Genomic DNA, 60948 nt, shown 5'->3' on the forward strand with positions numbered 1-60948 from the left:
TTACAATGTAGAAAGATGATGTAATGGCTCACCAGCTCAACTGAACTGACCTCTCTTAAAGCCGCCATCTTAACAACCATCCAAAACATCTGTTTAAAAACTCTCACACAACTCTTGCAGCCTCATTTATCCAGTCATATTCTAAGTACTTCTCAAACACATACATTTTGGCTATAAACTTCCACGCGAGTAGCACACTTGGACAAGCGAGTGCATTTGAACTCTGTTTGTGCATTCCATTTAGCATAGTTCAAACATGAGCACACATTAAACATGGCTTAATAGAGACAATTACACAAATACACAAGTACACAAATCAGCTACGCTATAACTCGCAGCATTCGCAGACAAACACTTGTCTTTATCTGGACACATTTTCCACACAAATGCAACATGCTAATGTTATTAGCACAAGCCTATGGCATTTTACATTGTATAAATTAGCCTAGCAGCTAGCAGAATTTTCCTCCACTCATATGAAGCCAGGGACAACAGCAACATTTAACAAAGGTAACATTACAAAATTTGGCTCCATTACAACTCACAAGGTTCACTGACAAAACAACTGTCTTATAGTAAACACGTTTTCCAAACAAATACAACATGCTAACATTATTAGCACAAGCTTGTGGCATTTTATCTTGTCTGAATTAGCCTAGCGACTTTTCCTTTACTCATATGAAGCCAGGATAAATCACACACAAGACATAAAATGCTATTTTTGTGGAGGCTTACTTGCCTTCACCATTTATTGTTTCTTATCTGTGAAATAAAAGTAAATTAACGTCATGATACAATCATTGTTCTGCTCCGAAACTACCTGGTTAGGTTTAGCTTGTGGCTTATTTGTACTTTTGTCACTAACATTACATGACATATGTCAGGCAACATACGACACATCACATATGTCACTACCGTAGCATGCTACAAATGCTAGCATACTAAGTTACGTTGTTATTGAAAGAAGTCAGTGTTGACTTTGTGACGCTAACACTTGTCTCCTGGGTGAAAGTCCTGTTTTTGTTTGATGCACCCACCCTACAAGGACTTCTTTGATATTGTGTAACACTTTGTGGCTTTTTGCGCTGCAGCATGTCACTTTCTACTTTGCTCTTGTAATAATTACTACAGCCACAAGAGGGTGCCGCCTTACAATACATGCAAGTGTGGGTCGTAATAAGGTGCTTGCACATTAGACCATTGTGGTTGTTTTTCGCTGAGAGCGGGCTGAGTTTTGCTGGTGTTGAACGCAACCCCCCTTTTATTCCAGTTTTTAGATTCTTCGTTCACCGTGGAGAGTTTTCTTCTCAAATTCAACATAACATGGGATGATTAATTGATAAAGTAATGATCATTTTGTTGGTGAAGTATTCCTTTAAGTCAACAAAAAGCCCTGTGGTGTCAGTCTTGTCACCATTTTAACATTTTATAATACTGTTATACCATGAACTTTGCATCTTGTATGGGTTGGGTTGAGAATATTTTAAGTGTATAATGTAATCCAAAAGATAGACGCAGCTAATAACAAACATGGAGAGGACAGAGTGAGCAGAAGAGGACTGAACATGCTGTGGAAAAAAAATGAATGTGTGAGCATGGAAAAACAGAGAGGACTGCAATTTATTACGTGCTACTTTAAAAAGAAAAGTAGTAGATCAGAAAAGAAGGTATATTTTATTACTGTTTTTCATTTCCTGTTTTCTATGTTTTATACATGAGTATCATTGTGTATTCTTTTGATAAACTAGTCTTCGACAATGAGGCTTTGTTCTGTTCTTGAGTCTGCTGCTGTTGTTTTGGAAAAGTCTGATTCCAGCTAACGTTTTTCACCAACTTGACAACTACAGACAAGTCTTTGTAGTTTCAGAAGATGTTCGGGGAAATGACACTGCAGTTGCTAAATGGGGAAGTAATGCAGTAAAAGGATCTGAATTACAGTAGAGCCATTCACAACAACAATGCCAAAATGAGTAAGTGAAAATAACAAGTGGAAGCCACTTAAAGGTCCAGTGTGTAGGATTTAGGGGCATCTACTGGCAGAAATGATATATGAAAATATATATAAATCCTACACACTGGAACTTTGAGCGGAGACAGTAGAGGTAAATGGGGTCAAACTTTTCACTAGAATATTTCATTACAAGGCCCAGTTGATTACTTTCTTTTTTTGTACTACAAGTTTTCTGAAACTGTATCTTTAACTCTTCGAAACCTGAGCAAATTGGCTTTGTTTCTTGTAAAAACATGGCAATGAACAACGAAAGACGAAATGACCCAAAAAATTTGAAAAAGAAATTAGTAAAAAGAGAAAATTGAATACAACAAACTTAGTAAAAAGAAGTGAAAAATAAAGACCTGAAATGAGCGCTGAAAAAAATAATTTTGTAACAATTTTAAAATGTAAATTTAAAATGTAAAAATTACAATTATGAATATATTTTCCCCTAGCTTTTTTCTTTTCTTCCATTTTTTTAAAATTAATTTTTCTTTTTTTTTTTTTGCACTTCATGGGACATTTCTCACCAAATTGCTCAGTGCCTTTTTTCCCATGTTTTTGAAAGAAACCGCACCAATTAGCTCAAGTTTCAAAGTTTACCTGCGAAAGGCACCTGAAAGCAACACAACAAAAGTGATGTTGCTCCAGGTTTCAAAGGGTTAAATATGGAAATGAGGCATTATCAAAGTAAATATGCCCTTTTTTGTACACATTTACAGAACAGAAATCTGAACAGAATTCTTGTTTCACTTTGTATTTATATCAGGGTCAAGGTTTTTTATGGAGGGAATTTCTGGATTTCTTTTTTCTATCACTCCATTAATCCGAAAATAATGTCAACAGCCATTAAAAAAATCCCTTTTCACCATGATTTTAAGAATATAATGTTACAGAAATCAGGCTAATAGTGACACAAATTAAGAAATTGAATAGTAAGTCATGTTAGACTGAAGTACTGGCTAAATGTTGTTGTTTTTTATTTCAGTTATTCTAGTTTTTAGCACAAAAAATGTTCAGTAAAGTTTCCAAGGAATGAAATCTCTTGTCTGTAGATAAGTGACAATGACAGAATTGGCTTTTACAATCAAAGCCCAGTGGAGTTTGCTAAATGGCTTCAAAATGTCATCATCTCACTACATAAAATTACAAAATTTTGCAAAAAAAATATGTGACACTGCACCAAAAATCTGCATTATTAAGCTAAAACTCTGTTCCAGTCATCAAAAATGTTTTGTCTTTTGTTAGTGTGGCACGGGCTCTGAATAAACTCATCGCCTAACACAAACTCTATTGTGCAGAATCTGCAGAAAACTACAATAGATGTTTGAAATTATATGATATTTTAGGTGGCAAAAATTCATTCTTCCTGGAAGAATATGAATAATTTGTCCAATCGTCTAAATGTTATCACATAAGCACAATTTTCCGTATGCAAACAAATAATGCAAAAAAGAATGGTAAGTTGTTCAAACCTTTTACAGATTCTTAGTTGAAGATTAAAGGTACACTATGCAGGATTGTCGGCTAAAAGTGAAAGTACAAGCCAACCCCGGATTCACTTTTGTTTGTCATTTTACCTTGGTCTACTTTTTTTTTCAGCGCTGTGTCTCTTGGATGCCTGCTGCTTATGGTCTGGAACCTGGTCGCTACCTTTATATAAAGCTCTTGAACTAATGACTAAGTAGAGATCTGGACCCCGTGGCTGTACCACTCAGGAGCCACTGATTTAGACGAATTACTCCTGTATGAATCCTCGTTTTTTAGGAAAATCCCACATAATATATCTCTAACATTTAGGGTGGCTGTGTCTCAGAAGGTAAAGCAGGACTTGGACTAATTAAAGACTGGCGGTTTGATCCTCGGCTCCTCCAGTCCACATGTAGAAGTATCCCAAATTGCTCCTGATGGCTGTGCTAATGTGTGCGTGTGAATGTTTAAGCTGCGTAGCCGGTGGCACCTTGTTTGGCAGCCAATGGGTGAATGTGACGTGTGGTCAGAAGACTAGAACGGCGCTGTACAAGTGTAGTCCATTTACCAATTAGCATTTCTATTTCGAGACAGTGAGAGTCGTGTGCCTCAGGTGCAGAATTAAAGATACACCTAATGTTCATCTCTAGATCTACATCGAAATTCTTTGGCAGACAATCCTCAAACCCATTACTCATGATTAATGAGTGTGAGTGAAAAATCTCGTCTGCATCCATTAATCAATATTACAGTCCTGATATGAGCAGAAATCCTACATTACACTGAGTATATGTATGTAATGTTTTAGCACATAAAAACGTAAATGTTTGTAAAGTTGTTTGCAGTTTTCCTAAGGACGTGATTTATCATGGTCATTTCTGCTTTCTTGCTTTCATTCTCTTTGATTCCATCCTCATCTTCTCACGCCTCCTCGAGACCTTTGTTCCCATCAGATGGACCAACAGCTTGTCCCCTCCTCGACTCCTCGTCTGCTCCATGCATGCCAGGCTGCGTTTAACTCTCTGTGTGCTGTGACTCTTTTTGGTATGGCACGAGCTGTGTGACTTCACCTCTTCTCTGTAAGTCTATAAAATGTACCAGCAGCTTTGCTAAACTATCTTAAACAACTTTAAGCACTGGATGTCAAGTGCACAGTCATAGCCCAGCAGGTCTGTACAGTGACCTAATAACTAATAATCCCATTAGTTTTAGCTGCTCAGGTCTAATTGGATTAGGTCACTGATCAGAGCAGCATGTCCAACCAGTAGTACTGTCTCTCTGTCTGTGTAATCCTCCCCACCTGGTCGAGGATTGTTTGTGTTCTTTCTCATCACAGACAAAACTGCTGCTGATTATTCCTACATATACTACAGCATCACTGTATTAATTCTACATTGATGGTTTAGGCATGTGTCATGTCAAGTGTGTGTACATGTGCATGTGTGTGTTTGCTGAGGATCAGACCAGGGAAAGTGGCTCTAATCCTTCTTTAAGTCAGGTTATCTTTCTCTCATAAGGCCTTTTCTTACTCTGAGGTTATGTTTGTTTTCTTGTCTTTATAAGTCTGTTCTTCTTTAGTATGAATGTGGCCCTGTTGTGGCTGCATGGTTGGCTCTGACATCAGGGAGTTTTACTGACTTTACCATCAGTCTTTCTGCAGCTTTTGTGCCTTAAGTCAGTCTTGTACATTTGGCATCGTTCACTGGGACAAACAAATTCAGTTAAAGCAACACCATTACTTCAGAAAACTTTTTTTGTGGGAGCAAGATCCCTTTATCAGTTCTTGCATTTTTACGCCTCCAGCGACAGCCATGCATTATGATTTCATGTTGTCCATCTGTCTCATTCTCATGAAAGCAATATCTCAAGAACGCCATGAGGGACTTTCTTTAAAACTGACATAAAGGTTCAGTTGGACTCAACAATGAACTACTTAGAATTTGATGGTCAAAGGTCAATGTCACTGTGACCTCAAAGTCTCTTTCATTCACAAGAATGAGCTATTTCAAGAATGCCTCAAGGGATTTTTTTCAGATTTGGCACTAATGTATGATTTGATTCAACGATAAACTGCTCAAAATTTGGTGGTCAAAGGTTAAGGTCACTGTGACATCACACCCATTCAATTCTTGTGAACACTACATGTAAAGTGCGCTTTGAGGAAATTAATAATAATGAGAATAAACTTTATTTATATAGCACTTGTACAAAAAATGCAGCTCAAAGTGCTTTGCAATGAGGGCATTATAAGCACTGAGTGCTTCACATGAAGACAGACAGAGTGAATATAAAACAGAACTCGTTCATAAAATCATTAAGTTGTAAAAATCAAATTTGGCACAAATGTCCACCTGGACTCACTGATGAACTGTTAAGAATTTGATGGTTCAAGTTCAAAGTTACATTGGCCCTGTGTCCACCTCATTCCTGGTACATGACATCTCAAAAACGTCCTGAAAGAATTTTTCTCAAATTTGGCACAAACGTCCACTTAGACTCAGCAATGAACTGCTTAGAATTTGGTGGTCAATTGTCCATGTAACTGTGACCTCCCATCCGTTCCATTCTTATGATGCAATTTCTCAGGAATGCCTTGAGGGAATTTCCTCAAATTTGGTACAAATGTCCGCTTGAAGTGAGGGTTTTGGCTTTAACTAGAAGAGTGTATGTGTTAATTATGACAATCTGGTTATTATTCAACGCCATAGCTACTGAATTGGTGACACTAATCTTGGATGTCCACCTTGAAATTGTGCTGATTGTATAGATCTTCTGTGCTGCCAGCTTTAAGGTGTGTGTAAAGCATCCATGTTTTAGAATTTGTAGCTTGTTTGCAGAAACATCCATGTTTAAAACATTGTCAGTTGTCATGGCAACATATGAGTCTGGACAGACATGGATATAAACTGTAACTGGTTCACAAAGGCATACAACCACAAGGCAGTAATTCTAGTTTTTTCCTGGTTTGAGCCAGAGCTCTTAAGGGAAACTTATTAGTGAGAAAACTATCACCTTGGAGTTTTGACTTCTGTCTCCTCAGGTGTTTGGTGATCTGGAACTTGTCCTGCAGCTCAGACTTCATTATAAACATTTGCCTTATCTTCCTCTCTACAGCTTTGACTCTGCTCTCAGCTAAGCAGCAGAGAGGAGAAACACGTAGCCGCAGGTCTCTTGAAAAGACCAAAAAGTACTTCTGCACATCTGCACACAAACTGGCCTGGAACATCAGTACAGTGTTTAAGGTTGATCTGACCCTCTGGTTCTTACCTGCAGGACGTCTTAGTGTTTGGCTGCCAGCTGTGTAATTATGGAGCCAAACCTGCTTAGTGCCATAAATTGCTGTTCTTGCAGTTGAACCGCTTTACTGCAGGACTGGCTTATTCAAATTATCTTAACATCTTTTCTCATTTCTGTGCAGTTTTTGGCACTGAGCAATGTGCAGTAATTCCTCTACAACCTGTTCTCTCCATATGTTTGAGGGGGAAAGGAGGAAGCTCTGGTTCCTGCTCCTCTTGTGTAGTGGCCATTTCAACATACCACAGTTCCTATACCACTTAGTTTGTGTAACGTCTCGGTTGTGACTCGCGTTTCTGTTCCTTTTCTAGCAATCCACACCTATGTGATACGTCATATCAACACAGACGTTCTTACCTAATAATAGTATGTACTAAATATGTGTGGCTGTTACATCTTGCGTCCAGCAGGGGGAAATGACAACAACATTAGAATAGACAAATAAAAAGACAAGACACTGAGTTATGCAGAGCATGTTGTTCTCCATAAGAACACGTCATTATTAGTGCAAAGCTGAGGTGGGACCAAGTCATTGTTTCACAAGTCACGAGTATGTGTCAAGTCCCCAATGTAATGCCACTGTAGTACCAGAGTGATAATGTATTAAATTTACAAAAGTCATGACTTTTTGCCGCCATTAAACATTGTCTGTGTGCTGTTAGCTAACATTAGCATAATGCTATCTTTCCAGATCGAGCATGCATGGGTTTACCACACGAGGTCGCTTAACCCCATTTGTCTCAGGTAAGTTACGTTTTAGGGGGCGATCACACCGAGATGAAATGCCATAAATGCGACGCCAGTAAAACCATTGTTTTCCTATGATACGGCACGTCTTACCGGCGTTCAAGTGTCTTTTTAGACGGGCGTTTTTCCGGCGTCTTTTTAGGCGCGCGTTTTTGTAGAAGTGCATTTTTAGACGCGCATAGACACTGAAAAGTTAAAATATTTTCAACTTTTTGAGCATCAGACGCCAGTAGCTAGCGCATTGAGTAAGCGCTTCCAGCGTTTCAAGCGTCTGCGTCTCTAGCGTCTCATTTCTGTGTGATTGCCCCCTTACTGTCGCTCCATTATGTGTTGTAAAATGCTAAACAGGGAGTTATAATGTTTTTCTGTGGTTGGTTTCCATCTGGTGTTTTTAAATGCAATATTAAGATATGAATGATTTTGTAAAAGTGAAATACATACAGTACATACACACACACACACACACACACACACACACACACAGGGTAACAGTTCAGTATATAAAACCTCTTTGGTTTCAACTCTTTTTGTTTGTTCACTGTAATGTGTAAACTGTAAGTGTAAACATAAGTATACAGACGCATTCATACAAATAGATGTATACATCAGTCACAGTCACGTACAGCCAATCTACATTTTAATTTGCTCGAAGGAAGAATCAATTATGAAACATCACACGGTTTTAGTGATTTCATATATGCCAGAAATGGTTGCCATGTCCTGTAACATTTACCTGTTGAGCCACCCAGCGGACACCTTATTTTCTATGTAGAAACTCATAAGATCACCAGCCCACTGGACATGTGTGGGAGACGCCTCCTGCTTCCACTTAGTAAGTATAAGGTGTCTAGCAATTAAGGAGGCAAAGACAATAGCATTTGAATAGTGTCTAGGAAGAGGTATGTTCTCTGGAACTTCTCCGAAAATTGCAATTAGTGGGGAAGGGGTAGATTTGACTCCAAAAACCACAGAAAATGTTTTAAATGTCAGTGTCCAATAATTATTAAGATTTGGGCAAGTCCAGAAAGTATGAATGAGGGATCCTGTTACTGTTCTGCATCTGTTGCATAAGGGATCTGTCCCTGGATAAATCTTGGTCAACTTTTCCTTGGATACGAAGGTGGAGCAAGACCTTGAATTGTAGGAGGACATGTCTGGCACAAATTTAGAAGAAATTAACTCTTTGAGGAATGGACTGCCAATCGTGATAAGTGATTTTGGAAGCTAAATCATTCTCCCACTGGGATCTATACAATTTGTTTCTTAAAGATGTGTAAACAGAGTAATTTTCAAGGAAGGTTTTTCCATGAGGTGAATAAACCTGGCTGTTACCATCATCTGCCAGCTCTGAGTGGTTCATTAGAGCAGAAGACATCACATTTGTGCAACTTTAAATGCCAAATTAAGGTAGAAGTTGTCGCGTCTCCATCTGTAATTTTGACCTACATGTTTGTTTGTTTGTTTGTTTTTTAACTCTGCATAGTTTTTGTGTTGTTGTCGTTTCCAGCTGGCACTTAGTAACAAAACGTTAGTTCATCGTAGTTCTCTTCTGCAACTTGAATGGATGCAGGCAGATTTGTATAAACAAATTAGTTCTGGACAACCAAGTGCCGACTTGCTAGGAATGAATAGTGTTGTTGTTAGTGTTGTTTGATTCAGAAGGGAAGGGAACAGTCAGCCAACATTTGTTTGAGGGGCCCATGTGGGTAGTTCATGGACTGAAAAATGGGCCTATATGTGACTGTTCATGGGTTCCATATTGGCCCCATTCAGATTGCCCACATGTGAGGGTTTACCCAAGTAGGCCCAAGATAAGATGCCCATTTTGGGCCTAAGCCCACTTGGTACCCAGGTAGCCTTAGCATAACCCATGTGGGGCCCACTTGGGTACAGTCATGGATGTGGGCTATTGGCATGGGGCCGATATGGAACCCATGGACAGTCCGATATGGGGCCCATTTTTCAACCCATTAACTACCCACATAGGCCGCACATCCAAATGTTGTCTGGGACTCTTGGCACACTCTTAAAATATCATACCTTTAAGGTATAAAGTATTTTCAACTCGAAAGGCTGAAGTCCAAGTGAAGTCAAAAGTCATTGCTGTTTGAGTCAAGACTTGAGTCCAAGTCATGTGACTCAAGTCCACGCTCTGGTGTAAACATAGGCGAGGATGTCACTAGGATGCAGCTGTATTTTTGACATAGCGTACAGTGCTGTATTTCACGACGCTGTGCCACAGAAACAAAGCTTCTTTTGATCATTTTACTCGCTGTAGCTGAACATAACGCCAGAGGCAAACTGTACAGTGGGATCTTGTGTGTGCATGTGTGTGTGTGAGTGTAGATTAGCCAGCAGCTGTTGTAGTTAAGACATCCGTAGGCGAACTCTCTGATCAGGATTAGCTGAAGTGAAGAAGACACAACCTCATTTTCTCTCTCTCTCTCTCACACAAACACACATGCACACACACACACACACACACACACACACACACACACACATACAATGTACATACATTCATATTCTGTAGCTGTCGACTGCTCCCTTTCTGTCTTTTTCCGTTTTCTCTCCTCCTGTCTTCCTTTAAACACACACAGAGCTCAAAGACCAAGTCAGACACAAACGCTCAGCCACTTATCTGTAAGCTCATTCATCCATATGCTCTCTACAAGCTGTGGCTGGAGCAGAGTGGACGGCTCGGTCCCTGCAAACCAGAATATCTAATCTTCTCAGGATGGTGCTGCAGATTCAGTAAAGTCTGTGTGCTCTAAATTGAATGTTTAATTCTCACATCGGCGCCACTTTATTCATCCTAATTAATGTAATTTCACACATGGAGAGATTCGACAAGCTACAAATAGTTCTCATGTATCACACAAAGCTGCACACAGCAGCTGACTGAAAGGACATGTCGTACCTATAGTGGCATTTATCTGCAACACTGGTTTCTGTTGCAATTAGTGGACATGGATTTTGCAGTGTGTCGCTGTTCATCAAACTGAATGTAAATCAAGGGGGCTTTTTGTTGCAAAAAAGAGGTCATGCAAACTGCAAAGTATAGACCATCATCGTCTGCAAATGAAATCCATTAATGGCACCAACATCAGACCACTTTGAGGAATTCAGGAACAAATAAAAAGTTTATTAAAATCAACAGTGACACCAGAAGGTATGCAAACAGTTCCCTCGGGCCTCGTGAAAAGTTTTGCATAATTACTGAACCATCACACGCACCAGGTAGTCAGTTTTTGAGAAATATAGCATTTAATATGTGCAGTATGCACTGACTGCATGATTTCAACCTGAATGTTTAGCAGCTGAGATATTGTTCTCCTCAGTGTGAGAACTCCAATAAAACTTTCCATGACTGAGAGAATGAGGTGTGGGGAGTGTGAACCCGTTGACATCATATAGTCTTCTAGTGTCACACCCTGTATGTGCATGTGTGTGCGCATGTGTGTGTGTGTGTGTGTCAGATCATGTGTGTCATCACTGTAGCTCCATAGTTTCCACAGTGTTTACAGAAGGTGTATGTTGAGTCTTAAGCTTTATTCAATTGTTCACTGTATGTAAAGACATGTAACAGTCCCTGGTGACATTTACATTTTCATACAAGTCACACAGTTTGTAATGAATACACTCCTTTGATTGGCATCGTTTAAAAAGAAAGAAATACACACATCACAATCACAGCTGGTGTCAGGTGTGGTCCACCTGTTGTGACTTGTGGAAGCTGAATGGATGCCAGCATCCCAACAACACACACAATCACATACACCAGGGTTGTGCGCAGTATCTTAGCTGTTCCTGGACAGAGGCCTCAGATGTTGTACCTAGAATCTGCTGGAGCCACTCTCCCAGTTTCGGTCACAGCCCAGAGTGCTCTGATTACCACTGGCACCACTGTTGCCTTTAACTCCCAATCTTTTTTAGCTCCTCTTTCAGCTCTTGGTATTTTGGAGCTTCTCATCTTCCTCCTTGCTGTCATTCGGGAGTGCTACATCTATCACCACTGCCTTCTTCTGTTGTTTGTCCATCAACACGATGTCCACTTGGTTGGTGGTTAGACATCACCAGTTTGTCAGTCTGGATCTGGAAGTCCCACAGGATCTTAGCTCAGTCCTTCTCAACCACCTTAGGACATGTCCTCCATTGTGACCTTGGGACTTCCAGCCCTTGCTCAGTGCAGATGTTCCTGTACACTGTGACAGCCACTTGCTTATGGCGTCCCATGTTTACCTTATTGACATTTTTTGTATTTTTGTTTTATTATAGACAGTGTACATGCAGTTAACAAAAAATATGGACCTTTTTTAAATATTTGCAAATCATGACTTGTGGACATATTTATTTATTTATTTATGTTTTTTAACTATATATTTACCAGAAATATATATTTTAACTGAACAGAACATTCCCTGACATATTAATAATATTCTTATTATTCCTTATTATCTCACTATATAATGACGAAAGCTCTGTCTGTGTGTCTGTTCCACGTTTTTCTCCTCATTGACTTGGTCAATCCATGTGAAATTTGGCACAGTGGTAGAGGGTCACGGGAGGATGCGAATGAAGCAATATTACATCAACTGGCCAAAGGGGGGCGCTATAGCAACCGATTGAAATTGCAAACCGATTGAGATGCCTCTCCTCATGAGGAACAAATTTGCCCCAAGAACCCATAACTTCCAGTTATATAGATTTTTCGTCATTTTGAATTTTTTGAAAAACACTTAAAATTGATCTCTTCCTAGGAAGTTTGACTGATCTGCATGAAACTCGGTGAACATAATCTAGGGACCAATATCTAAAGTTCCCTCTTGGCAAAAGTTGGAAAACTTACTAAAACTGAGCTTCTATAAGGCAATGAATATTGCGGAGGGCGTGGCTCATCACATAAAGGTGTTTAACATAAATATTATAATATGTAATGTACTGTAATATGTTTAAATATTAAAATATAGACTGCATACAGTTAACAAAAAAAATGGGCCTTTTTTTAAAATACTTGTAAACAGTGACTTGTAAACATTTATTTATTTATTCATGTGTTTTTTACTTCATATTTACCATCTTTTTTATATTTTTTTAATAGAACAGAACATTCCCTGTCATATAATTAATAATAATAATAATAATAATAATAATAACAACACCACAATAATGTAAGGCATATTTATTTATTGTTATTTATTTTTTGTGTTTTTATATAGAATATACATTGTATATGCAGTCTACAAACGATATGAACCTTTTTAACATACTTGTAAACAGTGACTTGTAAACATATTTATTTATTTTTAAATTCATTTGTGTTTTTTACTTTATATTTACCAGATTTTTGGACAGAACAGGACAGAACAGTCCTGACATTTATTAATGATAATAATAATAATAATAATAATAATAATAATGTATGGCATATTTATTTATTGCTATTTACATTTCTTGTATCTTTAATTATTTAAACATCACATTATAGACTGCATACATACAGTTTCCAAAGATATGGCCTTACATAATTTACAATACCTGCAGATACTGGTGAATGTCTTCATTCCTCCATGTGTTTGAATTAGACAGCAGTTATTGTGTCCACAGTACGAGATGGCAATATGAAGGGACAGAACACATGTTGTACACACACAGTTTATAGACACACTGAACTGTGTTGATTGAATCCTTTACATTTCTTTATCTAAGTCCAGCCATGTTTTAAAATATCCCCACGGTTATTAAGTCTGTTTTGTAGCTGTGCTTTGTACGGCAGCTATTTATCTACATGGCCACATTGCCTGAGGAAGGCCTTGCACATATGTTCCCACATACACACAGACAAAGCAACAAAGGAACATTTAAATGCTGGATTAGCAGTGTGAACGTGGTGCAATCAGAAATCAAGGTTATGCAAACAAACTGCAATATGCTGCCAGTTTCAGTGCATGTTATTCACTGTGGGGCTGCAGAGCTGAAGGTCTCCCTTTGGTAAGCAGCAGTTCCATATGTTTAGAAACATATCAGATCATGTGCCAAAAAAGGGCTGGCTGAGAAACAGACAATATATGATCGAGGATTTGAAATCAGTGTAACACGGAATGAGCCAGAGGAACTTTCATATTCAAAGTATAAAGCAGAACATTGATTTTATAAACGGATGATGCAGTTTGATGTTTTGAATCAGGGACATACAGACATATAACGATTTTGTTCTCCGATATCTGGCCAGCCAGTCGTCATATCTGATGAGAACAGCAGATAATACAGTTATCCATCTTTCTCCAAGACAAATTCCTTGAACATATCATTTTAAATCAATCATCTATTCCATATTCTGAAGCACTTTGTCCTGTGACTTCAGAGAAACATCTGTTGAACCACCCTATCAGTACTAGATGAGGCTACAATCACATCGCAGTATATGCCTGTGTACACACAGTCCTTGGCACAGAACTATAAAAAACACATCAGTTATATTGTAAAGAATAAATCAGTGATATGAAGTGTGAGGTTAGACTTTGTCGATGAACTCTCTGCCAGCCAGCCAGTTCAACAGATTAGCCGAAAACCTTTGGCTTAGTCAATAAAACTGGGTTGAGTAAATAATGAGTTATGTAAAAGACATTGTGAAGTTATGCGAGCTGCTGTCAGGAATCCAAAAACATACTGAAGTGTGGGATGAGTTCGTTAGTCACATCAAGATTTCTCCGAACTTGATCAATATAGTCAGACTTTTATAACTATATTTTATTCTACATTGTAAACTTGTTTTCGGATTCCTCTTTATGAGCTGTGGTACGTAGAATAAAATTAAGCGATACTGTGCTTTTAGTGAAAGGAAATAAAACTTTACACTCACCTTTACGATTCTTACCAATCAGATAAGATTGATGAGATAAACTCAAGTGTGTGATGTAATACAGTGTCTCCAGAGATTGCTGCATTAGCACAGCAACTGCAGCATGATTTTCCACATTGTTGGAGCCACCTCTCCCAAATGGTATTTCTCCACTCTTCTTCTCCCCTTAAATTTCTTTGCACTTGTTAAATGCGGTGGGATTGTCAACCTGATAAACCAGCCCAATGAAACTGTGCTGTGAGCTGTGCTGAGAGTAGCAACACACCCAGCTGAGCTTTGCATTACAATAAATCTATTTGCACAATCAGAGTTATTGCAGCATAGCAGGGTGTGTGTTTGAGTGTGTGTTTGTGTTTGTGTGTGTGTGTATTCTGGCATGGTCCACCCACGGATATGTACACCCCATGCCTGGGGAGCAAAGAGGGCACAGAGCAGGTGATCCAGTGGTGGTGTGATTCTCAGTATGATGCCATTTTTATCTCCCCGAATACTCCTATCTCAGATATGGTGTTGGAGCTGAACTGTCACACCACCTGCCTGTGTTTTATTTATGCTGTGTAGCTGGTCGTCACACGTGGTGAGGGTTTATAACCTGTCTGCAAGAATAACTTGTGAACTTTACTAAAAATGTTATCTCTAAAGGTACAGAATAACTTCTTGTTTTAGAAGACATTACAGTAGTAACATGTATAACAGCGGTGTAGTGGAAGTTTATGAGGTGGGTGTATGTCAAGGGAGATGGGTGTGTTGCCAAAGAGGAAGGGAGTATATTGTCTTATATATTCCAATGGCTTTTTGGCTGATAGGGTGTACTTAATGGCCAGAAACCCCCGTATACCTGCGTATAGGCTCACCCCCCACATACCCTACTGATGTATAGGCAACTAATGCTAGAACAATGAACAATGCAATGATTCATTAACTGTTTAAGTTATACAGCAAGCAAAAATCCCAAATATTAGCTAAGTTTAACTTCTTAAATGTCATTATTTGCATTATTTCCCATGGTCATGAAATTCCTGGAAAAGTTATGAAATTCAAAAAGCTGTTTTCCAGGCCTGGGAATGGTTTGGAATTAATAGAATGTTTTGGAAAGGTTTTTAATAGACATTATTTTGGCTATTGTTTAAATTATGTTCCAAAAATACCCAAAACATGTCTAACATTATGCAAAATATGTTGTATTTAAAATCTAGTGCTGCGCTGCATGACCTTTGATTAGATCTTCATTTTTTTATCCCCCAAAAACAAGTGTGGCCTTGATGTTTTGTGAGGTACCCTATGTGCCGGTCTGGTCTATTGGCACATAGGGTAGTTGGCCTCAGGAACGTCTGTCTTAGGAGCAAAGATAGCAAGAGCTAGCAGTTTGCTTGTTATAGGCCTACCCTTTTTGTCATGCACTTTTTGCTGTTTTTTCTAACATTAACAGTGACAACAAGGATTAATAAATCAAATACATGAATATACAAAAGAGGGAGAAGAGAAACACAATTACTAAAAAAAATAATAATATAAATATAATTGATACTAAATAGATAATAAATATAATATTAAATAAATAATTAACAATAAATTATTTATTATAATAAATAATAATATTAAATAAATAAATACATTACAATGATTAATGAATAATATGACAATATGTAAGTAACTCTTAAAAATAAAAAAATTGGAAAAAATCTATATTCCTACATAAATATTTACAACAATCTTCTCTGATCTCCCTGCAGCAGATTAGCTCTTAGACACTCAGAAAGTATACAACAGCAGACCGTGCACATGGCGACTGATTCCCTTCAAGATACCGCCGCACCAGCAATGTACTCCAAGTAGCTTCTCCACTTCGCAACATATTTCTCCATCCTGTACTTAAAACTGTAAGAGATTTGTTCACATGATGCAACATTTGCCAACTCTGTAACCATTCCTGCCATTTCCAAAAAAGGTCTCACCTGGTTTCCTCCAGTTTGTCATTATAATTTGCTTTCCCATCATTATACTGGTCTGAATAAAGTCCCTGGCTCCACAGTGAGATGTTATTTGTGAGTCAATGAGAACATACAGCCTCGGGGAGAATACCGATTTTAAACTACTTACATAAAGTAATGGAAATAGGGTGAAATTTTGTGGAAATTCATCAGTAAAATGTGTGGGAACCCTGTTTTTAACATCTTAAAACAATTTTAATCACAAAAACACTATATACATTAACCTATAATGCCAAAATATATGTATACTGTATATTAAGTAGTCTTATACTCTAAGGTGGTAGGTTTATGGGTGACTAAATGTTGCTCAATTATCCACATGGCAGTTGCTTGCCAAACAAGTTTCCAACTGACAGCCATCTGGTTATTCAACCAGAACACCATTGATATTAATTACAGAGTGGCACAGCTCATGAACTGATTAATTAATTAATGTCTCACCTTTGAAATGTTGCTATATTCACTAAATTTACACACTTCTCTGTCATATTATTCGCAAAAGTAGCTAAAAACTACAAAATCGTTGCTCATTTTACTGGAATGTGACTTCCTGTTCCTGATTGTGTGTAATTGGTCGTTTTTTTCGTTGAGCGATCTGATTGGCTGTCTTCCGCTCATGCGACAGACGTCACGCGGTGATTACCTCCCTCCGACGTCGCTGAGTCCAGTTAGGTCTAGCGACAGACAGTAACCGTTCAGAGTCTGGAAGAACCGAGCTGCGTCTACAACTCTACTAACTGTGTCACGTTACACAGAGGACGGGTTCATCTTCACACACCAGGACCAGGTGAATAATACAACTCATATTTACCACTATTGTTTGTTATTTGTGTTGTTTTGTGTTGTTTCGGACTGTTGAATTCACCCCGGACTTTCCTAGCGTAACGTTAGCGCCTCTCTGAATACAACCTGCCAGCTAGCAGCTTTGCTATCCGGCTAATTCTGGCTGTCAAAACAACAGAGAGAGGCATAATCTGCTAGCCAGCCTCTCTCTTTACGAAGCATTATCACTCACACGGAGGTAGTATCTGGTTTATTTAAAGGCTGATAGGTCGATGTGGTAAGCTGTCAAAATAAACCCGAGCTCCGTTAAATAGTTATCTGGCTTCTTTGGGATGTGGCAGCTCTTGTTAGCGGCGTAGCCAGCTCGCTAGCTCGGTGTAAACAAACCAGCAGCATAGCTTGCCGACGGGCTGCAGCCTTCTTCTTATTTCCCCTTTGACAACACAGCTCGGGGTAAATGTAAGGTGAAACATCTCCGCAGCAGCTTCGGGTTAAACATACATAACTGCTCCTTTTGTTGTGTGTGTTAGAAGTACGAATGGTCGCTGTCAACAAGAAGGTAGTCTGGCTGGAGTTTGGGGTTTCTTTGTCTTGCTTGCTCGCCAGTGTTGACTCCTCTGTACTCTGTGTGTGTGTGTGTGTGTGTGTGTGTGTGTGTGTGTGTGAGTTCAGAGCATTGGTTAGTATGGATCAGTTTGCTGCTATTTTTGCCCACTTTTGCATGTGGATGTCAGAGAAAGGCTGTATTATCTTATTAACAACAAGATGCAAGCAGCTGCTGGGAATGCTAATTTATTTAATCACTTGTCAGACCTGTTTTGGCTCAGCTTGGTTCATGTTCCTTCTAAATAATTGTTTGTTATTTTGTAAAATCAGAAAAATGCCTGCAAATCATTTATACTTGAGTAGCAGCATGCAGTGGTTCACTAACATATTGGTGTGACTTTTCAGCTCCAGACAATAGGGCTTTCTGTGCACCCCTTTCTTTTGACTGTGCAGTAAATATTTCATAAACACATTATGTTCCTATGTAAGGCAGTGTAAACTGATATCTTATTGTTGACTTGAAGACTTGATCCGAAGCTGTTTACTTTACGCAGGTCTGTAGGGACTTAACACATCGTTGATACACTTAGCCATGCTGATATATTATTGAGTTTTGCTGAACAATTGCCCTGAGGAGAGGCGGACATTTTCATTATTAATCAGCCTGATAGTCCCTATTTCACCATATAACTACGATGCTTTCGGCCGTATTGAAAAACTGCTTGGCTGGTGACACTATGTTCTACGTTTTTGCTACTCAACACTTCTTTTAGTAGTACTAAATGCACATACAGCGGTGCATGTATGCCCATCCCTGTTCAGTGTTTCTCTGACTGTTCAGTTTCCCACAGCGCATGAGGTCATCTCATAATTATTTCATAGTCCGGGTAGCTGATAGCCTATTTGTCTTGAACCCAAACTTTATATGTACAAAAACACTCCCAGCTGTCCCCTAGCTTGAGATTAGCCCATGGATATTTCATGGAGCGGCGTCTTAGCTGGTATTTGTGTTGAAACCCATTTTGCATTTTTAATCAATGGCTTGACCCGTTGGGGTTTCACAATGTCATTATTTCCCAGTGCTGGTTTGCGCCCATGCAACTTAAAAAAGAAACTTTAAACTGTGAGCTGTTAAAATAATTACACACAGCCATCCTTGCTGTTATGCATGTCAATGCACTTGGGTGTCAAAACCCACTTAGGGATGCAAAGCAGACCCATGCATCATTTTTATGTGTAGCAACTGTATTCTATAGGAACATCTAGTTGTGCACAAAGCACAGTACCCACAGTACCACAGCAAGTTTACCACACGGAGTTCATTTATCTGAGATGTGTCTCACACCCTTCGGATTCAACTAACCAGGACATTTGCAGTAATTTCCTGCTGGATGATATTGATTTGCAATTATACAAAGAATGAATTCAGGACTTCCATTGCCTGAGCTGATGTGCACACCGAGTCTCACCCTGCCAGACATGGCTATTGAGCAGTACGTCATGTTTTTTTACTGGAAGTACAACTCTCGAGAGAATTTAATGTATAATGAAGTCAGTCTTTGACAGTGTGCCAGCCAGAAGAGCAGCTAAACATAGCTTCTAAGAATAGTAGAGAACTGTCAGTGCAAAAATTGATTGATCATAAGACAGAGTAGCTGCCTCTCTCTTTCTTTTATATTACTCTTCATGTCTCTGTCTGAGCTTTCTTTCCTTCCCTCACAACTCTCAAATCACGGTTGTGTATGTGGTATTCAAAACAAAAAGAACAAAATGTGCCTTTCTCCTAATTGGTTTATGTTGTTATGTCTTTGCCCAAGTGAACGTGCATGCACATAACAATATGCCTGGCTAAGTAAGCCTGTCAACAGTTAATTACTTTGTCCATAGGCACAATAAGCATCTTATAGCACTTAACACTTCTAAGCATAAACGGCATTAACAGACAGAATATGTTTCTGTCTGTGAGATAGTATGTGTGTGTGTGAGCTCCTGCAGCTTTTGTACACGCATGTTAATTTCTAAATATTTAAATGTTAGTGAATTAGTGAGCAGATAGGCAGACAAGTGTCATCAAGTTCATCCAAAGCATAGTGATACAGGATGTCCTGCCTTTACCCACATCCCAACAATAGGAATTATTTCTGGGAAAACACAGAAGTGAAATTAAATTAATTAAAGATAATGCAATACAAGACATAACCTTCAGTCTGTCTTTGTTAAAGACGCCCACCCGATTTTCCATCTTTGTTAAAAGCTGAGAGAACACTTACATTTAGGAAATTCTGACTACAGTCTTGATAAAATGAGCTCGGTGACCTCGGCCTGAAGCCAAATCATTGGGCTGCCTATCAAAATATTTTATGGGCGCTAACCCCTCTGTGTTTCATTCAGCCTGCCTCATGTTGCAGAGGCAGAAAGCACTGATCATTTGATATAGTCAGTAGCTGTAGGTTGCCTCTCCATCAACATTTACAGGACCTATTTTTATCTTGTGACCCACCTTTGGATTACCACCCAGCGCATGGAAACCACTGCATTTGGTTGCACTGCATTCACCAGCAGAGCCAACAGCACACTGACCTTGTTGTGGTCTGAGTCTGCTCTGTGTTCAGATGGTTTGTGGTTCAGTACCATTTAGAGACAAAGAGCAGTGTCTTTGAACGTTGTTTCAGTGGTCATTTGGGCAGGATTGAACCAGTTTTAGTGTCAGCTGAGGCAATGTGCGGTCAGTGTTCAGGGGTATTTGCACTTTTGTCAGGACAATATGATATATATGATATGTTCAGGGATACTATGCTTTAGTTATGTTGGGTTAAGAGTTACTTTAGAGTAGGGGTGGCGGAAAAAATGGATACAGCGTAGTATCGTGATATTTTGCATGGCGATATTGTATTGATACACAGACGCCAAGAATCTGTTTGCTGCAATAAAAATGATTGAAGTGAGAAACTTTATCTAGAAAACTTTAGACTATCTCATTAGATACAAAAGATGTTATAAAACTTTTCCTTTGGGGACACAATGCACAGTTGAAAAAAGGTAGTAAATTGCAGTATCTTGCAATGTATGATATTGCAAGACATTTAAAATCACCACAGTATTGTATCATGACTAAAGTGTTGTGATAGTATGGTATCGTGGGGCTTCTGGTGATTCCCATTCCTACTTTTGAGAGACAACTTCAGCAGCTGTGTATCAGATTCAGTTTCAAACCCTCCCCACTCACACACTGTGCAGAGTTGAGAGTTGATAACTGATAAAAACTGTGATTGTGGGAACACCTCTGTCCTCTGAAAGGCAAATCAAGTTTTAAATTTGTTGTCCGGTCATTGTGAAGGAATGCCATTTACTTTTTCAGGAATACTCACTAAAATAATACCTGCTATTTTGAGAGAGCTAACGCTTTAAAAAGGCAGGGTTTACAAGTTGTGAGGTATACATGGCCTGCTAAACTGTTTCTGTGGATGCTTGGTTAGGGTTTTGGAGAGTGTTGAACAGGACACAGTTCAAAATGTGTGCAACAGAGTGGCCCATCTCTGGCCAAGGACACCTGAATGTCAACTGACATCAACTTTACCTGTGTATGCATGTGTAATATGTGATGCCATTTTTCTCCTTCCCTCTGATAAAATTAGGAATGTCCTGTTTCAGGAACATGTAGTTGTAATCTGTTACATACTTGTGGACTGATAGTGGAATATTTTTCTGTTAAAGTATTTCCACCTTACTCCATATTTGTCAAGCCTGTGTGTACTTGGTAGTATCTTTGCTACGTGGCTGCCTTTTTTGTGTAAACTGTGAATGAGAGAACAATGGTGTGTAAGTGTGTGTGTGGTTCACTTCACACTGGTTCTCTTTGTTTATGTCGCCATCATAAGACTGCTGGCAGCCACATCAGTTGTACCAGGACTTGGAGCTAACAAGGGGACACATACTTACACAGACTACCCAGATATGTGTTGTTGTATTGCAATTCTAGATGAAGAAAGATTGTTTTTCAGTGCTGTCAGATGGTTAATGTGGTTAAAAAGGCCACAAGGAGAGTGTTGTGACATGGGAAAACATGCTGAAAAGGTCTGCAAATAGTTTGCAGTGTCTTTTATTCATTTGCTAATGAAGCATGCCCCACCCATGTGAAGCTGCGAGTCGGTAAAAGCAAACACTTGTAATTATTTGCACTGACAAGCCCTCAGGTGTAGCTGCATGGAGACAGAGAATCAAAGGTGTTTTTTCAGTAATATCATGGTGGAGTGTGTGTGTGTGTGTGTGTGTGTGTGTGTGTGTGTGTGTGCGTGCGCGGTTATATTTAAGTGCAGGCCTCAGTGCGATTACATACTCCCAGTGAACAGTAAAAGCAGTCATGTGGTCTCCAACAGCAGGTTTAAATCATTGTAAAGCTGCCCCAACTACAAAGGGAGGCCTATACACCAGCTCCCTGTCATAGGAACACGCGCAACAGAAAGCACTGTAAAGTGAACTGCACCACCACATGGAGAGTTTGACTCAAAAGTGACTAATACAGTTTTTTGGGAAAGAAAATGTGAATTCCAGCCCTGCCAAAAATAGTTAATAGATAGCACTTTAGTCAATAAAATAGTAACAATTAATCAGCCAGGAAGAGGTCATGTTTTTCAGTTAAGGTCCTGCCTTTTTTTTTTTTTTTTCCCTCCACTAAATTTTTCTTCATTCATCAAGGGCCTGTTCGCATTGGAAAGTCTGAACCAAGGTCTGTGTTTTTATTTTATTGTATACAGTTGGTTTTGCTTTCACATTGCAATTATGTGAATGCACTTAAGAACTGTACACGACATACATTCTGTCATCGCGTAGGTGATGATGACAGGATGTACGTCATGTATAGAGGATGTATAGAGCCGTGATGCTTGACACTGAATGCTTTGTAGATGGGCTCTTCCCTCCTGTCATATCCTCTCTCATCCTCTCAAAATCATTGAAAGTTCCTGTGAGTTTTTTCAAATTACACTTCAAAAACTTGTCTTTTCCTCTCCCCATTGTGCTACTGCAGCTAATTTCGTCGTGTTGCATTGTTCATGGGCAAACTGAAACTTACACTGCACATTTACACTTGACAACTACTGCTAATTCTCCTCTGGTCCATTCAGCAACACAAGTGTGCTCTGAGCGCTGCCACCGCCGCTCTCTCTGTTGCTAAACTACACACACTGCGCACTAAGGCGCTACACCACTCTTATTAATAGGTCCGAAAGTCTGAACCCTCCACCAGAAACTAACCAAGCTGCTGTTAAGTTTGATACAGACCAAGACTACCTCTTTATGTTCGACATAGTTTTGGCTGTTTGGCCCGAAACGTGGGCGGGGCGAGCTTTCACACCGGCCCAAACTTGAAAATCCAAAAGTCCAGACCAAGGTAGGTGCGAAAGGGCCCTTTAATATCCCTACACACCCAACAACTATGACACCCACCTGACCTTTCAAGGTATAGATCTTTATGTTTGACTAGTACAGTGAAAAGTGAGTCAGACACGACAGCAGGTCAGGAGCCACGTCCAACCTCGCTGTGATGTTTAAAGGGCAATGTGCGAATATGTGTTGTCACAGGAAGACAATATCTTACATAATGTGTTCATGGCTTTTGGACGGACTGTTGCACCCTGTCTAACATCTTAGCCTGTGCTGCTGACTGTGCATTCAGTATTCACGTCAGTTAACGTGGCTTCTTGAAATCACACAGTGGCATCTGGTTAAAATTGACTAAACATGCTCTGTAAACCCAGCTGTTGTCTTTATGTTAACTATCAGGTTGTGAAAACTGTTGTTACTTTGTTGAGGAAAGCAAAGATACTGATCAGTGTAAACCTGTTCTGACTGATTTCAAACTGATAGACCAGTATAACCTGTTTTAACATACGCTGTCTCCTGTTGACTGTTGCGGGCGTCTGTCTCAACTGATAAAACAGCTCTGATGTTATGAAAAAGCTCACGGTCAGGCTTGAGTTGGGTTTCTGTTTAGATGGCATCACCTCATTTTATAAGCAATACTAGGTAGACATGCATTCAGTTTGATAAACTGTCACATATAACTTCTAATACAAACCATTAGCTGAATGTCTTACCTGCGGAAAAGTTGATATGCATAAAAAGACTAATTTAAGACATTGACCAAATATTCTGATCAAATATTTTAACCATATGTGGTGCAGATGGTAAGTGTGTGTGCAACCAAAAAGAGGAGGGAAATGTATTCACAGCTTCCCTATGTGGTACAATGTTTTTGTCTCAGAAAGAGAAAGTAATGATGACATAGCAGGTGACAGGCCACGGGCCAAATCTGACAAAGTGACTCAGAGAGTGAACACATCTTGTAGGGGAAAAGGCATGTTGCTTAACAGCAGCTAACATTCACAGTAGCAGAAGTAGGAGGCTATACTGAAGGACGTCGAACAGGGGCATTGTCACATTTCCATGGAAGTGAGTAAACTTCCAACACTGTGTGTCAAATGTCATTATTCAGCATTTTTAGTTAAAGGGACACATAGATTTTCAACCAGCTTTGTACCATGACAGTAAGGGTGGTATATGTAAATGAACTGTGGTAAACTTCTCTCTAACTTACCAGCACCCAGATCTTCCGCTTCATCTCTCAGCTCAAATCTGCCAGACAATGCATTTTGTGTCATGTGGCAGATTTTCGCTGAATCTAGGGCTGTTGCTTGAACTACAGATTGTAGTTCCTCATATTTGTTTGTGTACCACCACAGATAATAATGTTGTGTTCACACCAAATGCAAATTTTCCTGTTGCGTTACTCGCACTTTGAACACTAGACTATTTTGCATTGACTCGCTTCATACGCCTGAGACTCTTGTTTTTGCTGCCTGTTTTGAAAAGGAGCCTAAAAACCAGTTCAAGGAGTCTGGAAAGCGGAGCCTCGTGCGCCATGGAGTTTTCATCTTCATCTTCATTTCATCTTCCTGAACGACATCCTTGGCGTCATACATCCTCAGGATCTCAATGCTGATTGGCAAGGTGCGAATTGATCGCTGATGTCCAGATTTTTTTTAATTCTTTTTTTTTTTTTTTTTTTTTTTTTTTTTTAAAGATTATTTTTGTGGGCTTTTGCCTTCAGTGACAGGACAGAGAGTGAAATGGGGAGACAGAGAGAGTGGGGACTGACATGCAGCAAAGGGCTCAGATTCGAACCCGCGGCCACTGCAGCGAGGCAGTGCCTCTGTACATGGGGCACTGGCACTATCTCGATGTCCAGATTTTTTAGCCCTCACGAAGTGTAGTATGCAAAATTGAGCTACTTGCTTCATTTGCACTGCTTCATTTGTGTATTTTGCATCATTCACGTCACCTCCATCGTGCTGCTTGGTGGGAATTCACGTCTTATGGTGTCTTAACATTGACTTTACATGTAATTCAATCTAGCAAATTATTTTTTCCGCGCCTGGTGTGAACACATTAGAGTATAAAAGTGGATCGAGAGAGACACCACCCCTCTCTCTCAAACTCAGACCCAACTCCGATCAAACTGTTAAACAGGGCAGTATTGATCAAATATAAATCAGAATTCTGTTACTGTATTGCCTGTTTCTCACCTAAAATGTCTTCAGAAACATATTTTAGTGCACTGTTTGGCTGTTATACGAGAATTAATGAACACGAAGCAGGCAACGTATTGTTTCCTCTATTGTGAAAAACGGAGGCTGAAAAAAAAGGAGATAAATGGTAAAACTAGGCAGATTTCTCACCTAAAATGTATTCAGAAACATATTTTAGTTTACGGTTTACCTGTAATTCAAGATTGTTTGTTACCAGCTGGTTGTTTACTGTGCAAAAACGGCCAAGCTCGGATTTAAGTCACCCACCAGTGGGATCGTATATTGTTCCAATGCGGAGCAGTTCACTCTATTAATCGTAGGTTTTCTACCTCTTGAGCAAAAGTAAATGCCCCAGCCCTTTTTTTCTGTTTTCTCTTGTCCTGAAACATTAATTTCAAAAGTATTCATGTCCTTTTACTGCGCAGACAGCCCAGTTTTATGAAAATACCATCTCTCCAGCAGTGAAATCTCAAGCTGTGTGGTTATTGTAACGTGCACTTAATAGCCTAAAAATAGAAAATCTAAGAGGAATAGGTTTCTCTGTAAATGCTAGATCTCTCTAATGAGACTCCTGTTGTGGCCAGCAGTGTGTATTTGATTTAGAGTTATTGTTTTAACTTGTTGGCCTTTCCAGAACACCTGTCTTTAGTAAAGCACTAATTAAGAGCCACATTAGCATCCAAGAGCCATCAGTGAATAGGTACTTACTTACAGAGATTTAGGTGAAACATTAGGCTTGAGGCAACAGAGAAAAGGCAACTTGTTAAAGTCTTTAAATATTATTTTTCCCCTACAAAATAGTCAATACAAATCTTGTTCTTGGGCCTGTCAAACATATTTATATGAGCCTCTAGTTTGCATTAAAAAGGCTCTTTGCTCCGAGCAATAAGACACAGCTGAATGAGCCAGACAGAAAGTTTCCACTTAGTAACATTATTTATCTGCTTGAAATTAAATAAAAAATGCCGGGTGTTAAAATCCTACAATAGTAAATGTGTGTGAAACAGTTACACAGCAATTGTACAGTACTGTTTGACCCTTGTCCTACATTTATTATCTGCTGAATGAAAGTAAAGGAAAAACTCTGCCTTCCTCCGACTAGTCTATGGCCTACAACTTGATGTGTCATAACACAAACGCCCACACACTCGTGCAGTTAGCGGGCATAGTTGCATGTCTAACAACCAGGCCATGCTGCAGAGCAGGTTTAATGAGTCATATCAGTCTCATTCCTTAACGTTTTTTTCCGCATCTCACCTTCTTTTTCTCTTTTGGTGAGCAGAAGTGATGCTTTCAACCACTTCTGCTGTCTGCGGTCATGCCAAAGACAGATGGGCCCTTAATCCAGTGTGGGTCCCCAATCCACAGTCTAAGAAAAAGAAATGAGTACTTCTGTTTCTTTAACGTTACTCTTCCACTTTTTACAAGTGCTGCCCAGCTTCACACCTCACTCTCCCTTTAGAGAAAAAAACAAGAGAACAGATCAATTCCCATTGACATTTCTTTTCAGGTTTTCAGACATTTTTATTTTCTTTCCCTCTTCAGTCTTATTTTTTTAGTTCCTGTTGGCTTTGTCTGTCGGTTGCCAGGATTGATTTTTGGAGCCACCTCTTCACGGCTCTACAGTGACAATAACTGACTCTAGCTGTCTTCTGCTTGAGTGTGTGTGTGTGTGTGCGTGTAAGAGAGACAGACCGATAGAAAGATGGTGAAGATGAGCGTGAGGGAATGCTGCAGCACGTCTTTGTGGAATAGTGCACATGAATAAACGACCTTGTGTAGACTGTTAGCATGCTAATCTTAGCACGTAACTGTGTAAAGTCACTGTTGATCTCAAAGTACAGATTAGGTTTGAAATAAATGTGTTAATTAGTTATAGAAGTGTCCTGTCATGTAGTCAAGTGTTATACGAGCTGAAATCTAGACTCAGCGGCGTCGCTCAGTAAAAGGTCACAGGATGATTGAAAGATAATTAAAGATGGCCCGTGTAATTATACGTCATTATAATTTATACCAGCTCAGATTTTACATTCTCGACTGGTTTACCCAGTTTAAAGATGGCTTACATTGGCAGTGAATGTGTTAAATGAATAATGTGACATTATGGGAGATGTGCTTGTTCACTTTTGTGCCGAGAGTTAAATGAGAAGAAGACAATTTCATCTTTGTATGCTAAATATGAAGCTAAAGCCAGCATCCAGTTAGCTTAGCTTAGCTTAGCTTAGCTTAGCATAAAGACTGGAAAGAGGGGGAGACAGCTAGCCTGGCTCTGCACCAAGATAGGCTACAAGATTCCTACCAGCACTTCTTAAGCTCATTAGTTGACTGTTATAGCCAATTTGTTTAATCTATACCATACCCACAGTGTAAAAATGATAATTAAAATAGTTCCCAGTCTTTATGCTAAGCTAAGCAGCTCAGCATATCGCAACATATTTAAAATGACAGTAATATTGTATTGTGACTTAAGTATCGTTATAATATCGTATCGTAGATCCTCTGGTGATTCCCACCCCGAGGTTATTTTGTTTATTTTTAAAGCAATGGTATCGGATCAGTACTCAGTATCGGCCGATATGCAAGATCAGGTATCTTAACATCTCTGATTTATAGGAGTCTTTTCATTTCAGTGCACGCCATTGATAAACATGACCTACATTACCGGATACAGTAGAAATCTGCAGATATAACAGTGACTTTGACAGCAGAGTGGCCCTGAGTTGAGAGATTGTTGATTAATAAAAGGTCACATCATTGACACCAGTGTCCAAAGATCAATATCGTCCTTTATGCCACGACAGAATCACTGAGGTTTTAAATTGCCATGTCACAACATGTCATCACACCCTGCCAGACATACACACACTGAACTCTGCTGAGGTGGATACACACACTCACAGTATTGCTGGTATTGACCTGTGGGTCAAATCAATAGCATCAATATTAAAAGCTCAATAGCGCCCATTGTTTAGGGACAGTAATGTTTATGTATGGCATTGCTTTTGTCGCCTCAAAGCTGGTTCATGATGTGAGGAGAATAAAATATTGAAAATTAAAAGAGGAACTTACAGAAAGACTATTTCTATTTTGCTGACAGCACAAAGCCTCGATTGCTTGGTCTGCTTTATTTATTTGGGCAATGGTCTAAAAGCAATGGATACTGGGCAGTTTCATTAGCCAAGAAACCAAAGTGTTGCTCAACCTGGGGTTAAAGTATCACTCTAGGTCAATTTGATAGTATTTTCTGTGTCGCGATAACTGAGCAGATGATAAGTGTATCAGCGTGATTGGTTTGTTTCATGGAGATTGAGTGTGGAAAATTGTGATCATACATTTACGCCGCACGAAACATTTTGATGAGTCATGTACTAGCATCCTGTTGACGACAGACATTATGTGTCAGCTGCTGCTCAGAAGTGAAACTCCAGCATTTGGAGTTGGCTCGGACCCTGGGAAGTCCCATTTGGATTGGGTGTGTGAACCAGTTTTTCTCTGTATCTTAGCTTTCATTATGGTGAGTGTTTTTTATCTCAATAAGAGGTCAGTATGTTCTGTTCTGCCTGTTCTGCTACTGTGGCATTGGTTCTTGGAAGCAGTGCCAATAAGTGTGTGCATGTGCATGTGTGTACTTTTGTGGTTTTATGCTTTTGACTCCCCCTTGTGAATGATATGACTGTAGAAGAGCACCAATAATCAAGCAGAAACAACCCCCCTCTTATATACTTTGTTTCAATGACATCACCCCATGTATTTGGTTATCTTGCCTCCATCAGGGTGGTGATGTGGTTTCTGGTTTTCCTTGAAACAGATTGAGTTAGTGAGAGATAGATGTGTTAAGGCCAACCATAGATTGACTTCGATATTAGTTTCTATAATTCACAAATGCTAAGAGACGGAATATACTTGAGTGTGCTATGTTGTCTGAATGAATTTGAATAATGAGACTAAAACATGGATATTCAACCTTTGTACCTAATGATGGGTCAAGATGAAATATTAATCACTAATAAATATTCTATATGGCCTAGATGGTTGTAATATTGTATGTTTTGTATTTATGGCCATTTATGTTTCTCTTGTAATTTTCTGTAACCGCTAATAGTATGGTAGTTTGTAGGACACATTTTTAAAGAGGTGATCAGGTGTTCAAAGTATGTGGTGCTCTTTATGCACAGACTGTGTAAAATAATGTACATGGCTGGAGCAGCTGTGGCTCAGGAGGTAGAGTGGGTTGGAGTATCCTTGGGGAAGGTACTGAACCCCGAATTGCTCAAGATGGCTGTGCTGATATCTAAAAAACTGAGTAACAGGTGGCACTGTGTACGATAGCCAGTAAATAAATGTATGTGTGAATGGGTGAATGTGACTCAAAACGTAAAAGTGCTTTGAGTGGTCGGAAGACTAGGAAGCTGCTATATTAATGCATGTTCTTCCATTTACCACTGTGACGTCACCCATTAGTTTGTAGTCTCTGGTTTTGAAGCCTCAAGTTTGTGTTTTCTTTGGCCGTCACCATCTTTGATTTTTTGAGCCAGAAATTACCATGTTTGGACGAGAGAATGGAGCTAACCCAAGTGCTAGCTGCTAGCTTTATTAGCACGGTGCATTAACAGCTTTGATTACCTGTGATAATGATAATGCTAATGTGAATGTTTGCTCGCAAAACAGCTATCTTAAAACCATTCTAACAAAATGTACTTACTGGAAAAACTTTTACTCCTTAGAGGGTCTCTTAATGCAACTGAATGCTGAACAAGACTGTTTTCAGCGACTTAAACATTACAATTTACTTTCATAAACTGATAACACACTGGAATAGCTACAGCTATGGCTACACCTGTACTATGTAAATCTGTGGTTATGCCATGGTTATGTTACCTAACCAATGTTTTTGCCATGGTAGCAATTTGTCAACAGATAGCACCCACCTGTCACTCAAAGTGGTCGAGCCTTTCATTATGCATAACTGTACAGTTGTTGTGAATTGAGAAAGTAGCTACAGAGAACAAAACTGTTTTTGTACCAGGCTGTAAACTTGTTTATTTCTGCTGTAAAGTTGGCCCTTTTAACACTAGGGTCTATGGGAATTGAGTAGCTTTTGGGGCCAGTCTTAAGAGACCATTCAAGTAACTGCAATTTAATCACTTCTTTGTCCACTTTATTTTCCAGCCCTGAAGGTTGCTGCTTGTCTAGAAGTCACGACAGCAAACTCAAAAGACAGACTCCGTTGAAGGCAAAATAGCCAAAAACCTTTGAGGTGAATAAAGCGTGGTGTTGTCAATACGTTTTTGTGGGACATTTCAGAATTTCAGTGCTCACGCTAGTCTGCAGCTCAATGTTTGAACATTTTTTAAGTTAAAATCTGTGAAGACAAAGACAAAACCATAACACACATGATAAGGTGGTTACCCAATGCTAGACAACTATAGGAATCTGACCAAACTCTGTGTGTGTACAGATATGTGCAGAGTGAGATGGTCACGTGTGGTCGTTCACACAAGTCTCTCTAATGCTTTTTTTGCCCCTTCTTCCACTGCTTCCAGACTCTTATCAGACCCACACAGAACGAAACTTCTCAGCTATTTCAATTGTCGGGAGAGCTGTTTGTTCTTGTGTGGCAATCAGGCCACAAGACTGTTATCTTGGGAATCGACTACAGCTGGAAAAAAAAAAAAAACCCTATCAGAAGTAGTTTATTCCTCTTATTCCCTAGTTAATATGGGCCCCGGCATGAAATCTCACTTTTCATCATGACAGAAAATGAAGGTGCAGTTACTCAAAAAGAGTGTCACTGTAATTTTCAAAAATAGTCGATCGGGGAGAAAGAGGAGGGAGGAAAAGGGGAGAGATTGATTGGACAATCTCTGAGTGTAGAAGTGTTTGATTTCGATTAGGGAACTCGCCCACAGGCCAGTCATCTCGCAGTTCAGCTCAAATAGTCTTCTTTATCATCTTCGCAGTGTACAATAGCAGCACTGTCTGTTGGTCGATGTCATTGGGTTATGAAAGTTTCTGTATTTTTCCTATGGCTCTTTTAATGATCTTTTTGGGGGTCCTTTTCTGTTGTGTGGTCTCGTCTCTTTGTCTCTTTACCCTTCTCTTTTTTTAAGCATGGCATGTTCTTTCACTACCACCAGTTGTGGTTTGATGTTCTCTAGAATGAGTATAGTTTACTGGAAAAACATCATGTGTATGAAGTCACTTACTGAACAAGACACGTTTATTCTCTGTAAAAAGCTGCAACCAGTGTTGTAGTGTGAGTAATTAGTGTGAACTGCAGGAGAACAGAAGCTTTGTCAACTTCAAATAGCAATCCAACCGGAAGTAGTGTTTTCTTTAATTGCTTTTGAATAATTTATTCTACCTCTAATGAATAACGTAATAAATTTACTACTAGGTAAACATTTGTACCTCCTAGAAGTGACCAAAGCAAGTAGGAAACTAGGGTCCTTAATGTCAGAATAATGTCAGTTTCCTTATGGCATCAAATTATTCTCATTTTAAAGAAGCTTTAGGGTAGGCTTTTCCCCTGAAACATTCAAATCACCAGTCGGAGACCTCTTTTTTTGTCCTGTTTGGTTTTTTTTTTCTTCGTCAGTCAGTGTATGGTGTACTTCGAGCTGCAGAGTGAGTGCTCCTTGCTTTCACGCTGCTCTCCAGTACAAGCAGCCATGGACTGAGACCCAGGGTCTACCGTTGTCTGGGTACTCCGGCTTCCTCCTACAGTCCAAAGACATGCAGGTTAATTGGTAACTTTAAATCGGCCATAGGTATGAATGTGAGCATGAATGGTTGTCTGTCTCTATGTGTCAGCCCTGTGATAGTCTGGTGACCTGTCCAGGGTGTACCCCGCCTCTCGCCCACTGTCAGCTGGGATAGGCTAAGATAATAAGATAAGCGGTTATGAATGATGAACGATAGCCCAGATGGCTAACTTGAAATAGTAGTCGAATTTTTGAGTCCAGTGCAGCCCTAAATTAGGGCTGTAGGGTTGTTTAATTAGTTTGGCTCTTATACATTGTCTTTATACAGTATTTGTGGGTATATTGCCGTGCGTATACATCATCCTGCAAAGTCGATGTCATGTCCCAGGGCTGGGCAACATGTCGATATTTCATATGAGACAAAATATAATCTTAGATTTTGGATATCATAATACCGTAGGTGCTGTCCTCTCCTGGTTTAAAAGTCTGCATTACAGTAAAATAATGTAAAGTTTAACTTGTAAGACTGTTCATTACTACTGATCATATATCAGAAATCTCATTGTGTAAATATTTTGTGAAAGCACCAGTAGTCAACCCTACAATATCTTTACAATTTTGATAATCGAGTATTTGGTCAAAAAAGTTTGGCGATATTTGATTCTCTCCACATCGCCCAGCCCAACCATGTCCATACTTCAGGGACTAGATAAGAAAATTCACTGTATCCTCTCTGTTTTGGCTTGTCACCCACACATAGCCAGCATGTCATCCAAAATTGTTGCTTCTTTGATATCAGACTTGATGCTGGTGTCAGACTGTAATCTGGGTGGAGGAACAAAGCGATTCTGAAAATGATGCTTTATGCACGCTGTGACACAGTCAGGTGCTGAGTAACAGTTGTGTGAAGACGCCGACTTTCTGTCACCTTCAACTCTCTGAACTCTGTGATTTAGTGCGATCCCGTATAGCAGAAGAGGTGTAAAAGCAATCACTTGTGGTCACTTGTGTGCTCTCATCCTAAATAAGATGAGAATTTAGGATGTGGTTTTATTATATGGAAGTGACTGTGTCGTTTAATATATTACATGCATGCGTTACCGTGTCCTTCACTTTAGATCCATCGCAGCTCTTTTGCTCCCAACATGCTTACATCAGCCTATTACAAATGATGTCTTTAGCAGGCTGTGTGTATGTTTAAAAGTACATGCTCAGGTGTGTACGTGCATGCCTTTGTGTGTGTGTGTGTGTGTGTGTGTGTGTGTCCCCGGAGTGTATAATCTCCTAATGTATGTTTGTGGTTGCACAGGGGAATGGTTTAAATGAAGTGGTCCAGTGCTTCAGGGCACATTCACATTGACTCGGCCCCTCTGGAGCGCCGTGTGTGTTCGAGTCACGCTGATAAAACAGATCTCAGCAATGTAAGACATGCTGATGTAATAGTGCAGCTGCAGTTCTCATCATTTATGGTACATTAAAGCTTCAGAGGTGTGAGCGAGCATGTGTTTGGAAACAAGCTGCTGTGAAAACATGCAGTTATAAACAGGTCAAGGTCAGGTACACATTAACGTATTTATCCTTGGGAAGGCCGAATATCTTCTCAAGGATAGAAAAGCAAACCTTCCAAACCAAGGACCTTTTCAAGGAGGGTTATTTTTACTGGTCATGTGTATCTCCAGGTTTAGGTTGTGGTTATGGTTCATGTTTCATAACTACACCAGGCACGCTTCTGCTCCTGTTGCCATCATGAGAATTTCCTCAAAATTTAAAAAAGATTTATGTCTGAGTTTATAGCTCTGTAGTTGCAGTGTTGCAGCCAGTAAATCTATTCCTGATTTATCAGAGAGAAGCATTTCATGTAACGGTTTTTGTTATACCAGAATTTATGTGACACTTAATCAGTTGTACCTGCCATGGTGTTATTTGAATTGTGCATGGCTCCAAAATTATGATTATGCTTCTGCACAAAAGTGGCAACAGTTGTTTTGACTTGATTTTGGTAGAAACTTCCCACCTTGCTCCTCAACACTGTTTGTCAAGCTTGAATTTTCAATGAAGTGATACTGTGCTACATTTCCCTGTAAAGCAGAAGATAAACTGTGAGGTTGTTAGAGAATGATAAAGAGAGAAAAAAAGGGATTGTAAGTTCTCAACAGGGAACGTTTCTACTTCCTGTGTGTGAATCTCTTGTTCCTGTCCTTGACACCTCTCGTCTCTAAGCAACTCACCATGACAGCATGTTGGCAGCTCCTAATTGGCTGCCGGTGTTAGTAGATTCAGTATTTTAAGGCCTTGATGCCACGGGTAACTTGTGACAGAGATACAGCAGCAACAAACGTCATCTTTGTCTTTAAGGCAGAGTTGCTTTGAATGAGTGAGCTGCAGTGATGTACTGTGTCCGCAGGAAGGTTTGTCTTCTAAAGAGGATTGAACTTTTTAACCTTTTGAACCTTTTAACTATTAGATTATGCCTCCACTATAATGTTTTTTGCCCAGACAGTCAGGCCCAAATTAGTCTGACTCACCTGATGTAGACTGTGGCTCCAAGCATGGCCAACTATTCAGGCCAGCATTCTCCCCTCCTTCTGCTATTTGTGTGTTAATGTTTTCGAAATTCCCTTTGCTACGGGAAATGGCAACACCCTCAGAGCTAATATCTTGCACACTGAAAATGATACGCACATTTGAATCACATAATATGGCCTACCTGCTTTGCTCTTTCAGTGAACTGTTGTAAAGACCTACAAGGAATAAAACAACTTGGGAACACGCCTTGGAAAAGCCCAAACTCTGTCTTGCAGGACTCTTGTGCCTGATGTGGCTCTGTTTTCTCTCACAACTAGTCGGAGTTACTCTTTGCCACATCTTAGGATGATGCCTGAATACGATCCTTTTTGTGTCAGGGGTCTGGTCAAGGGCCTTCCCAACTTCCTGCTGGATCAGCAAATTTTCTGTTGCCACTGTCAATGGAGCTGCTCTCTGCCTGGCGAGTCGCCAGGTTAGCATTAGCTAACATGGCAGCAGCGCTACATCAGTCCCACTGAACTCAGACTGACACCTAAACAGCTCGATTCTGTTGTTAAACCCTTAAATAACTATTTGATAATGTTAGCTGTGTGATGCTAACTGTCACTGTGCATGTTTCCTCAAGACACTATTTTGCGAGAGCACCATCGCTGCATCCTGGGCTTTGCACTGCCCAAGGTGATTGTAATTGGTTTAGAGAAACGCTTTTTTCCTGCTATTACAGAATGGTAATATGTTGAGACCTTTCTCAAGTGCTGACCTAGCGCTGTGGAGACAGGTCTGGCTTTGCGAGACTTGCTTTGGCTGTGATATGTACGATAAGCCAAAATTTTACTGCATTTAGTTGCGCAGGTTTAAAGCCATTTTCAACATTTATTGGTTATATTGTGGGCCTGTATTTTTTATTGTTTGGGAAATTGCAACACATTGTATCACTGAAACTATGGTGTTGTAATGGTTATAGTATCTGGATTTTTTTCCTGTTTTGTTTTGTTTTGGTTTTATTACTGTCATTTTAAATTTGAGGATTTTTTTTCCCCATCTTTTCTTCTCTTTCTTGCTGTCCTTCTTCCGCTATTTATCTACTTCCCCTTTATAACATCCCCCCCTCTCTTTTTGTGTCTCTCTCCAGCTTTGTCCCATGAGTGAAGATATCAGACCAGTCCAAGGACTCCAGGTTTTGTCTCATCCAGATTCGGTCATCTCCATCCATTTAGTCTTCTGTCAGTGAAGGCCGGGCCAACGTTTCAAGCTGGACGGAGGAGAGACGAGTGGGGCCGAGGGCCCGGCCTTTGTGCTACGACACAGAACTTCAAACCTCATCGAACACACGACAGATACAGCGCCTACAGATCCCATGAGTCCCCGGGAGAATGCAGACACGCCCACCTCAGGTTCTTCAACCAGTCACCTCAGCACCGCAGAGTGCCCCACACACAATGGGGTGAGCATCTAGCACACACACACACACACACACACACTAGCTGTAATCTGGTTGGTCGGGGCCATGTGGTGCGGTATGGGTCGACTGGTCACACAGTAAAACTATCCCACAAAAACACACTCACCCTCACATGAATAATTAAATCAGTATTGTTAGCAGGGTATTATATTCTGTAACTGATGCTGAACAACAAAGTGTAATCAGGATAATAACAGAAGCATAAACATAAACTACATACTTCGTTTCGTTGGTTCATTTCCCAAATTAAAATCTGAATCAACACATCTTGACAGCTGCATGAATGGGACTTGATTCTGCTTTTACATATGTATATTTGCAAAGCAGCCTGTCATACACGTGTACACATATGCTGCACGCACACACACACCCATACACACCCACACACTAGGCCTCTCAAATGTTTGTTTGAAACAGTAATTAGTATTACGGTTTAATCACTCAACCACAGTCTGCTGCCTTTGTGTGTGTACATGACATGTTTTAGCACCAGTTTCCCTTTGACGAATAATATTTGAAAACAGATCAAAAAGTAGATTGAATGCTAATTAAACATTAGAAGATAACTGAGCCTCGCTTTGAAAATGCATTTAAAAAATAAGATCAGATTTAGTTTTAAAGTCTAAATAGACCACTTTTCAACTTGTAGTATTGTTGGTGCCACTGTTGAAAAACCAAATCACTTTACGTTTGTCCTCAGAGGAACAGTTACCAACAACACAGGGCCCACTGCATTTTGTTTTCTTACTTTTTCTCTACTGGGGGTAGTAACTGCAAAGAACTTAGTTTGATACACTTTGGTAAAACAAAAGCTATCCTCTTCCCGTTTTGGGCGTCCCATGGTTGATTGACTTCCTTTGTGCAATTAAGCCTTCATTTTCCCAGGAGATTGAACTCTGGCTATGAATGTGGGGCTTATAGTGAACTGATCTAATCGGCGTTGGTGCCATTGTTCTATAGCTATTACATTGTGCAATCAACATTTACTTCATAATAATAAGTTAAGGCGAAAACTTGTCTAATTGCAGTTTAAAGTTGGTGGTTCAGGAAGGTTTTGGGACAACATGTGAGACATTGTTGAGTGAATTATCCTTACAGCCTCGAGGTTAGAGCGTGGATTTTAACTTTTTCCAATCCTGAGATGTTTGGACAGTCTGACCTTTTGGGCGACTGATCGTATTCTTGGCCTTTAAGCCTCTTACAGTTGATCTTTTGTTAAGAATCTGGGTGAATTTTTTTTACAGCTTCTTTCGAATTTGATTAACAGATTAGTTCAGGTGTCGGAACTAGTGTTTCTCAAGTAAGAATCGTGGCCATTGTAAAGGCCTATCTTTCATCAGTCATGCTTATATTACCTCTTCGGTTAGATTACTGTATTTCTTTGTATGTGGGTTTAGAACATCCGTCTCTTCGTCTTCTGCTGTTATTACAAAATGCAGCTGCTTGTCTTCTAACTGGAAAAAGAAACTGTGACCACATAACAGCGGTACTGGCCTCCCTACACTGGTGTACTGTCTGTCCCACGATTGATTTTAAACGGGGTGTCTTCACCTTATGGAGCTGAACTTTTGCAGTCAGTGCACTGAGGTCGACCAGTCAAAGGCCCCTGGATGTTCCCAGAACCAGTCACAAAAACTGAGGCCACAGGGCCTTTGCAGCGGCTGCACTTGGGAGCAGCTCACCTATTCAAACCAAAACTGCTCAGTCTCTAGAAACCTTTGAGTCACTTCTTTTGTTCTTATTTGTTGCTTTTATCGTCACTTTCATTTCATTTGTGGTATCTTGAGCCTCTTCAGCATTTTGGTCAACTGTGAGTGTTTTTAAAAGTGCCATACAAATAAAGTTTGACTTGACTTCACTTATTACAGTTCCAGTGAACAGCAATAAAATGCTTAGCAGAAATATTGTGCTCATGACTACCCTGAAAACAAGCATGAAAACTTGATTAAATAAAAGTACATGAGGAGCACAAGTTAGTCATTAACAGAGGAGAAGACACACTCAGTCGACCAACACTGATCTGATAAAAGCTAAAAACAAGCACAAGCATCTATGTCTGTGAACAACCACCATAACGAAGCAGCTGGATGTTTAGTGCTTTCCTCAGGGGCACTTAGAAAGAGTTGCTGAAGGAGAATAGAGCATCGTATAATCAGTTTCTTAGGTTTTACCAGCAGGTTTTTGGAAGTTGATGTTGCACGGTGTGATCGTGAGCCTGTTTCCCAAGCTTTTCAACCTCCGCTGCCTCCACTTATTATCGACACCCTCGCCACCTTCAAGGCTTTTTCAAACTTGACGATGAGTCACTCCGTGCTGTAGTAATTAACAGTGCATTATGATGGGGTTGGCTCAGCTTCGCCTGATGTTGGGTTTTAGTTCCACTCGGAGTCTGAAGTGATGTGGATATTGAATGAGCGCAAGATTCACAGCCACTAAAAATAAGCCTGTTATGTCTATATGCAGACGTCTTCCTGGAAGGATAGCAAACACATTACCCAAAAATCTGTGATTAGCATCCCATGAAGGCAATCTATCGAACTGATCAAACAAATGTGCCAGACAGTCTCCCTCAGAGGCATCACTTGTGTTCCCATTTAGACAGTGTGTGTGTGTGTATACGCAGACAAAGCTGCCGGTCTGTTGTTCAGTGTGAAAGGCTATCAGCACACAGCCGTTGAGCTGTAACACAATAGTGTTCGTGTGTGTGTATTGTGTCTGCTCGCGTGTGCCCTTTTTACCTGCTGTAATACAACACGGATACCTGAGAGGACGCAAGGGGCCCCTCGCCCCAGTCAGCGAGGGCAGGCTGTCTTAACATCCCGCAGGCTGCCCCTTGCATTTTTCAGCATTTTGGGGAGGTGTTAGTGTGTGTCTCGAAATGCATTTGTGCGTGTGTGGTTGGGGTTTGCCACCAGATTGGATGGGATGCCTCTCTGTCACTTATTTTGGCAGTTTTAGTTTTATTTTTTGTCTTAATATTTTATTTCAAAGGGTATAGGGAAGATTTATTTTTTTTATGAATTCATTTTTTGTTTGAAAAACTATTGATTTTTTCAAGTTTCCTATTTTTCAGACCTTTTTTGAACTAGTCCCCATGAGATGCTGGTGTTTTCCTGATAACGCCCCGCAGTTGCACAGAAGAATTTGGAAACAATAGCTGTTTACCTGCCAACAACAATCTCAGCCTGCTTAGTGCGACATATTTGATAGGGGAATTTGGTGCTCAGGATTGTTCCAAACAGACCGTTATAGCTGAAAGATGTCATAATGATGCCTCTAAAACACTTTTGTTTTCAGTTTATATCTGCATTGGTGATCTGTAAGTGCCAAACTTTCAGTGTCATTATAGTTTTGAGTGTCTTTTACAGATTGTTTTAATTCAGTTTAGTTCATCAAGACAAGAAGAAGTTAAGATGAGCTTTAGGCGAGTCGGTTTCAATTGAAAGTTTGTGCTAATACAACTAATGAAAATTAGATTTCCAGGAGAGCGAAGAAGAGATCCTGCTGAGAACTAAACATATCCAAAGAACTCAATAAAGTCAGATCAGTGAGTTTTACCAGAGAATGAGGGGACCGCTGTGCTTTTTACACCAAACAACAGATTCCTCTCTGTAAACATGCACCTCAAACTATGAAACAAACAAATACTTGGTGCTCAGTTGTGGAATTTTATTGTACACTAACACAAACACTTCAACCACCACCAACAAAACAAGGGAAATACCAATAAACCGTGAACAAATACCAGCGAACAATGCTCGAGATTTTGGACCTTTGAGTCCTCTGAACATCCTCTCTTTGTGTCAGAGGTTTTTATGGCTTTCATGAATTGACGCCCAGCCTCAGGTGGATCTCACTTCCAGTTTCACTTCCTCTTATTGTACCTGTCATCATCAAAGTTATTCTGGCATTGTTGTCGCTGTAATACATTAAATTGTTAGACACTGTAGGGAGAAAGGTCAGCAGTTGAAATGCTGATGTGCCGCCACAGTGTAAAGGAGAAGTTTACTATATTTTCAGTCACAAAATGGAACAGTGGTATCAGTCTATCCATCAATCTAAAGCTGAGCTCAGACCGAAGGTTCGTGCAAGTTTCAGAACTTTCAGCAGTGTGAACTGGCCTGTCTCAGCTTGACTGAAGACAGCTGATGGTGTTGCCTGCGACTTGTCAAGTCACCAGTGGCTGATTTTAGATCTTAAGGCACGTCAAGTGTTTCAACAGCCAATCACCTTGTCGCAAAGTCAGCTAGTCAAGTCAGTTCCAAACTGTCAGCTGGTGGAAATTGCAGAGTTTTGGACAGAGGAAAGATCAACTTGTTCAAAGGAACAGCTGTGTATGTATGACATAAGCCTTAAATGTACTCAAATTGAAAATATATTGTATAAACAAGCACTGACAGAGTCATCAGTGCTAGTTATTTGAATTATTGTGGCGTATTAATGATGAATACAGTCCATCTGAAGCATAGATTGTTTTTTATTTACATTCCACCATCACCTCATTCATATTTTAGTAATCTACAAACTATATTTAGCTACAAAAAAGCCTGAAAAAAATAGAAGTTAAAGCAAAAGTACAGAGTTTAATCGCAGTAAATGTAATGTGCGCATTGTAAGAAGTTGCAAGTTTCAACTTGTCTAGTGAATTTTTGGTCTTAACTGGGCTTAACTCATGGCAAGAAAGTGAATAAGCTTATTTCCTCACAATGTTAATTTTGCTTCCCTTTATCCGCATCATTCTTTGTATGGATTTAAAAAAGGAAATCAATAAGGAATAGTTGATAGTTGTCGATAAATAGTTTGAGGTAACACGCTACACAAACAAGCAGATTTTAAAAACTCCCTCAGATAGATCACATGTTGCGTGAGCTTTTAAAATCTCCCAGCACTGCAGGTGATACCCAGCCCCAGTTTGACGTGCATTCTCCCTTCCAGTAACACAAGGAAAACAAAAAACAACTCTTGAAGTTGCTTCAATAAATGCAGATCCTTGATTTAAGCCCTCCAACTGTGATCAGTTTGATAAAAAGTCCTTGTCGCCGCACTAATGTGGATTTTTCATGCCCTCTTCATGGTCATGGACGAGAACAGAGAGTACAGTTTGTCTGAGCACAGTGTCTGTTTTTTTAGAGTCGGGCATGTGTGCGTGTTTTTGGAATACGCTGTCTGTTTTTTAGGGTCTTGGCGTGTTTTCCAAATTGGTCCCAAGAGAGCATTGTGCATGTGCGAGTCACATGTTGAGTGTGTCCATGCTGTGCTGTGCAGGGGTTATGGTGTACAAGGGTGAGCTCTTCCCTCTTTGGCTGTTATAAGTTCACACTCTGCTGTCATTGGTCCGCAGTTTCAGCTGTGTTCCTGTTGGCTGGCAGATGTTTCCTGGATCCCGCCCTCCACCAAACTGCCAGCATGTGACTTTGTTTACATTTGAGTCTAAAGTTCAGTGTCTCACTGAAAGATGGAAGACTGTTCCTTGAACGTCTCGCCTCTCTTTCTCCCTTCTCAAACTTATCTTCCACAAGCTGACAGTCGAGCTCAGCAGAACCAATTAGAGTGAAGGATCCCTCAGAACACACACACACTGTTTCAGGTGTGTGTGCGCATGTGAACCATCATTAGTCAGGTGAAAGTCATTAGCCAGGTCTACATACAGAATGGTTAATGAGTCTGAGGGGAGCTGGATATATGTTTTTAAGTATGCGTGTGAGACGGAGGGAGAGATTGGTCTTCAGGGGCTTTTAAGAAAAACTACCTCATTTAATCTTGAGCAGACCGGTTTCTCGAGGGATTTCCCCGTTCCTCTCTTGTTCTCATGTCTGTATATCATCCGAGACTGGCTGCTTAGTGAATGCTTATGTGCAAAGTGTTGGAAGTCTCTGCACTGTCATTGTCTCTCTTGACTTTGTACTGCAAACATCGTCTTCCTGTAAGACTTTCCTGGGTGCTTGATCCATCGTGTGGTTTTCTAGGTGTAATTGATGTGCTGCTGCTGTGTTGAGCTGGTTCGTGTTCTCACGGCAGCATTTACAAGCGGACCAGATCAAATGCCTTGCACGAGAAAGCTGCTCTTGATTGGTCAGAATTTGCATGTGGGAAAAATCCAGGAAGTAAACAAAACGCTGAAGAAGAGTACACTGGCAAGATAAATGTGACACTTTCTAATGTCACAATGGAGGGACAACTATGCAGGTTGATTTTAGCGCTGGTCATCGTGGACTATATTGCTGTCATTGTTCATTTTAGTCAAACCATACAGTTTGAAAATGAGGCGCGGCTCCAACTAGCCATGATAGCGATTTTGGGGCTGTTTCTGGTTCAACAAAAATGTCTTTCTCTGTATGGATGCTCTCAACAGTGTTGTCAGACACTTAAAATAATTATCTGAGCCTGTCAGTGGCAAAAACAAGCACCTTTTAATGGACGTAAATTGACGGCGCGAACATCCCCCAATTAGTTACATTGCTGTTTTGCAGCTGCAGCGCTCTCACTCTTGCTCAATACTGGGCCAATTTCAAAAATTGCTCCCCTCATTCGTCACTTTGACACGTAGGATGAATACCTAACTTTTATTAAGTTATTAGGCATTCATCCTAACTTAACTTTTACCTAACTTTTTCATCCTAACTTTTATTAAGTTATTTTTAAACAATATTACACTGTCCTTAATAAAAAAAAACAGAAAAACTCTGAGTAATTGTCACAATCAGATTGGTTGCAGACCTCTGTATTCGTATCATTTCTCTGCATGTTTCCTCTTTATTGTGCAGCAGTCAGTGCTAGATTTGAATATGGCTTCATGTGTTAAAGCAATATGTTTACAAGCCTTAAGCAGATATCAGCAATATAAGTTGAGACACACTGTTTCACAAGTATACTTACTAAGATTCTCTCAACCTCCCCCTCAAACCAAATATGTACTTTGATAATGGACTCTCTTTCCTTTTAACAGGTTGAATATGTTATCAGACTTTTCTGTATAAATTTCTGGATTCTTATAGATTCCCCCAGGCTTTTTCCAGGAAATCCTCTCCTAGAAAACTGGGGACTGTGCGTGCTCTGCTAAAGTATGACAGCAACAGAGAAGATGATTACCCAGCACATGTGACTGTGGCTCTGTGTCAGACAAACAGCCCGCCTTGCTGTGCTGGCCCCCAGACTGTTTTAGTCATACACGATGAGCTCTTAGAGTCAAGGGTGGACACTTCCCAAAGGGATGGGATCATATCCTTTACCACACACACACACACACACACACACACACACACACACACACACTTTGACACAGAGCGAAATCCGACTCCTCAACCTCTGCCTTGATAACTTGTTGAATACTAAGCAACTGAGTTTGAGTCACGTGTGACAGACAGACTGCATTGGTCCAAGTAACGTGTCTAAATGTAAGCACATGAGTATGTTAGGGCTAGCCCGCACTTCCAAGAACCATAGCCAAACATACTCCTACAGTCCTCCTGTTTGTATCTCCTCTCTACAATGTTATTAGATCTGATTACAGCAAATTCAGCTGAGCAGCCAAACCTTCTGTATCACCTGCTGCTAAACCTCAACACTGTGGCTTTCACAGTCTGGATTGAGTTTAGTGCAGCTGAACAGATGTTTCACAGGAGAAAATCAGTTTCTTCTGTATTTGTCGGGCTGGCAGCTGGTCATTTTCAGGACTGTTTTTTCCTCCAAATATCTACAAACACCCACAGCTTCCTCTTTACAGCTCATCCCTCTGTGTTTAATGTGGCACAAAGGCAGTCCAATGCTGTATGTGCCATATTAAGCACAAATATATTTTAAATCAAAGCAGGAAATCACTCTGAGGCAGAATTTACCAACTGTTCTCACAGTTTTTAATAACTACATGTCATTGCTGTCCTGTGAAAACCGTGGTTCACAACAAGCTTTTTATAAGCTAAGAAAAACAAACAGCAGTTTTCACTCCCAAACCTAAGACCGAACTGTAAGTGGTGCAAGTTGCAAGTGCTTTATAATATTTAAGGCTTTGAAGGTTCTTTAAAGGTATACGACACCAGATTTGTAGGTTACTGTTTTCTGAACACGACATTGAAACTTGGCCCCTCCTTCCTACACTCCTTGTGCGTATGGACGTTAAATTTGTTGTGATGGAAAAACCAATACCTCAACAAGCTAACTAAGCTAACAGCTGACACCCACCTGTCCAACAGAAAGCAGGCCAACTGTTTGTCACTCTTCATATCCATCCTGTCCTTCAGTGCTGGCAGGTGAAAGTAAAAGCCAGATTTACTCTCATTTTGGAGCAAGCTTTGTCTGCTTGAGGTTTCGCCTAGTAGGGCTGGGCGGTATGGCCTAAAGTCAATATCATGGTATTGTTTTGGGGGGATGCGGTGACAGTATGATATTGCGGTATCGTCTTCTCTCTTTTATTTTACACCTTAAATAAAACAATTAAAAAAGCCATACAAGTCTAGGATGGAAACTATTTACTGTCAGAAGTAAAATGGTTGCTAATCCATGTATTATTGTGTATAAAACGTTATAGAGTATGTCTAAACGTTAGAGGGAAGAGGGAGGGCTGGTGGCTCCCGGGCCCCCTACTCCCGCGGGCTTGGGTTTGGGGCGGTCAGCCAGGCCACCTCCATCACGTAGCGAGTACTGCGGTATGACGGTCACCACAAAAGCAGTACCGCGGCTCATGTTTACTGCCGTAAGTTACTGTCGCCACAATTACCGCACAGCCCTACATCTTAGTATATTTGTGTTTTGGCATAAATTAGATCTGCCACACAGCATCTATTTAGGAAGAAAATACATCACTTTTAAAGGTTGTTCGCTTGCTAAACTTGTTATTTCCTTTATCAAAAACGGTGGTGAAGAACACCTGGAGCAAATGTGAGTTGAGTTTAAAGGAGCAGATTGCAACCAGCTGAGACTTCTCCTGGTTAGAATTCCTTCAGTGTTCATTGAGGATTTTACTGGGAGCTGAATTATCCACAGAGGTCTCTTCTTTTCGCAGACAAACAGACCTGGGGCCGTATTCACAAACATTGCGAGAACACTCTCAGAGCACTCCTAACATAGCCTAAAAAAAATAGTAAGGAGTCTTAGCTTAGGATTGATTCAGCAAAGTTCTCAGAGCAACTCTGACCAAGGAAGGGACAGAAACTTTTACCTAAGTGAGGAGGTGTGGTTGACCCTGTTGCTAGGTATGATGCAGTAATTTAACAGATGTCATTGGTTGTCACAGACAAAACTTCCTATGAGCCTGCAAGGTGTGGACACCCAGTGGAAATGTCAGTGTTAGTGTGATCCAAGTCATCATTGCTGCACTTTTGCATTTTTCCAGTTTTTCATGTATCTTAGTATTGTGATCATTTTATTTCTGGCGTTACAGCATTAGATGGGAAATGTGTGCGTATCCCTAATGAGATCAACCACACATATTATCCCTGCACAATCTAATCATTTCATTTATTCACTTTCATCCAGAGTTTTTGTGTTTCCACCATTTTCCCCTCTGATTAAGAAACTCTTAAGCCTCTTAAAAGTTTTCCTCTTAGGAGCTCTTTTAAGGTCCAAGATGCTCTGTGAATAACTTTTATCTTTACAAGGACTTAGTCTTAACTTTATGGAGAAAGAAAACATCAGAGTTCTAAGAATTTTCTAAGAAGTTCGTCACTAGGAGCAACTCTTAGTACGAGGGATCTTTTTGAATATGGCCCTTGGTGATTTAAACTGGTAGAAACACTGAATAAAGCAGTTGTACTTTTAGTGAGGGGCTGCTAACTAAGGTGACTGACGCGAAAATGTGGATAGCCCTATCTGGAGCTAGTGTTAGGTTTGTGTGTTCTGGGCTACTGCAGACACATGGCAATCTCCGTAGATGAGGACCTGCTCCCTAAATAGAGATTAAGGGCTCAGCCTAAGGTGACGAAAACATAACGATTCTTACTTTCATGTGATAACACGCTAAAAAAACATATATATTCTATTCCAATTCTGCCAGTATATCTCCTTAAATCCTCCACACTGGACCTTTAGATTAAAACTAAATTGTGACAGACTTGTTTATTGCATGGCAGATAATTGCCTTTTAAGTTAGATGACAAGTTGCGGAGAGGAAATGTCTGGCGCGGTGTTCACTTCACATAAAACACACCGAGGCTAACTGTTAAGCTACATTACATCACTTTTAACAATCTGCAACACTTTCATGTGTTGTTCGCTACCGATCCTGTTTGTAACCAGTACTGACAATGTTACCTTCCCTTCACCTTTCTCTCCTCTTCTCCGCTCCCTGTGTGTGTGTGTGGAGGGGCTCAGGCTGTGTGCCACTGCAGACTGAATACAGGGGAAACACTGAGACTTAGTGTGTGACTCATTTTCATAAGCTCTCCTTCTCTTCCTCACAAACCCGACTTACTTATCACAAACAAATGCTACCACACAGCAGCCCGTAGTGTTTCAGTGAAAATGTGGTTTCCAGTGAGAAGGTGTCTGATCATAAATCACCTGAACGTACAGGTTTGTAGGCTAAACGCCTCCCATCCATCTCCACCTCTCTCTCTCTATCTGTGCTGCTTTCTTTTTCCTACTTTATGTGTTAACTAAAGCGGTGTAACACACTGTCCTCTATCCCAGTTTGCTCTGACACCATGTGCTGTTACAGCGCAGTAGCTGCTGTCCTATTTCCCTGCATGCATTGTGTGCAGTGAGTGTATGGTGTGTATCTGAGTGTATCTGAGTGTATCATTAAGTGAGGGTGTCGACATCTGTGCAGGTGTGATTGTGTGTCTGTGTGTGATTTAGTGATAGTGATAGCATCTTGAGTACACCTAGAGGACAACCTATTGTCCTCCCTACACCCACACACACACACAAAGGTATTCACACCCTTCAGGAATAACCTCAACCTCCACAGCGAGACTGGCAGCTTACACCTCCATTACATGCATGCATGGGCACACATGAGAGGCTATTACTGACACACACACAAAGACCGCAGAGCACACGTGACTACTTGGCAGTCACCCAGATACCCTCTGCTCACATAGTATACTCAATCACTGACGCTTACACACACACACACACACACACACACACACACACACACACACACAATCGATGGCAGGTGTCACCTTTATCTCAGCTTTGAAACTGTGGATTTATGGGAATGTGGTTTTACAGTTGCTCACCTTCAGGTGTGATCGCCATGCATGTGTGTCCCGTTCTTACTATAAAAAGCTGCAGACTGAGATTCATCCTCATGCATGATTAAGTACAGTCGATACACTCACACATGTCAGGCTAACAGACTTCAGGAACCTGAAAAGTGTTGACTGTCTGCAGACTTTGAATGACATGTAAATGTCCACATAAGAGACGTCACACTCAACACACACACACGCACACAGGCAGGGGGACGAGGCAGTTGGAGTGTATTTTGCTGGTGGGTCTTTAAAAATGGGTTAGTCATGCATTATATATACAACAGGACTTCTCTGTCTTTCTCTTTCTGCTCTTGTTCACCGGTCAGTCTCGCTGCTTTTTTCTAATTTTCTCACTCTTGTCTCCCTTTTGTTCCTCCCCCCTCCTCTCCCACCTCGGGAGTAATAAAAAGAACAGAATCTTTTCTAATCACTTCCTTTCAGCAGAACGTGGCGCGCGTGTGTGTGTGTGTGTGTGTGGTGAAGATTGTGTCTGTGACGGCGTGAAAGAAATGCATATTTTGTGTTTACACGCCTCTTTGTAGTGTGCCGGCACATTATCAATTCCGTCCACCTGAATCCACACACATCATCACTGTGTTTTGTTTTTTTTTGGTGTGTGTGTGTGTGTGTGCATCAGTGTGCTCTCAACGCTGTGTGTGACCGTTTGTTTGTGTGTCAGTTATGATGAATGGCTGTGTATTTATCACAAAGCACAAGCCATATTAATTCTGTCTCCGGCTCCCCAGCTGTGACAGCTATTGTGTTAGATTGAATTCACACTGTCTGTCTAATCTTCCGTTTATAAATGGGTAGAGAGTGTCGACATCTGTTCAATCGAAAATTAGCTACTTTTTCCTAAAATATACTGTGCTTTAATTTTTGCTTGTTATAATTCTAATGATCTGAGTAGGCTGTATACAGCGAGAGGAGAAACCCAAATTCACACTGATCAGTGTTGTAATCAATTCACTTCAGTCTGTGCATGCACACACACTCCTCTATTACTTGTTCATGATTATATAGGCTCTTTAAGATGGCGCTTCCCAACAGAGGAGTACAAACTACCCCAAGAATTTAGGCGTCATGAGATGATTAATATGATACAAACATTTTTATTTTCTGTAATCAGTGGTATTGTGTTGTGGAAAACTGATTAGGTTTACCCTTTCAGTCATTTCATTTTGGGGAGGGAAGTCACACATGGGTTAATCCATATCAAAGAGGACCTTTCACGCTCATTTTCAGGCTTATACTTGTATTTTAGGTTTCTACTAGAACATGTTTACATGCTTTAATGGTCAAAAATACTTTAATATCCTCATTCAGTCTGTGCTGAAACACCTGTATTCCCCCTCCTGAAAAAGCTCAGTCATCTCTGATTGGTCAGCGTTTCCAGATTGTTACAACCTGGCTCTTAGGCTGCAGCAAGGAAGGGAAAGTTAAGCTTATTTAAAAAATATTAAATAACTGAATAAACATGGAAGTCAGTAATCAGTCATGGGTGTGTGGAAATGTGTTTAGACAAAGCAAAAGAACAACAGCTGCATCATGAGGGAAGTCTGCTGGAAGGTGATGAGCTTTATATCATGAAGCACACTGGCCCAAGTGTGGCTCATGAGGTAGACAACGACCCTGTGCCTTGACCCGCGCCCTGTAACACAAAGAACAGCCAGGAAAATAGACACCTCTGGTGGAGCGGAGGGGTCGTCACAGGGTCTTTCACATCTCAGTGCAGTGAGTCAATCATTGTAATGGAGAATAGCAGCACTTTCTATTGTGAAAAATCATCAGTGAAAAAACCAAGATTACTTTTCCCTGATGTTAGCATGTAGCTACATGTAGCAGTGTACTTGTAGCTCGGGAATGACTGTGTATAGTTGCACATTTTCCCATTAAAAACCATCAATAAAAGTATCTTAACACAGTTATACATGTTACAGCAGGAATATGATCCAAAATTGTCGAGTAATTAAGATTTCATGTTTCCCCAGACATTAGCATGTAGGCTCATGTAGCAGTGTAGTTTATGTAATGTAAACACTTGCAGTAGCGTGCCTGGAGCAGATTATTATGTAAAGAGATCTGTCATGCGCTGACGTCAGCTTCCCTCAAAAGTAGAAAGTAGAATATATATGATAGAAAATAAGGAAAGGTGTAATTGGTCCCCTTTAAATCTAAAACAGAGGGTCACAAGATCCGTTTCAAGGGGGCGTAAGTCCAAAAGGTTTGGAGCCACTGCTTTAAGACACTGTTTATTTTAATGTGGAAAACATGAGAGAATTAGTTGATATGGAAATAAAAGCACCTTGCAGGTGTCTTAGTTCAATCATCCGTCACCTTGCAGCACACATGCTGTCACACTGACAATGTGTCTTTGCTGTTACTCCAAAATATTGTGCCATGATGATTGACTGATCGAGTTTATTGCTCACAGGCAGTTTAAAGAACCAACTTGAATCCTGGGCCTGCAGCTGAACGAAAACACGGATTGTTGCTCGATACGATAACATGATTCCTATATTTGTGTTTTCTTATGATCACAAAGCAGAATCCGTGTTTGTCAGCAGCAGGTGATGCAGAATGATCACTGATGAACCTCAAAGGAAGTTCTCTTGTCATGTTGAATTTCATTTGCATGTGAGAGCAATGTAAGCTGGGGGATCAATAACATCACACGTGCTCGTGAAGGTGGTATCATGTGTGTGCAGCAGGTTCATATTAAAGGAGCGACCTCTGTCTTGCGGTCCCACTTTACTTGCCTCGTCTTAAATCCCTCTGACCTAACAGCGTGTCTGTTTTATTTCTCGTCAGAGCGTCCCAGAGTGCGACGAAGAGAGGAGAAAAACTGAAGAGGATGACAGAGGAAGAGGAGAGCAGAAGGAGGAAGAGGATGAAAGGAGCAGTGATGAAGGCTTCATGGGGATGACTCCGCTACTGCAGGCTCACCACGCCATGGAGAAGATGGAGGAGTTTGTACACAAGGTAATGAACACACACTTAGTGTACAGACACGCACACACAGGTGCATGTGTATTTGGTTTGGAGGATGTTTGCCATGTACTCTGCCCCTTAACTTATCTATACAGATGCTCTGGAGTGCCACACCTTTAAATTCACCTCCCACTTAATTTGTTAATCTCCCTGACAGTGTTGCTGACCCTACGGAGATATCAACCAGTTTACTAGTGATTAAAGTGTTTTACTGTGTAGTTACAAAGTGCAAAGTTAATAAAAAAAACAGCACATTATAGGCTTCTTCTTCTGCCGCCCAGAACCTCTTTATGTTTAGATGGATTTCACAATGAATTCTCAGAAACCAGTTTATGTCTTGTTGAGGTCTTTTTTTTTTTTAACCAACTATGTGTCAGTATTTCGAAATTATAACGAACAAGCAGGCAAACATTAAGAGTTGGTGTCTGTTTGTCAGATGACATTGCTGGAATGTGGGCTCATATGGACTCAATAAAGCAGCATGGGCTCATACACACACACACACACACACACACACACACACACACACAGGGTCTGAAATTAACTTCTTTTCACCGCCTGCCACATTTCTCCTCTGCTTATTTTTGTACTGTGTTGCTTTGCTAGCATTTTTTTTTTACAAACCAAATCTACCGGCACCGACGCCTAACAATGATGCGTTGTAGTGCAAAACATTTTAGCCACATAAAAAAGTCCCACCTAAAAAAATCAATATAAAAATCAATGTAAGTGTGCAGTATATTTGGAATATTTTAACAGCTTTACCTTACACACTAACTGATGGAGGGAGCCGTAGAGAGAGAGAGATAACAGGTTCAATTCCCTGTCGGAAAAGTCTTTCTGAGAGCAAAGTAAAGATGTGAAGATATTCTAAATATATTACACGCTTAAACTGATTTCTTAGGTGGATGTTTTTATAGGTGGCTAAGATCTAACCAATTGAGGCAGCGTTTGCTCAGCGTCGTTTGATTTTATGTACGTGACGCAGGGGATTTGCACCCAAACGATCCTGTAAACAGATATGGTTATTGAGTCTGTAACATTTACATCATTTAGACATCATTATTCAGTGTTTGAGAAACATAACATGCATGATAAATTCCAGTTTTCAAATGACTCTTCCATCTCTTCGCTTCCAGAGTAGCTCTATTTTTCAGGGGTTCGAGGATATAGTAGACATGCACATGCATTCGTAGATGTGCCTGCCTGTATGTGCAAACAAATGCTATCAATACATTTCAGTTCATTTAGCTTGAGATACAGAGACATTCACGATTGCAAGTTTTTTTTTTAAATGCTCTCCAGGGTCAGGAAGGACATCTGCATCTGTCTGTCTCTAATTTGACCACATGCTCACTATGCTTTGAGCTACAGAGTGCTCCAGGGATGACGATTTTCTCCAGGCTCATCCAAGTTAGCATCGCTTTGGTTCCCTTGTCGAATAGCCTGTGGGATTTTTCCCTTGGATTTTGGTTTATCGCAGAAAATAAGCAAACATTTATGACACTTACATGTTTTGTTGTAACATAATCTTCACAAATGAACTCCTCTTTGTGATTTTTGAAGCCAAAATGTAATCACAACAAGTAAGAAGCTAACGTGAGGCAATAAACGAACTACACCACGGTCTCATGTCTTAACGTCGCCCCCACAGCACGGCTGTAATGACGTGTTTAGTCTCATTTAGCCACTTGTTAGCACCCGCCTTTTTTAAGACGCATACAAGCTTCAGAATTCTCGAGTGGGGTATTTACTGATGTGTTTAATATTGTATAACAAAATGTGACAGTCTCTTGAGCCTGTGTTAACCACAGACCTTAAAACGAGGGAACTGTGAGTGGTAAAATGCTAACTCATTTTGGGGTTTTAGGACTCATTTCTGGGGCGCTCTTTTCCCTCAGTCAAAATCGACACGAGAGGTCGTTAGCTACTGAAGTTGATACCGTAAACTAGTAGATGTGAAGCTCTTTTCAAACATATACTAACAGTTCTAGATGTTGTTTTTCTGTCGGGCATTTTTCCTCTTTACCAAAGTGGCGGATGGCCTGACGATTTTACCCTCTATTGCCAACTATTTACCCACATTTGGCGTATGGCGGGTGCTAATTTCAGACCCTACACACACACACACACACACACACACTGTGAGTCTGCAACCAGCAGGTTGTAAATTAGGGAAATTAATCACGGGAGAGAAACTGTCAAAGGCTTCTCTCTCTCTGCTCTCTCCATCAGGGGTGTTTGCAGTGTCGGACTTCACTTTATTTATTTACATCTCTTGACCCCAATACTGTTCATCTGACACTTACACTTACACTACACACACACTCGTGTTTACACACTGTACACAACTCTTACACACACACACATCCTATTTCAAGGACACTCAGTAAACAACCAGCTGCTTCTCATAAAGGATGATTTGATCAGGAGTCATTTTTTAATCAACATATTGCATTCACACCAGCCTTCAGGTTGTTTTTCTCAACTTATGACATTATTATCCATATCCTTTATTAACCAATCAGGTGTGGGAGGGCCGGTGGCGCGTCATACCTCACGACGTGCTCCCCGATTGGCTGAAGGACAACGACTTCCTGCTCCACGGCCACAGGCCGCCCATGCCTTCGTTCCGCGCCTGCTTCAAGAGCATCTTTAGAATTCACACAGAGACGGGAAACATCTGGACACATCTGCTAGGTAATACACACACACACACACACACACACACACACACACACACTGCAGAACATTTCAACAGGAAAAACAAAGGGACTCATTTACAGTGTTCATGTTGTCAAGTTTTGAAGTTAACTTCACTTGACAAAAAATGTTCTTAGCTGGTTCACAGACTGAAACAACTGATGAACAAGAGCTCAAACACAAACACACACAAACACACACACACACACACACACACACACACACACACACACACACACACCCATTACAGACACAATGACTGGAGACGGGAGATAGTCCATTTCACAAAGATCATTTCAATAGCGACATGCATTAACAGTAAAATTATAAACATGTTAAAAGAGTTGGTGTTACGTGAAGCACATTTTTTATGAGAAGAACACCTGTCTTCTTTTACAGTCTGAAAGTGTGCGTTTGAGACAGCACTCAACAGACTAAATCCCATATACATATCTTTCTTTGCCATTTAAATTCCTTCCCTGAAGTTTTAAGAAGTGCCTCTGCACCTCGTCGGGCAGGAGAAGTAGCTCGCAATCTCAAAATCTCAGTTTTCCTTTTCCCTCTCTCTTTCCATGTTCTGCCTGCAGCTCTGAGTTCCTCGCATAAAGGCAACATTTATACTTTGCCACACGGATAATTGCAATCAGACACACAAAAAATGCAAATTGGACTCAGCTGCAAAACTTTGATGGTGTGTTTGTGCTGAAATATCTATAGCACAGTGTCTTTTGTGATCTGGACCTTGAGACGGGGCAGATAGAGTGATGTTCAACTTATTGTGCTGTAAGCAGCAACAATCCATTCTTTGTGAAGTTTGGCCATCAGTGTTTTTTGTTTCTCTGTATCTGTGATCTGTTTCTTCACTTGTCATCTTATCCTTTAGTTAATCTTCATTTCAACTTCTCCTTCTTCTTCTTCTTCTTCTTCTTCTTCTTCTTCTTCTTCTTCTTTTTCTTTAAACCATTAAGCATCTTAAGTATCTTTTCTTATCTGTAACTTCTGAAGAGCAGTTCAGTCTTCTGATCATAGAAGCAGCCGTGTGACTCTCTGCTGCCACCCAGTGGTTAAACCGAGACACTGCACCTCTATGAATTTGCGATACTAGTGAGATTTTGTCAGTAATGCAACTGATGCTTTTTATCTTTTTCTGGTCTGTTTGATTGGATCAATAAATGATGTTTTGTATGTCTCTACTTAGGCATTTAAAATTGGCATTGATTAGCCAGTTGTGATTAAGTCAGTGGGGGAGAGCAGTGTTTGTTGGGTACATGTTTGTTGTTATTTATCTTGATTAATATTTAATGCTCTGTGTTCCTGTCTCTCTCCGAAGGCTGTTTGTTTTTCCTCTGCCTGGGTCTGATGTACATGTTCAGGCCCAACATGTCGTTCGTGGCTCCGGTCCAGGAGAAGGTAGTGATCGGGATGTTTTTCCTGGGAGCCATCCTCTGCCTCTCCTTCTCCTGGCTCTTCCACACAGTCTACTGCCACTCTGAGGGCGTCTCCAGAGTCTTCTCCAAGTAAGACAACGACCTGTAGCCTCACAGATTTCACTGTCTTAAGCTCTACGGGAGAAAAATGTCCTTCAGTGTCTGTAATCGTCCACTGTGTGTGTGTCTAGGTTGGACTACAGCGGGATCGCCTTCTTGATCATGGGCTCATTCGTCCCGTGGTTGTACTACTCCTTCTACTGCTCCCCTCAGCCCTGCTTCATCTACCTGTTCGTGGTGTGCATACTGGGACTGGCCGCCATCACTGTGTCCCAGTGTGACTTCTTCGCCACGCCGCAGTACAGAGGAGTCAGAGCAGGTAGAGTCAGATAATGACGTGATATTGATCTTTATTTTGTTTTTTAAAGCTGCTCTAATCAAGCAGCAAGTTTACTTGGTTCTTGTTGGCCAAAAACGAATCTTTACAAGCAGGTTCAAGTACTCACCATCTCTTTTTGTCTGTGTCTGTGTTCAGGAGTGTTTGTAGGTCTGGGTCTGAGCGGCGTGGTCCCCACCCTGCACTTTGTCATCAGCGAGGGTCTGATCAAAGCCACCACCATGGGCCAGATGGGCTGGCTGCTGCTCATGGCAACACTTTACATCACTGGAGCCTGTCTGTACGCCGCCCGCATCCCCGAGAGGTTCTTCCCCGGCAAGTGTGACATCTGGGTAAGTGACTAAGAAACACACTTGGTGCAAAATAGAGAAAGCTAAAGCTAACTCACCTAAGGAGCTCTTTCTTGGTCACATTTTTCTTTCTTTATGTCACTCTGGTTCTCACGCCAGTTTAATTTACTCTTCTTCTCTGTCTGTCTCTTCTAGTTCCACTCCCATCAGCTGTTCCACATCTTGGTGGTCGCAGGGGCTTTCGTTCATTTCCACGGCGTCTCCAACCTGCAGGAGTTCCGCCACAAGGCAGGAGGAGGCTGCGCCGAGGACGGCGCTCTCTAACGCACAAACACTCTGACTCAGTCATTCACTCACACACATCTTTCGGGGAGGCACTGGTTCTAACAATATGCACAGAATTACACACACACACACATAAAACCTAAGACGCACGCTCTCCCCCCTAAACTGAAGGCCGACGCAGCGTGTGCGGTGTGTGTCTGTGTGCGTAATACACAGGACGGCCTCCCGGGGGCGCGACTAAAACTGACTGACGAGGGGTGTTTTTGTTTTCTCTCTGTCCCTCTGTCTTTCTGTCTGTCCATCCCCACCTCCTCTGGCTCTGTCGCTTCAACTCTAAAACTTCCAAGACGGCGGGTTTTATAAAGCAGTTTCTGAGACTCTCCAGGAAGTATCTCTCGTTTGTTTTGCGGGGAGGCGTTCAAACACCTCCCTTCAATAATGCTACGTTTTCTTCTGTGTTGAGTTCTGACATTTAAGAGTTTATTGGTTTGATTTGAAACGAAAGCAGAATTGTGGCTTTGACAAAAAAAACATTTGGGGGTGTGTTTTGTTTTTTTGCTGAATGATGTTTTCTAAGTCATACTTTAGATCATTAAGTTATGACAAAAAGAAAAAGATGGAGTGGATTTCTTCCATGGTTGTGGAGGCTGCGGGGGGAGATGTCGGGATCTGGGGTGGGCAGAGGGTTAATAGTCACTTTTAAATGAAAAAAAAAAAAAAAACTTTTCCATGTAAATAAGATTTCTAAATTTTGGGTTATAGATTTGTATGAAATATATATGAAAAAAGAACAAAAAAAATGTTATGATGGCAAGAATAAATAAATATGTTAGATGATGAGTCAACTGAAGATGAGGAGGGGAGGAGTGCAACGTGGTCTGTATGTGCAAGGACTACAGGTGGAGGCAAGGAGGAGATAAACAGCACAACATCTGATCTTACCAAACAAACAGCGACTTCTGGTGTTTCGTCTCCAGTGCAGGCAACACAGAGTCACTTCTCCGACCTAAAAAGTTTTTCCACTTTTGTGTCAACGCTTGCCCTCGTGTGTGTCTGGCGTCACAGAGCCGCAGCACAGATCTCAAATCAGGCCTCGTGAATTTAACGTTTGTGCTTAAAACCAAATCTAAAATCAAGAATTTGATCAATAAATAAATAACATGTAGCCATTTTCATTTCTCTCTGTACTGTAAATTAAAGATAATTTCCATGTCACCAATATAAGTTTATTCTTTTCTACGACATGCCCTTAAATAATTTGTAAAAAGAAATCAAGGATGGCGATATTTTTTATAAACAAGGCCCCAAATGCAGTTCATCATCATCATCATCGTCCTCCTCCTTTGGACACTTTGTCTGAAAACATGTTTTTCTTTCTGATTGGATTGTATTTTAATTTATCCACTGCTGTTTTTTGGTAATATTATTATCGCAAGCTTTAATTTCTCTCTTTTTTTTTCCTTCTCTGTTATTTACGACTGTTTTCTCTCATTTAGCCACAGATCATCTGAGGTCAGGGTGCAGAGGCCAAAGTCTCTCTCTGCACTGACCAAAGCAAAAAAAAACAAAAAAAAAAACAAGTCTTGTCTGAAGATCTGACAAAGTGAACGACTTTAAGGGCACATGAACCACCTCAGATGTGGAGACTTCACTTGGAGATTTAAAAAACAAAGTGAACTTTTTAAAAGATGTGTTTCCTGGTAAAAACCAAAATCTGGCTCCAGCACAATGGAAACTCTTAAATTCTGAGCGGATCATAAACTGTACGTCTATGATTGTTTGAGATTAAGGTTTGCAAGTTTCTATTTGATGGCAGCTTTTTTTCTGAACAGGAATTTGAACACAACTTTTTCTTTTCTTTATTTTCTGTTTTTATTTTATCTAGTTTATATTAATTTATTTCTCTTGGGGAGCGCATATTGTCTGTTGAAGCACACGTTCCGTTCTGATGGGAGTGTTTGATTGCAATAGACCTTTATATCTGCTGTATTGTTCTAATAAAAAGGTTTTTTGAATCGGTCACTTTGTCTCAGTAGTTTTTATTTTGTGCATGACACTGAACCATGACATAAAAATACATGATCTAATGCACTTGACACCTGGTGGTGACTATAGTTTGCCATAAAAAAAAGTGTTATAAAATAACATACTATATGATTAAAAAAAAAATCATTATTTATTCATGGTATAGTAGTTTATAAAAAAAAAAGTCATAGCATAAAAAATGTGATTAAAAGAACATGATACAAACTGTCAAAAAATGTCAGTAATAGTACGCCATAAAAATGTCATATGAAATCACAGTGAAAATAAATATAAAAAAAAAAATCTATGAAGTCACGGTATAGTATGTCTAAAATTCTTAAAAAGATATGATATAGTACGTCATTAACAAAAAAAGTTATAATATAGTTTGCCGTAAAAAATAAAATTTAGTGTCCCTCTCCCCCGTCCTTTAACTCGTCGCCTTCCATGAGGCGACAGTAATCAGGTGTTGTGTGTCCCGCAGGTGTGAGGGGGCGTGGCCCGGGGAACACAGGGAACAGCATTGTTTCGGTAGTTTGGGGATTTTCGTTTTGTTTATGAATAAAAATGCAAGAATAAGGTTTGAGCTGAGCTGTCTTCTGGGGAGATAACCACGTTTAGTTGTTTGTTATTATGGCACCTTGTCCAGCTGAAGACAAGAAACCAGTGTTTACTGGGGACCAGAACGACCGAACACAAGTTAAGCCGAGTCCTCCAACACGACGTCTGGTGAGTTTTGTTCGTTACTGCAATGCACTGCTCAGTCCTAGTTTATATTTTTGTATTTTGAAGGGAGAACACTTCACATTTTTATCTCATGAGCATTGTTTTCAAGCGCGTGCAGTTTGTTTCTTTGGTGTGCTCACGAGGGCTTCAAAAGCGACCGACATTATTGGCATTTCCTCTCTTAACCAGGTGCCTCTCCGATTGTAATTGTGACCAGTCTTCAACTGAAGCTGATTGGCATAGTACAGTCTGCCACAGAATGTCACAAAATATATCAAAGTATAATATGCTATGCAAAATGTCATATATAAAGTCATACTATGTATAAATTATTTTAAAAACGTCATAGCATAATTTGTCATAAAAATGTGATAAAAACAGTCATAGTATAGTATGTGATAAAAATGTGATAAAAACAGTCATAGTATAGTATGTGATGAAAATGTGATAAAAACAGTCATAGTATAGTATGTGATAAAAATGTGATAAAAACGGTCATAGTATAGTATGTGATGAAAATGTGATGGAAAAACAGTCATAGTATAGTATGTGATAAAAATGTGATAAAAACGGTCATAGTATAGTATGTGATAAAAATGTGATAAAAACAGTCATAGTATAGTATGTGATAAAAATGTGATAAAAACAGTCATAGTATAGTATGTGATGAAAATGTGATAAAAACAGTCATAGTATAGTATGTGATAAAAATGTGATAAAAACGGTCATAGTATAGTATGTGATGAAAATGTGATGGAAAAACAGTCATAGTATAGTATGTGATAAAAATGTGATAAAAACGGTCATAGTATAGTATGTGATAAAAATGTGATAAAAACGGTCATAGTATAGTATGTGATGAGAATGTGATAAAAACGGTCATAGTATAGTATGTGATAAAAATGTGATAAAAACAGTCATAGTATAGTATGTGATAAAAATGTGATAAAAACAGTCATAGTATAGTATGTGATAAAAATGTGATGAAAACGGTCATAGTATAGTATGTGATGAAAATGTGATAAAAACAGTCATAGTATAGTATGTGATAAAAATGTGATAAAAACGGTCATAGTATAGTATGTGATAAAAATGTGATAAAAACAGTCATAGTATAGTATGTGATGAAAATGTGATAAAAACGGTCATAGTATAGTATGTGATAAAAATGTGATAAAAACAGTCATAGTATAGTATGTGATAAAAATGTGATAAAAACAGTCATAGTATAGTATGTGATAAAAATGTGATAAAAACAGTCATAGTATAGTATGTGATAAAAACGGTCATAGTATAGTATGTGATGAAAATGTGATAAAAACAGTCATAGTATAGTATGTGATAAAAATGTGATAAAAACGGTCATAGTATAGTATGTGATGAGAATGTGATAAAAACAGTCATAGTATAGTATGTGATAAAAATGTGATAAAAACAGTCATAGTATAGTATGTGATGAGAATGTGATAAAAACGGTCATAGTATAGTATGTGATAAAAATGTGATAAAAACGGTCATAGTATAGTATGTGATGAGAATGTGATAAAAACGGTCATAGTATAGTATGTGATAAAAATGTGATAAAAACAGTCATAGTATAGTATGTGATGAGAATGTGATAAAAACGGTCATAGTATAGTATGCGATAAAAATGTGATAAAAACGGTCATAGTATAGTATGCGATGAAAATGTGATAAAAACAGTCATAGTATAGTATGTGATGAAAATGTGATAAAAACAGTCATAGTATAGTATGTGATGAAAACGGTCATAGTATAGTATGTGATGAAAATGTGATAAAAACAGTCATAGTATAGTATGTGATGAAAACGGTCATAGTATAGTATGTGATGAAAATGTGATAAAAACAGTCATAGTATAGTATGTGATAAAAACAGTCATAGTATAGTATGTGATAAAAATGTGATAAAAACAGTCATAGTATAGTATGTGATGAAAATGTGATAAAAACAGTCATAGTATAGTATGTGATAAAAATGTGATGAAAAACAGTCATAGTATAGTATGTGATAAAAATGTGATAAAAACGGTCATAGTATAGTATGCGATGAAAATGTGATAAAAACAGTCATAGTATAGTATGTGATAAAAATGTGATAAAAACAGTCATAGTATAGTATGTGATAAAAATGTGATAAAAACAGTCATAGTATAGTATGTGATAAAAACAGTCATAGTATAGTATGTGATAAAAATGTGATAAAAACAGTCATAGTATAGTATGTGATGAAAATGTGATAAAAACAGTCATAGTATAGTATGCGATGAAAATGTGATGAGAATGTGATAAAAACAGTCATAGTATAGTATGTGATGAAAATGTGATAAAAACAGTCATAGTATAGTATGTGATGAAAATGTGATAAAAACAGTCATAGTATAGTATGTGATGAAAATGTGATAAAAACAGTCATAGTATAGTATGTGATGAAAATGTGATAAAAACGGTCATAGTATAGTATGTGATGAAAATGTGATAAAAACGGTCATAGTATAGTATGTGATGAAAATGTGATGAAAACAGTCATAGTATAGTATGTGATGAAAATGTGATAAAAACGGTCATAGTATAGTATGTGATGAAAACAGTCATAATATGTGATGAAAACGTGATCAAAACAGTCATAGTTTTTATCACATTTTTTTTATCACATACTATGACTGTTTTTATCACATTTTTATGTAATAAAGTTCTGTTTTATCAATGTAAGCATCGCTGTCTACAAAGTTGGAAATTATATTTAATTATGGGGGGTACTGAAAAACCAACAAAACAATCTGAGTCGACATCCATTTATTTTAATTTTTATTATAAAAATGTAGACCTTGTGGACAGACCAGTTCACAAAAAAATCTAAATATTCAGACTCTTTGAAAACAGAATCACAACATAGAGTCCTTTACCTAGATTCATTTTCAAACATAC

At 39.8% G+C, this 60948-nt stretch overlaps 2 protein-coding genes across 7 annotated transcripts in view; both read left to right on the forward strand.

Moving 5' to 3' along the window:
- The window catches only part of wnt5b (wingless-type MMTV integration site family, member 5b), a 138576-nt gene extending 135561 nt beyond the window's left edge, over window positions 1-3015 (forward strand). For 3 of the 4 annotated variants that reach the window (XM_049566648.1, XM_049566649.1, XM_049566650.1), the window contains exon 9: window positions 1-3014. This exon is cut by the window's left edge and continues 2003 nt beyond it. The gene's annotated coding sequence lies outside the window, so the exon portion shown is untranslated. The other variant, XM_049566647.1, reaches the window with a different exon arrangement.
- Window positions 3016-17019: 14004 nt separating this feature from the next.
- On the forward strand, window positions 17020-57268 carry adipor2 (adiponectin receptor 2). 3 transcript variants are annotated; one of them, XM_049566651.1, is made up of 9 exons: window positions 17031-17144; window positions 24557-24694; window positions 35635-35946; window positions 49968-50138; window positions 52676-52847; window positions 54181-54367; window positions 54469-54656; window positions 54813-55006; window positions 55160-57268. In XM_049566651.1, exons 3-9 carry the CDS (start codon window positions 35860-35862, stop codon window positions 55286-55288), a joined length of 1128 nt encoding a protein of 375 aa, XP_049422608.1. In that variant the 5' UTR covers window positions 17031-17144; window positions 24557-24694; window positions 35635-35859; the 3' UTR covers window positions 55289-57268. The 3 variants fall into 3 exon arrangements, with proteins under 3 accessions (XP_049422610.1, XP_049422608.1, XP_049422611.1); XM_049566653.1 differs by lacking the exon at window positions 24557-24694 and having other exon boundaries at window positions 17020-17144; XM_049566654.1 differs by lacking the exons at window positions 17031-17144; window positions 24557-24694 and adding an exon at window positions 30507-30529.
- Window positions 57269-60948: the final 3680 nt, after the last annotated feature.

Source organism: Epinephelus fuscoguttatus, linkage group LG22, assembly GCF_011397635.1.
Source record: "Epinephelus fuscoguttatus linkage group LG22, E.fuscoguttatus.final_Chr_v1".
Taxonomy (NCBI): domain Eukaryota; kingdom Metazoa; phylum Chordata; class Actinopteri; order Perciformes; family Serranidae; genus Epinephelus; species Epinephelus fuscoguttatus.

What these genes read in the sequence shown, in the direction of transcription:
- adipor2 (XM_049566653.1), top strand. Translation starts at nt 35,860, where the DNA reads ATGAGTCCCCGGGAGAATGCAGACACGCCCACCTCAGGTTCTTCAACC. An exon ending in TGGAGGAGTTTGTACACAAG is followed by an intron (nt 50,139 to 52,675) that starts GTAATGAACACA and finishes TTAACCAATCAG; the next exon opens with GTGTGGGAGGGCCGGTGGCG. An exon ending in CATCTGGACACATCTGCTAG is followed by an intron (nt 52,848 to 54,180) that starts GTAATACACACA and finishes CTCTCTCCGAAG; the next exon opens with GCTGTTTGTTTTTCCTCTGC.